The sequence below is a fragment of the Phocoena sinus genome, chromosome X, assembly GCF_008692025.1.
Source record: "Phocoena sinus isolate mPhoSin1 chromosome X, mPhoSin1.pri, whole genome shotgun sequence".
Lineage (NCBI taxonomy): Eukaryota > Metazoa > Chordata > Mammalia > Artiodactyla > Phocoenidae > Phocoena > Phocoena sinus.
Genome location: NC_045784.1, coordinates 117,573,143 through 117,638,315, shown reverse-complemented (window position 1 = coordinate 117,638,315; position 65,173 = coordinate 117,573,143). Strand labels below are relative to the sequence as shown.

General features: G+C 38.8%; 1 pseudogene; it reads right to left on the bottom strand.

Moving 5' to 3' along the window:
* Positions 1-27,673: 27,673 nt before the first annotated feature.
* On the bottom strand, positions 27,674-39,172 carry LOC116747204 (annotated as a pseudogene).
* Between the last annotated feature and the right edge of the window lie 26,001 nt (positions 39,173-65,173).

The window sequence follows — 65,173 nt, the reverse complement described above, 5'->3', positions numbered from 1 at the left end:
GAGGTAAGTAGGCGTCAGCATCATCAACTTTCTGGTTCCAACTGGTCTGGGGTCGACGTGCTTGTGGGGAGCATACCGTTAATTTCTCCCACCTGGTGGAGATTTCAGTATCTGCAAAACAGTTCAAAGATATTGCTATGTATATCACTTGGGGGGAACCAGGACCCTGCCCCAAGATTGCACTATTGTTTCTTTTTTTTTTTAACATCTTTTTTTTTTTTTTTTTTTTTTTTGCGGTATGCGGGCCTCTCACTGTTGTGGCCCCTCCCGCTGCGGAGCACAGGCTCCAGACGCGCAGGCCCAGCGGCCATGGCTCACGGGCCCAGCTGCTCCGCGGCATGTGGGATCCTCCCGGACCGGGGCACGAACCCGTGTCCCCTGCATCGGTAGGCGGGCTCTCAACCACTGCGACACCAGGGAAGCCCTTTTTTAACATCTTTATTGGAGTATAATTGCTTTACAATGTTGCGTTAGTTTCTGCTGTATAACAAAGTGAATCAGCTATATGTATACATATATCCCCATACCCCCTCCCTCTTGCATCTCCCTCCCACCCTCCCTATCCCACCCCTCTAGGTGGTCACAAAACACCGAGCTGATCTCCCTGTGCTATGTGGCTGCTTCCCACTAGCTATTTTATATTTGGTAGTGTATATATGTCAATGCTACTCTCTCACTTCATCCCAGCTTACCCTTCCCCCTCCCCATGTCCTCAAGTATATTCCTATGTCTGCATCTTTATACCTGTCCTGCCCCTAGGTTCTTCATAAAAAATTTTTTTTAGATTCCATATAATATGTGTTAGCATATGGTATTTATTTTTCTCTTTTTGACTTACTTCACTCTGTATGACAGACTCTACATCCATCCACCTCACTACAAATAACTCAATTTCCTTTCTTTTTATGGCTGAGTAATATTCCACTGTATATATGTGCCACATCTTCTTTATCCATTCATCTGTCAATGGACACTTAGGTTGCTTCCATGTTCTGGCTATTGTAAATAGTGCTGCAATGAACATTGGGGTGCATGTGTCTTTTTGAATTATGGTTTTCTCAGGGTATATGCCCAGTAGTGGGATTGCTGGGTCATCTGGTAGTTCTATTTTAGTTTTTTAAGGAACCTCCATACTGTTCTCCATAGTGGCTGTATCAATTTACATTCCCACCAACAGGGCAAGACGGTTCCCTTTTCTCCACACCCTCTCCAGCATTTATTGTTTGTAGATTTTTTGATGATGGCCATTCTGACCGGTGTGAGGTGATACCTCATTGTAGTTTTGATTTGCATTTCTCTAATGATTAGTGACATTGAGCATCCCTTCATGTGTTTGTTGGCAATCTGTATATCTTCTTTGGAGAAATGTCTATTTAGATCTTCTGCCCATTTTTGGATTGGGTTGTTTTTTGTTTTGATATTGAGCTGCATGAGCTGCTTGTATATTTTGGAGATTAATCCTTTGTCAGTTGCTTCGTTTGCAAATATTTTCTCCCATTCTGAGGGTTGTCTTTTTGTCTTATTTATGGTTTCCTTTGATGTTCAAAAGCTTTTAAGTTTAATTAGGTCCCATTTGTTTATTTTTGTTTTTATTTCCATTTCTCTAGGATGTGGGCCAAAAAGGATCTTGCTGTGATTTATGTCAAAGAGTGTCCTGCCTATGTTTTCCTCTAAGAGTTTTACTGTGTCTGGCCTTACATTTAGGTCTTTATTCCATTTTGAGTTTATCTTTGTCTATGGTGTTAAGAAGTGTTCTAATTTCTTTCTTTTACATGTAGTTGTCCAAAAATACCTAGAAACAAATGACAATGAAAACATGATGACCCAAAACCTATGAGATGCAGCAAAAGCAGTTCTAAGAGGGAAGTTTATAGCAATACAATCCTACCTCAAGAAACAAGAAAAATCTCAAATAAACAACCTAACCTCACACCTAAAGCAATTAGAGAAAGAAGAACAAAAAACCCCAAAGTTAGCAGAAGGAAAGAAATAATAAAGATCAGATCAGAAATAAATGAAAAAGAAATGAAGGAAATGAAAGCAAAAATCAATAAAATTAAAAGCTGGTTCTTTGAGAAGATAAAATTGACAAACCACTAGCCAGACTCATCAAAAAAAAAGGGAGGAGACTCAAGTGAACAGAATTAGAAATGGAAAAAGAGAAGTAACAACTGACACTGCAGAAATGCACTATTGTTTCTGAACTGCTCCTCTCTTGTCTCCGCATCCCCTCCCTTCCCTAATTAGCAACTGCTTGAACCTGCCCTTTGGAACTCAGGGAAGGTCATGGAGGCTGAATGAAGCCTAGTTCCTGTAATCAAGAAACGTGGGACACAGAAAGGCTTTTGTGCCCAGGAGCCCCACAGGGTCCTGCTCGGTATCACAGTGACCACCTCATTTGGAAGGACAAGGGCTGCAGGCAAGGAAGAAACATAGGGCAGATGTGAAACAAGCCTCCTTGAGACCCCTTTGCCAATAAAGTGCCATGATATCGACAACTACCCTGGAAAGCTCCAGGAGGCACAGAGCTACCAGGAGCAGATAGTCAGCTGTACAGATGGCTGCATTTCTGACAACAGCCCTGGGAAGAAGGCCAGACAGAGCCACCAAAGAACTGGAATGGAGGCTAATCTAAAAGGCATCTGAATATATAAAGCTGTCCCATTGCTCAATGTCTTTACGAAACAGAAGGAAGATATCACAGTGAGATGGAAATCTCTTTCTGGGACTTCCCAAAGCACCAACTCCTTCTTCGTACTCTCCTCCATCACACAGTGTTTTTGAATATATAACAGCCTGTCCCCTTGCATAGCAAACTGGTAAAAAGTAAATGTATAAAAGGAAAATCCACTCACATTTGTCTGTGTGTATCAGGAAACAGACTAGCAGTGTCTAAAAAGATGAGTCTATTTATTTTAGTGATATATACTCAGGGATGTCATAAAAAATCTAAGCTCTTTCTATCTGCTTAGTGTGTGGCTTTTCACCTTCTGGTTGCAAGGTGGCTGTTTGATCTCCAAGCCTCACATCTGAATTTCAGGCAGGAAGACACAAAGTGTCAATGGGACATGCCAACTTAGTAGGCTCCATATAAAAAGTTTTCAGCAAGCCCTACTCCCCTAGACACACATTTGCTTGAATTTCATTGTCTGGAAACTGTGTCACGTGGCCACACTCAGCTGCAAGGAAGTCTAGGAAGAAAGACAAGGTAAAGGGTATTATGAATGTCTTTGGGATGTCACATCCCCTGTGTCAGTCACACATTGCAAATGAGGAAATAGTGATCATGGACAACCTCTCCTCTTTCAAGAGAAAGGGCATATTTTAAACGATAATTAATGGGGACTTCCCTGGTGGTCTGGGGCATGGGTTCAATCCCTGGTCAGGAACTAAGATCCCACATGTTGTATGACGTGGGCAAAAAATTTTTTTTAAATAGAAAAAAAAGAATTTATGGAAGGAAAGAAAAGTACATTTAAGGAAACATTTTTAATGGGTATTATTAAAAATGGACAGTATAAAATAAGAAATTAAATATGAGAGTATAAGAAAAGAAACTTATGGAAAGTCTTTGGCTAAGAGAATGAAAAAATCAAAAGGAATTGGATGAAATAATGAAAACATATAAGGAAAATCATAATTCACCAAGAGAATTAGAATCTTTAGAAGAAGTGACAACAATCAGAACAACACTACAACGGTATCGAGGTTCTGCCAGTTAAAAAGATGATTATGCAAAGGGAAGGAAGGGTAGGTATGAGGGATCAGGCAAATGCAGACAATTCATGCTCTTGTACAAGGAACCAGAACAAGATGAGAAACCAAAATAAGCAAGATTCAAGAAGGAAAATGTTTCTGAAGAAGTAAAGATCTGGATCTGCAAACTGAAAGACTTTTCTTTGAAGATATGGGGAAAAAAATCAGGCAAAAACTTTTAATTTTTATAGTCAAGAAAGCAAGCATGCAGGAAAATATAGTGAATTTGCAGAGGAGGAAAAATCAGATTGGCCTCAGATTATTGAGGCTTATGGAAGATAATGGAGCTTGTTTGGAAGACAACTTTCCAAAATATTTTTTGCTTCAGCAAGTTCCAAGACATTCTCCATCAGAAAAATGTTTTGAGTTTTTGTTTGTTTGATCAAAGAAGTTTATGAAATGCTGCAGGTATGTGTCTGTTTTGGTGGTTCAGTAAAGCAGATTCAATATATTTTAAAATTCTGAGAATTTGTATGGCAAAGAAACCACACAAATTTAATTTTTAAGTCCATAGTTCCCCAAATTCATTTGACCATAGAATTCCCTTTTTTCGTGTAATAGTGATTGGTATTCCACATTCATAGAATGGATTTGGGGAAATGTCAGACATAGTTTATTTATTTATTTATTTATTTATTTATTTATTTGCGGTATGCAGGCCTTTTACTGTTGTGGCCTCTCCCGTTGCGGAGCACAGGCTCCAGACGCGCAGGCTCAGCGGCCATTGCTCATGGGCCCAGCCGCTCTGCGGCATGTGGGATCCTCCCGGATCGGGGCACGAACTCGCGTCCCCGGCATCGGCAGGCGGACTCTCAACAACTGCGCCACCAGGGAAGCCCAGACATAGTTTTGAGAGAAATGTTTTAAGTCAAATATTATCAACTCGAGTAATTTATTATTATAGATGTAATTTCTGAGCCTTGGCATAACTGAAAAAAATGACCAAAATATCCTTTCTGTTCATCAGCCAAAGTGATACACATCAAAATGAATAGCCCCCAAAATGGAACATGTGACTTCTGAAACCTGTTAAACACTTCGGTAAAAGTCTACAAGGTTATACACATTATAACCACATTACAAGGTTATACACATTACCATCCTTACCTCTTCTCTGACCTCATCTCTTAACTCTCTCCCCCTTGTTCACTCTGCACAAGGTACACTGGCCTCCTTACTTTTCAGACTCATCTCTGATTTAGAGCGGCACTTTTCACAAGCTGTTCTATCTGGAACACTGCTTACCCAGATCAAGATCTTTGCATGGCTGACTCCCTACCTTCTTTCTTTCTTTTTTTTTTATAAATTTATTTATTTATTAAAACAATTTTTTTGGGCTGCGTTGGGTCTTCGTTGCTGCACACAAGCTTCCTCTAATTGCGGCAAGCGGGGGCTACTCTTCATTGGGGTGCGCAGGCTTCTCATTGCAGGGGCTTCTCTTGTTGCAGAGCATGGGCTCTAGGTGCGTGGGTTTCAGTAGTTGTGGCACGCAGGCTCGGTAGCTGTGGCTTCCAGGCTCCAGAGCACAGGCTCAGTAGTTGTGGCGCACGGGCTTAGTTGCTCCACGGCATGTGGGGTCTTCCCAGACCAGGGTTCGAACCTGTGTCCCCTGCATTGGCAGGCGGATTCTTAATCACTGCGCCACCAGGGAAGTCCCTCTCTACCTTCTTTGAAGTCTCTTCTCAAATGTCACTTTATCAGAGCATCCTTCCTGAACCACCCTACCTAAAATTGTAACCTCTCTTTGCCATCATCACTCAATATCCTCTTTCTCTGCTGATTTTTTTCATAACACATCACCAACTGATATACTGTAGAAGGTTTGGTTTGATCATTATCTTGTTTCTGCTGTGAGTGTAGAGTTATTGTGTGTCTTGTTTTGTAGCTGGGGACATATCCCCAGTGTGAGGAACCATGTCTGGCCTAGAGTAGGTACTGAATAAATATGTGTTGAAAGAAGGGATGAGTAAATCATTATTTTCAAGTGACATTGTAATTAAAATTGAAATAAAAAAGAGAAAAAAACTGATAAATTGTTAAGAAAAATAAAAGAGGATCTGTTTTAAGAGCAACAGAGGAAAAATGAGTAAGAGCTTGAAAGAAGTGAAAGTTAATGAAAAATAGAGAGAAATGAGGCAGAAAAAATAGAACAGGGATGGGGTAAAATATTAGAAAGGAAAGGAACTGCAATGGACAAATCATTAGTGAGAGGATATAGTGATTGTATTTTTGCAAGATAAGAATGTGAGCTTTATTTTTTTGGCCAGGGATGGAGTAGCTGCAGATTTGGGCGGTGAGAATTTTCAATCCAGAGCTACTGCAGTTGGTTCTATAAATTTTGGAGCAAGAGGAACTTGCAATCTTCAGAAAAGCACATGGACAGTTAGGTAAATACCCTCTGTATTACATTTTAACCACATGCTTGGTTTCACTTTGAGTATTATAGCTTAAGAATCTGCCTAGGACGTCAAGCCATAAATAATGGGGTAGGCTTTGCTGCTTATTTTCCATATGAGTAAGTACTTTTATATTTTCTTAGCTTTCCTTAAAGAGACATCACAAATAACACTATCTAGAATATAAAAGAGGGTTTATTAAAATTAAATAAATATCAATACCCTTTTTACATACCAATATAATCACTTAAAAATATAAAGGACAAAAGTCCTATTCACTGTAGCAAGGAAATAGAAAATATCAATTATTAAACACAACAAATAATGTTTAGTGTTTACATAAATAAAATTGTGACATTTGGCTGCACTAGAAATAAAAGCATTAAAATTTACATAAAAATAGAAAGGAGAAACTAACAAAGAGCTTATATGTTCAATAAAGAATTATTTGCTTAATAGAGTGCTCCCTTATCAATAAGGGAAAATTGAACAATAAAAAATTTTAAAAGTCAAAGTGTGAATAATTGTAAAATTAAAGATTTTCAATAAACATATAAAACTGCACAGCCTCATTAGTATTTATCTTAATGAACATTAAGATAAGACATCATTTTTTATTGGCCTAAGAATTCATAAAGGAAATATAAAAGTAAAGTTAATGCTTTCAGGGAATAGGAAAACTACGACACTGTTAATGAGGGTATAAGTTAGTAAAAGTTAATAAAATCATTTCTTGAGAGAAATTTAGTAATACGTATAAAAATGACTTAACATTCTATATATTCCATGATCAGAAAATTTAATTGTAGGCTTTTAATCTTAGGAAATAGCCATAAAAATGAAAAAATTTTACAAAGCTGTTCACCACAGTTTAACAAAAAAATATTAGAGACAACTTAAATGTCCATCAAGGTTAAATAAATTATGGTTCATCCACATACAGAAATGTGTTCAGGTAAAAACAATCCGGTTCTACAAAACAAATTGATTTGATATATACCAAAATGTTCACAAGAGCATCTATGGTTATGTTTCTACATTTTCCATACTTTAATTAGTATATACTACATTAATATTCATACAAAACCATGAATATTATTTTATTAAAAACAGATGTCATTAAGCCAGATATTTTATTATGGGGAATAATAAATTAAATAGTCCAATTTATTGACTGATTCAACAAATAATTGTGGAGCTTATACTATGTACCAAAGATGGTGCTACATGAGGGAGTTAAAGCTGTAAACAAAATTTACAAAGTTCTCATCCTTATAGAGTGACATTCTACAGGGCGAACGATCACTATATAGCACAATACCAGATACTATCAGGACAATATATCAGGGTAAGGTGATGGTGGGTATTTCAGGAAGAGTGGATGTAACTCTGAGGAGTTACAACATTATCAAAGACCTGACCAAAGTGAGGTAGCCAACTATGCAAAAATTGAGAGAAGGAATGTTCTAGTCAAAATAACAGCAATTAGGTGCCATCAGTGGGAATGATGGAGTAAGAAAACTTTGAAAATGCTCTCCTCCATAAAAGCGATGAAAAGATTGTCATTATCAGAATCAACTTTTTCAGAACTCTGAAAATTAACCAAAGGCTGAGAACAATCTGGGAGCATCTGTTCAAGAAAAGTAGTTGAATTTTGGTAAGGACAGCGAGCTTTGTGGCATTTCAATTAGCCCTATTCCTAAGCCCCTCTTCTCCACAGTAGCCAAAAAATTCTGGCAGCCACTGGAGGGGACAGAGTGGCATTGGAGCTCTGTGAAAGCCCCATTCTCATCATTATTTTACCTGGTGGCTCCCTGGTAGATACAAACCCCCAAAGCTTATCTTTATCTGAGCTGACTCAGAACTCAGCCAATGCTAACTACCTTTTCTTGAAGGTCTTTGTTGAAAACAATTACAGCAGTTGTTTAAAATCATAGCTATTTGAAGATGTGTTTAACAGCTGGGGCAAACAAGAGGCTAACCAAAAAGCTTAAAAGGAAAGCTTGGGAGCAAGATGTCCATAGAGGGCTTTGGAAAGCTCCAATATATTCCTGGAAATCTAGAAGGCTAAGCACATGGGTAGGGCTGCATGCATCCCCAGGGCTGTGCGAATGCTCAGGGAAGACATGAGAAGGTCCTAAGCTCTCACCTTGAGCTGAACTTAAGGCTCTTCACAAGCAGGAAGACTAGAATTGGAAACTATCTGCTTAAGTGTGGACAGCGTGCCGAGCATGAGAACAGAGCCCCTGGGCTCACAATGCAAGCGTTTAAGAAATCTCTGTCTAATCATTAGTCCAACAATTAGACTATCAACTGAGCAGAGACTTCAGTGGTCACACACAACAAATGATTTCCTTATAAAACACAGACTGGGAATTCCCTGGTGGTCCAGTGGTTAGGACTCCGTGCTTCCACTGCAGGGGCACAGGTTCGATCCCTGGTCAGGGAACTAAGATCCCGCATGATCCAGCATGCCATAAAGTGCATGGCCAAAAACAAACAAACAAACAAACAAAAATAAACAACCCCACAGACTTTAGAGAATTAGCTCAGGAAGGTGACTAAACCAGCAAACAACAACAGCAGAAATAGCAAATCCTAAGGAAGAGGGGGAATTTGATTTCCAGCATTGACACATTATATTATGTAAAATGTCCAATTTTCAACCAAAGAAATGTGAGACATGCAAAGAAGCAAGAAGTATGGCCCACAAACAGCAAGAGAAGTAGTCAAGAGAAACTGGCCCTGAAGAAGCACAGATGTTGCACTTTAGCACAGTTTAAATCAACTATCTTCAATATGCTCAAGAGCTAAAGCAAAGTGTGGATGAAGAACAAAAGGACACCAGGAGACCCATGTATCACCAAATAGAGAATATCAATAAAGAGATAAGCACTCCGCATTTACAGCTATAAATTTCCCTTTAAGCACTGCTTAAGTCCATCTCTTAAGTTTCGGTATGTCACACCAAAATGCTAGTGGTGAGAGCAGGGGTTTAGTTTGGGATGTATTTGAAGGTGAAGTACACTGAATTTGCTGAAACACTGAATCCGTGTCCGAAGAGGAGATAAGCCATGAAGGCACTTAAGATCTCTACTTATGCAATCTGGCTTTTGGAGGTGCTCTTCAGCGAGATGGGGAACACTGGGGAAATTAATTTTGTGGGTTGAAATCAAGGGTCTTGTTTGGGACATTTTAAGATTTAGATGCTTATGAGATGTAAATCTGGATGAAATAATCTAGGTGATAAGATGAGATAGGATTTAGAGATTAGATAAAAGAGGGGGGAAACTAACAAAGGAGGTTGACATGGAAAAGCCAGTGGGGTGTCAGGAGAACCAAGGGACTAAGGAATTCTAAAAACCAAATGAAGAGACTGTTTCAAGAAGGAGACACTAATTAATTGGGCCAAATATTGTTGATAAATCCTTAATATAAAGAATGAAAATGGATCATTAGATTTGACAAGGTGAAAGTTGTTTCAATGGGGTGGAGGGGGTAAAAACCATACAGGTGTGGGAGGTGAGAAAATAAAGACAGTAAGTATTGGATACTCCTTTGAGTTGAGCTAGAAAGGGAAGCAGAGGACTATGGCAATACCTAGGGGAGTATGGTAGTCGGTCTCTAAACTGCTCTCCCATGATTCCCTGGCTCCTGGTATTCACGCCCCTGTGTAATCCTCTCCCCTGGAGTTCTGGCTGAATTTAGTGACTCACTCCTAAGAATAGAATGCGTCAGAAGTTATAGGGTGTCACTTCTGGGAGATTAATTTACATAAAGACTGTAGCTTCTCTCTCTATCTCTCTGAACACTGGCACGGGGGAAGCAAACTGCCATTCTTTCTCTATGGAGAAGACCAGGTGGTGTGGCCAGGAACTAGGGACCTCCGTCCAATAGCCCACGGGAAATCGAGGCCCACCAACAACCTGGGAATTGAGCATGGGCGTGAACCCTTCAGCTCCAGTAGAGTTGGGACTGCAGTCCTGGCCAACAGCTTGATGACAGCCTCCGGAGAGAACCTGAGCTAAAGCCACCAACTCATTTGCTCCCAACTTCCTGATCCACATGAACTGTGAGATAATCCATATTGTTTTCAGCTACCAAGGTTAGGAGACTTTGTTACATGGCAAAAGATAACAAGTTCGGGGGTGGAGGAGTGGGGAGGATGTCTCAGAAGGGTTTCCTTTTTAATGGAGAGATTTTACAGCATGTTTTTTTTTCTGTTTGTCATAGATCATTCTCATCAGCATACAATGATGCAGTGGAGAGGGACGCTAATTATAATCCTTGTGTAGGGATCCTGGACTGAGGCGGAAGGGTTGCTGTTATATAGGAAAAAAGGATGAGGCACTGTGTTTGTGTACAATGTAGTGGGGTTAGTGGATTTGGCAGTGGGAGGATGTGTAAATTCTTTTCTGATTGCTTCTATTTTCTCGGTAAAAGAAGGAAGGTCACCACCTAAGAATGAAGAGAGACAATGAAACTAAATTAGTGATATGCAATCTTTTATAACAATTAACCTATGGTAGAAAGACAGTTCATACATTTGCGAACAATAAAACCGTTGCCAGTACAAAGTAACTCTGATTTCTTTCAGCTGTTGTCAAAATGCTCCTTTAAGCTTTTAGACTGTGCATCCTTCTCCCTAAATTACATAAAGATCTAATAAATATAAACTTTACTACAGCTAAATAGAATTGCCACAGAAATTCCCAGGAAGTTTTCTTTGCAGGATCTATCTGTGAGGACCATATACACAGACAAATAATACGGAGAAGAATATGCATTTGAGGGTGTCATGGAGGAACTTTGGCATTTAGAGCTCACACTATTGAGACAAACACTGGAACTGGGATTAGGATTTGTGAGCTGTGATATCTGGGTCCACTAATGTCCAGTCAGTGTAATTTGAACTAAGTAACCTGGCCTCAGTCAGAACTGGAGAACAGGAATTGGCTGGGTGGTCAGCTAAGAATTATCAAGGGTTACAAAATAATGAAAGAATTAGAAATCCACAGATACAAAAGCAAAACCATCTAAGAAGCTACATATATAATGAGGCTTGGAATTGGCATTCTAATAGCTCCATCAATGATAAATGAATAAATAAAACATACCTCAATTCAAATCCACTGAGAAGTGCTCAGAGCATGATTAAAAGGAATTGAGCAGTAATTCAGTGAACTTGTACTGCAAATAGAAAGCTTCCAAGTGTAATCAGTTTCAATGCCCAAGGTCTAACTACCATCCTGAAAAGTTTACTATGAGATTCACTTTCACTTTGCCAGTGTTGGTGGGAAACATTTCAGATATGAGTCTGCACATTTGGAAGAAAGTTTGAAATAGATGATCACAGTAACAGCAGTTGAACTGACTTGCATACATGAACCAAAAATTTATTCTCTCTCCTAAGCTAAATCATAGATCAAGCCCAATGGCTGATGGAGCTTCTGACTCCATCTCACATTTATTTTTACCTTTCCTCTGCAGTACTACTGGAAATCTTGTGCTTATATATAGTGTGAGGTATCTGAAGACCACATCTAGATAGTGGACATGATTCCCATAAAGATGAGTTTGGTCCCACAAACTTGAAGTAAAAGAGGTACCTTTACAGAAAGGAATGGTGTGCTTTTAGACCACCATGGCCAAATAGATCTTCTTCTCCACTAAAGCCCCACAATACTTGATTTCATTTCTCTTTTGGCATTTATTACAATCTGCCTTGTTTTGTAGTTTTTTGTGGGTATGAGTCATAAACTTAGAGTTCCTCAAAGGTATATATTATCTCATATTAATCATCAAACATGGTAGTCATTATAGCTATTCACCAAATATTTCTGATTCTCCTTCCAGAAATGGTAGGAGGTAGGTGACACTTCCCTGTGCCCTTGAAGTTAAGTCCAGCCTCATCATTTGTTGGTCAATTAAATGTGAGTGGAAAGTGCGCTTGTCACTTCCAAGTGAAGGCTTTAGAACTAAGATACGATCCACCACATTCTCATTTTTTGGCTCAGAAATTATGGAAGCACAGAGGTAGAGCTTTCCTTAGCCTGTGAGTGAGGATGAGATGCAGAAGATTTTCCCCAGCCAACATGTGATGGACACGTAGCATGAATGAAAAACCATATTTTTGTCATTTTGACGCTCTCATATTTTGGGGTTGTTTGTTTCTGCAGCATAACAAGCCTATTCTGACTAATATATTGTACAACCCATAGCACTGAACACAGTGCTTTGTGGAGAATGTTCAATGACCAATGGACTTTCAGATCTGAGGATTAGTTTCATTCTCTGAGTTCCTCAGCTCAGTGGCATGGATTGCTATCAGTGTGGAAGCCTATATATTTCTATGATTCCCAGCTTACAGTGAGAAACATGACATTTGCATGAAAAGGATGCTAACGATCTTTCACATCAGCTTCCCCTGCCACAAAGTGATAATGAAATCAACATGAGTTTTTGAACACCTGCTCTTCATCAAAGATAGCTTTGTAATTCTAGGACATTAGACTTGGAAGACACTACATGGAGCTTCTACACTCCTTCTACATTATACAGATGACCATGAGAATGCCCAATATACAGATGACTCACAATCAGAGAAGGAAAGGCTTAAGGCTGTAATCAGTGGCAGAAAAAGGAGTAAATGTTAGTGACTGAGGTACTTACAACCCAGCTGGGCAGGTAAGAGGAGAATATAAAAATGTAAGTAATGAATAAACTGATACAGGCTATTAATACAATGGGAACCTATAGATGGAAGAAATAGGTCTATCTATCATCTATCTATTACACACATAAATATAAATATATAAATATAAATATATATATATATATATATATACACATACACACACATCAATAACATCATATGAATTTGCTCCATGGCACTTGCATGAAAGTAACAGTGCATTTCTTTATTTTTTAAAAAATCAAGTGAAACCTATGCAGCTATATGATACATTCAGATACTGTCAGTTCTCCTGCTCACAGCCTACAATTCTTCTGAGAGAAATTCAGCCACCAGGATATCCACTGTCCCTTGGAAAGCTGTGATGCCTAGAGATCAGTCCCTTGCAACTACTACACAAGTACCCCTGTGAAAAAGCCTGACAACTCCTAACTTTGTATGCAAGAATGCTACATAGTCTCAACGTTCACAGAGTCCAGGAACCATGCATCCCTTCAGCATTGGGAAACCCAGCTCTTAAACACTTCTTATCAGTCTAGGCTTATATCTATGTGAATCTAGAGACATCTGACAGCAATAAGAATAAAATGTAAAATCTTGAAACCACCAGTGAAAAAAATGCATGAGGAAAATTGGATCTATCCATTGGATACGTACTAGGAGAAACATTCACTAAGAAATAGCATTTTAAAACTTACACAAGTTGACTTAATTTATGGAAAAATATAACATGCCAAAATTGGCACACGGGCCCAGCCGCTTCACGGCATGTGGGATCTTCCCGGACCGGGGCACGAACCCGTGTCCCCTGCATCGGCAGGTGGACTCTCAACCACCGCGCTACCAGGGAAGCCCCATGGTCACTTTAAAAATATTATTATTATTATTTCCCCCTCAATCTTACCCCTTTACTCCAATATAACAAAGAAAATAGTAGAGTGGGAAAATATTTACAAGGAGGCACACATTTAATTATGTGGATGATCAAGGAAAGTCAATTTGAAAAAAACAATGTAAAGTCATTTTTGCTTATTAAGTTGTAAAATATTAAGTTAGTCCTAATGTTGACTACAGTGTGGCAGAACCAGTATTATCATACGTAAAAACTTTTATTGCAAATTTTAGAGATCTCTTGGAAAGCAATTATAAAATATGTAGTAAAATATTTATGCCTTTTGACTAATTACTTCCACTTCTGGGACTTATGCTTGGGAAAATTTTCAAAATATAGTAAACGTTATGTGGATGAAAGTACTCCATATAGCATTACCTAAAACAGCCATCTTAAATGTCTGACAGCAGGGAAATGGGTAAAGAAAGTATGATACATCCTTTCATTAGGATATTATACATTCATTAAAAAGATAAGTATAAAGAATAATACTTGAAAATATTTTGGCTTAATATCAGTATGATTCAAACTATAAAAAAGAGATTCATGGGAAACTGTAAGAAAACATACAAAAATGCTAGTAGTTATATTAGAGAGGAAAAGGGATTATATATTTACAAAGGATTACCCCCCTCCTTATCTGTGGCTTCCTTTTTCATGGCTTCAGTTACCCAGGTCAACTATGGTCCAAAAATATTAAATGGAAAATTCCAGAAATAAGCAATTCATAAGTTTTAAATTGAGTGCCATCTGAACAGTGTGATAAAATTTCCCGTGCTCCTGCTTGCTCTGGGCCAGTAATTCATCCCTTTGCGTGGCTTATCCACCCACTATATGCTACCCGCCTGTTAGTATAGGAAAAAGCATAGTTTATATAGGGTTCAGTACTATGCGTGGTTTCAGGCATCCACTGGGGGTCTTGGAACGTACCTCTCATGGACAAGGGGGAACTACTGTACATGAATAAATGTAAGGGGTTTCTAACTTTTGTCCAAAATATTTAAAAAATTTGGAAAAACATCTGAACCTGAGAAGACTATCTTGTTTCTAAGATACTAGGCTATAATATTAAAATTAGAGACCCATTTCCTAATGTATCCAGAACTTCTGGCCTTGTGTCACTATAAAGCAATTATTTTCAATCCTGGTTATTCATAAGAATTATCTGGAAAGTTTTCCAAAAACTGGTGATGCCCAGGCCCATCTCCAGAGGTTCTGGTTAAATTGGTGTAGGGTTGGGCCTGAACATCAAGGGTTTTATTTGTGATATTTGTTTTGATTTGTTTTGTTTTGTTTTCCATTTTCCAGATGATATTATGTAGCCAGGACTGAGATCCCCAACCTAAACAAATTTGAAAGCCCCTTTTCTTACAGAACTTCAACAGTTACCACAACTCAGCTGCGTTTAAAAAGGCATAAGGAGTTTTGTCGTATCTTCAATGGCTGGGCTGTGTCATTCTTTTAATGGTTGTGCCATGCCCCTTACTTCCTGTCTCAACTGGGAGCTGTGGCTTGCTGCCCAGCATTAGGACACAGCCTGATCCAGTGTTGACCTTGGCCACATCAAGGTTGTAGAGCATCTTCACAGCCTGTTTGATCTGGCGCTCATTGGCCTTGACAACCACAATGAACACAAGAAATGATTTCTTCACCATAGGAAAAGAAAATTGAGCCCCCTAAATAAAAATAATAAAGGAATAAAAAAGTGAATACATGAAAGAACTGAGAAACACACGAGGGGGGTCAGAGTCAAGATGGCATACTAGGAGGACATGGAATTCACATCTCTGCACAACTAGGGCACCTACCAGGCACTGCTGGGAGACCACAGACACCTAAGGAGATGGGAGGAACCCCCAGCAACCAGTTGTTTCAATTACAGTTTTATTTTTCCTAATATATTTTTTATCTTTCTAATTTTATTTTGTTTTTTATTCTTTGATATTGTACTGCTCCTTTTTTCTTCCTTTCTTTCTTTTTTCACCACACCACAAAGCTTGCAAGATCCTGGGTCCCAGGCCAGATGTCGGGCCTGAGCTCCCATGGTGAGAGCTCCAAGTCCAAACCGCTGGACTAACAGAGAACCTCAGACCCCAGGGAACATTAATCAGAGTGAGGCTTCCCAGAGGTCCTCATCTCAGCACCAAGACCCAGCTCTATCCAACTGCCTGCAAACTCCAGTGCTGGATGTCTCAGGCCAAACAACCAGTAAGACAGGAATACAGCACCACCACCAAATAAATATGTTACAGATGAAGGAGCAAGGTAAAAACCTACAAGACCAAATAAATCAAGATGAAATAGGCAACCTACTGAAAAAGAATTCTGAGTAATGATAGTAGAGATGATCCAAAATGTCGGAAACAGATGGAGAAAAAGCAAGAAACATTTAACAAGGATCTAGAAGAACTAAAGAGCAAACAAACAGTGATGAATAACACAATAAATAAAATTAAAAATACTCTAGAAGGAATCAATAGCAGAATAACTGAGGCAGTAGACCGGATAAGTGACCTGGAAGATAAAATAGTGGAAATAACTGCCAGGGAGCAGAATAAAGGAAAAGGAATAAAAAGAATTGAGGACAGTGTCAGAAACAGCTGGGACAACATTAAACACACCAACATTCGAATTATAGGGGTCCCAGAAGAAGAAGAGAAAAAGAAAGGGTCTGAGAAAATATTTGAAGAGATTATAGTGGAAAACTTCCCTAACATGGGAAGGGAAATAGTCAACCAAGTCCAGGAAGCACAGAGAGTATCACACAGGATAAACCCAAAGAGAAACATGCTGAGACAAATATTAATCAAACTATCAAAAATTAAATACAAAGAAAAAATATTAAAAGCAGCAAGGGAAAAGCAACACATAATATACAAGGGAATCCCCATAATGTTAACAGCTGATTTGTCAGCAGAAACTCTGCAAGCCAGAAGGGAGTGGCAGGACATATTTAAGGTGATGAAAGGGAAAAACGGACAATCAAGATTACCCAGCAAGGATCTCATTTGGATTCGATGGAGAAATTAAAACCTTTAGAGATAAGCAAAAGTTAAAAGAATTCAGCACCACCAAAACAGCTTTACAACAAATGCCAAAGGAACTTCTCTAGGCAGGAAACATGAGAGAAGGAAAAGACCTACAAACACAAACCCAAAACAATTAAGAAAATGGTAAGAGGAACATACATATCATTAATTATCTTAAATGTAAATGGATTAAATGCTCCAACCAAAAGACACAGACTCACTGAATGGATACAAAAGCAAGACCCACAATATGGTGTCTACAAGAGACCCACTTCAGACCTAGGGACACATACAGACTGAAAGTGAGGGGATGGAAAAAGATATTCCATGCAAATGGAAACCAAAAGAAAGCTGGAGTAGCAATCCTCATATCAGACAAAATGGAGTTCAAAATAAATACTATTACAAGAGACAAAGAAGGACACTACATAATGATCAAGGGATCAATCCAAGAAGGAGATACAACAATTGTAAATATTTATGCACCCAACATCAGAGCACCTCAATACATAAGGCAAATGCTAACAGCCATAAAAGGGGAAATTGACAGCAACATAATAATAGTAGGGGACTTTAACTCCTCACTTTCACCAATGGAGAGATCATCCAAAATGAAAATACATAAGGAAACACAAGCTTTAAATGAAACATTAAACAAGATTGACTTAATTGATATTTATAGGACATTCCATCCAGAAAAAACAGAAGACACTTTCTCCTCAAGTGCTCAAGGAACATTCTCCAGGATAGACCATATCTTGGGTCACAAGTCAAGCCTTGGTAAGTTTAAGAAAATTGAAATCGTATCAAGTATCTTTTCTGACCACAACGCTATGAGACTAGGTATCAATTACAGAAAGAAAACTGTAAAAAATACAGACACATGGAGGCTAACCAATATGCTACTAAATAACCAAGAGATCACTGAAGAAATCAAAAACTACCTAGAAACAAATGACAATGAAAACACGATGACCCAAAATCTATGGGATGCAGCAAAAACAGTTCTAAGAGGGAAGTTTATAGCAATACAATCCTACCTCAAGAAATAAGAAAAATCTCAAATAATCAACCTAACCTTACAACTAAAGCAATTAGAGAAAGAACAAAAAAACCCCAAAGTTAGCAGAAAGAAAGAAACAATAAAGACCAGATCAGAAATAAAAAGAAATGAAGGAAACAATAGCAAAGATCAATAATACTAAAAGCTGTCTTTGAGAAGGCAAACAAAATTGATAAACCATTAACCAGACTCATCAAGAAAAAAAGGGAAAAGACTCAAATCAACAGAATTAGAAATGAAAAAGAAGTAACAACTGACACTGCAGAAATACAAAGGATCATGAGAGATTACTACAAGCAACTATATGCCAATAAAATGGACAATCTAGAAGAAATGGACAAATTCTTAGAAATGCACAACCTTCTGGGACTGAACCACAAAGAAATAGAAAATATAAACAGACCAATCACAAGCACTGAAATTAAAACTGTGATTAAAAATCTTCCAACAAACAAAAGCCCAGGACCAGCTGGCTTCACAGGCGAATTCTATCAAACATTTAGAGAAGAGCTAACATCTATCCTTCTCAAACTCTTCCAAAATATAGCAGAGGGAGGAACACTCCCAAACTCATTCTGCGAGGCCACCATCATCCTGATACCAAAACCAGACAAAGGTGTCACACAAAAAAAAGAAAACTACAGGCCAATACCTCTGATGAACATAGATGCAAAAATCCTCAACAAAATACTAGCAAACAGAATCCAACAGCACATAAAAAGGATCATACAAAAAAAAAAAGGATCATACACCATGATCAAGTGGGTTTTATCCCAGGACTGCAAGGATTCTTCATTATATGAAAATCAATCAATGTGATACACCATATTAACAAATTGAAGGATAAAATCTATATGATAATCTTACTAGATGCAGAAAAAGCTTTTGACAAACTTCAACACTCATTTTTCATAAAAACTCTCCAGAAAGTGGGCATAGAGGGAACTTACCTCAACATAATAAAGGCCATACATGACAAACCCACAGCCAACATCATTCTCAATGGTGAAAAACTGAAACCATTTCTACTAAGATCAGGAACAAGACAAGGTTGCCCACTCTCACCACTATTATTCAACATAGTTTTGGAAGTTTTAGCCACAGTAATCAGAGAAGAAAAAGAAATAAAAGGAATCCAAATCGGAAAAGAAGTAAAACTGTCACGGTTTGTGGATGACATGATACTGTACATAGAATCCTAAAGATGCTACCAGAAAACTACTAGAGCTAATCAATGAATTTGGTAGAGTAGCAGGATACAAAATTAATGCACAGAAATCTCTGGCATTCCTATACACTAATGATGAAAAATCTGAAAGAGAAATTAAGGAAACGCTCCCATTTACCATTGTAACAAAAAGAATAAAGTACCTAGGAATAAACCTATGTAAGGAGGTAAAAGACCTGTACTCAGAAAACTGTAAGACACTGATGAAAGAAATTAAAGATGACACAAACAGATGGAGAGATATACCATGTTCTTGGATTGGAAGAATGAACATTGTGAAAATGACTATACTATCCAAAGCAATCTACAGATTCAATGCAATCCCTATCAAACTATCACTGGCATTTTTCACAGAACTAGAACAAAAACTTTCACAATTTGTATGGAAACACAAAAGACCCTGAAGAACCAAAGCAATCTTGAGAAAGAAAAATGGAGCTGGAAGAATCAGGCTCCCGGACTTCAGACTATACTACAAAGCTACAGTAATCAAGACAGTTGTGGTACTGACACAAAAACAAAAATATAGATCAATGGAACAGGATAGAAAGCCTAGAGATAAACCCACGCACCTATGGTCAACTAATCTATGACAAAGGAGGCAAGGAAATACAATGGAGAAAAGAAACTCTCTTCAATATGTAGTGCTGGGAAAACTGGACAGCTACATGTAAAAGAATGAAATTAGAACACTTCCTAACACCATACGCAAAAATAAACTTCAAATGGATTAAAGACTTAAATGTAAGGCCAGACACTATAAAACTCTTAGAGGAAAACACACGCAGAACACTCTATGACATAAATTACAGCGAGATCCTTTTTGACCCACCTCCTAGAGAAATGGAAATAAAAACAAAAATAAACAAATGGGACCTAATGAAACTTAAAAGCTTTTGCACAGCAAAGGAAACCATAAACAAGATGAAAAGACAACCCTCAGAATGGGAGAAAATATTTGTAAATGAAGTAACTGACAAAGGGTTAATCTTCAAAATATACAAGCAGCTCATGCAGCTCAATATAGAAAAAACAAACAACCCAATCCAAAAATAGGCAGGAGACCTAAAAAGACATTTCTCCAAAGAAGATATACAGATTGCCAACAAACACATGAAAAGATGCTCAACATCACTAATCATTAGAGAAATGCAAATCAAAACTACAATGAGGTATCACCTCACACAGGTCAGAATGGCCATCATCAAAAAATCTACAAACAATAAATGCTGGAGAGGATGTGGAGAAAAGGGAACCCACTTGCCCTGTTGGTGGGAATGTCTATTGATACAGCCACTATGGAGAACAGTATGGAGGTTCCTTAAAAAACTAAAACTAGAACTACCATATGACCCAGCAATCCCACTCCTGGGCATATACCCTGAGGAAGCCATAATTCAAAAGGACACATGTACTCCAGTGTTCATTGCAGCACTATTTACAATAGCCAGGACATGGAAACAACCTAAGTGTCCATCAACAGATGAATGGATAAAGAAGATGTGGCACATATATACAATGACATATTACTCAGCCATAAAAAGAAATGAAATTGAGTTATTTGTAGTTAGGTAGATGGACCTAGAGTCTGTCATACAGAGTGAAGTAAGACAGAGAGAGAAAAATAAATGCTGTATGCTAACACATACATATGGAATCTAAAAAAAAAAAGGTTCTGATGAGCCTAGGGGCAGGACAGGAATAAAAACACAGATGTAGAGAATGGACTTGAGGACATGGGGAGGGGGAAGGGTAAGCTGGGACGAAGTGAGAGAGTAACATTGGCATATATACACTGCAAAATGTAAAATAGATAGCTGGTGGGAAGCAGCAGCACAGCACAGGGAGATCAGCTCGGGGCTTTGTGACTACCTAGAGGGGTGCGATAGGAGGGTGGAAGGGAGACGCAAGAGGGAAGAGATATGGGGCTCTACATATGCATATAGCTGATTCACTTTGTTATACAGAAGAAACTAACACAACATTGTAAAGCAATTATACTCTAATAAAGATGCTTTAATAAAAGGGGAAAAAAGGCATAAGATTTGTAAGAAGAGAAATCTTAATCTGATGAGATGAATTTAAGCAAATCAATTTAACATCTTTTACTCAAATTACACCCCTCCCTTTAAAATACCGCAAATAATAAATATAGTACCTTTACAGGACACAGGTGATAGGCTGAAAATTTGCACATAAAAAATGACTTAGGTATACTAAGTATCTATTTTAGTATAAGTCCACAGTTTAAATATAAATGTAGTGCCCACTTGGACTGCCTTAATAGATATTTAGTATCTCGAATGAAGGAGATAAGCCCCCCTCTGCGCTTGTTATCCTTCTCTGGCTGCCTCCTTTAAGATGAGCAAAGGCTACAAGCAAGGGACCAGGATGGTGATGGGCTATGAAACCATGCAGGATCTGGGGACAAATAACTTCATGAAGAGGAGACATAAAAGCACACAATAGCTTTCTTCAAATATTTGCAGCGTTGTTACATGAAAGAAGAACCAAGCAATTTCTGGATGTGTAGAACTTAGAAGAGAGATTAGATCAGTTCTGTATGGCGCTGGATTCAAGTACTAGGATGAATGGCTGAAGATGATAGATTTGGGGGTCAGCATAAACTTGAAATATTTAATAGACTTGTTTAAAAGAGCACTGGACTGCATCATGAGGTAGTGAGATGCCCATCATTGAAAGTGTTCAAGAAGAGGGGAAAAATTATTTGACATGGATGCTCTATTGAAAACAAACACTGGGCAAAGGATTCTGAGTTATAAATATAGATATTTTCTAATGTTCCTTCCGATCTTGAAAAGTTCTATGAATTGTTAATATTCCAGATTACCCTCCTTCCCAACTTCAGCTTTAGCCTATGTGGTTTTGTATATCAAATTTCACTTCTATATCAAAAAAGAAAGAAAAAACACAAAGCAGTGGTCCATAATTAGCATCACATTTTAGTAAATCTCATGGGCTTTCCTTTTTAGTATTATGACACAGGGAAGGTTGATCTTTGTGTAAGGTTACATCAGACAGAAATCTATTGCCAGATACCAGTCTCTGCATACCCATGGCAGATACTGCTGGTTATTACCTATCGAACAGCCATGCTCCACTGCCACCTTGCTAACAGACTCTGATTTTGTTCAGGATAGGTAGCAAAGTGCCCAGAGAAGGCGGGTACCTCTCCAATCTAAACCAAGCATGGTAACCCCATTGCTCTCTTGCCAGTGATTGGTTTAGGGTTGAGCATGTGATCCAGTTTTGTCTAAAAAAATGTAAGGGGAACTCTTTCAGGGTGAGAATTTTGTACTTCTGTGAAAGGTTTCCTTCCTGAAGAAGAGCAGAGGATGCAGTAGGAGAAAGTGTCCTCTTCTCACTTTTTGATGAGTCCTCTGACAAAGTGATATATTGAGCTGTGGCAGCTATCTTGCAACCATGAGGGGGAAGCCAAAATAATTACAGAGAAATCAAGTGGGAGTCCTGCCATTACAGACCCCAGGGAAAGTCTAACTGTGGAGTTTTATTAAGTGAGATAATAAATCCCTATATTTTAAGTTATTTTTTAAGTCAGGTATTCTGTTACTTGCAACCTAAATATCCTAACTAGCGTCCCAGAAGAATTCAAGTTGAATGAACTGCAGAAACTCTTTGAAAAACACATATATATGGCAGAAACTTCTATACTTGGATGGTAGCATAATTAATTAGCCATGGTGGAATGTAGATTTTGTCTATCAATATCTATGTCTATCTGTCTATTTTCCATCTATCTATCTATCTACCTATTTACCTACCTATCTATAATTCGGTTGCTATAGCAACCAAGTGACACAGCCTTCCTCAGTCTAAACAGTCTGGCTTAATGATCAATTTGAGCTACTTTTAGGACTCATCCCTGCATTGTCTCAGCCATACACCTGCTATGTGAGAGCTTCATCCAGACACCTGCAGATTAATATGTGAACACCATTTTACAGAAAAGGAATCAGTGACCCTGAGTAAGAAATCCAAGGTCATATGTCTAGAAACTGATGAGGGCAGTAAGTAATAAGATCAAACCTCATGCGATCTAACCCCTAAACCTATGTTTTTAATAAGTACACTATACTGCCACCCCCTTGAAAGGTAGCACGATAAAGGTAAGGAGTGAGAGATATGACTAATAAATATGAGACGAGGAGGAGGTTCTAAGCCCAGTAGTACCAGCTGCAGTGCACAGGATGTGTTTCCCTGGAGTTCAAAGAATCAGAAAAGAAAAGCTTCCAAATAGAGCCAACTTGCTAGGTCCAAGACTTACAGTAAAGTGAGAGAGAAGTAAAGAGGACACACAATGTCTTACGAAAGAGTGAAAATGTCTTATTCTTCAACGTTCATGGATTTGCACTCACCGCTAGAAACAATCGTTTCTGTGTGCTAAATGGGAATGGCAATCCGGTTAACCTCATGCTGTCATTTTTAAAAAGCCAACTTTGGATCAGAAAATGATGGACTGTTTTCTCCCCTTCTACCTAGAATCCTCTGACTTCTTGCTTTTTCTATTTAGAATTCCAAGTATCTCAGGAATAGTTTTGTAATAACAATTTTCATGAACTCTTTTCAAACACTTTAGAAATACTCAGTTATTAGTTATGGTAAAAGTTCATTTAAATAATATCGTTCAATTCTTTGGTGCAAATTGCCTAACACCAATACCAATGAGATTGCCTAAAAAGTGAAACATTTTAGCTGCATGTAGAGAAAAAGTCATTTAGGTAGGAGTTAAGGTATGTAGGTGTCAGTTTCTACTACAAGACTTACTCGGTGAATAAGCTGGTAAAAATCATTCAGCCTCTCAGCCTCTGGATCCTCACATGGAAAATGAGGGTGCTAATAACTGTGCTGTGAACTTCTCAGTGAGGTTCTGAGATCACATGAAACAATGGGTTTGAAATTCTTCTGGAAGCATAAAAGCATTCTACATACACAATTTTTTTATTGCTAGTCATCTAAAACATTCAGAAATATCAAATTTTCATTAATCCAAACTGGCCTCTTAAATATTTCAGGTATGCATACATGTATTCAAGATGAAATCAAATGAAACTGTGTACTGGTTTGAAGTCACTGCAGCATTTTTAGGCTGAGAGATGGGTAAGGAGATGGGGGTGGCAGTGCTTGTAGAATTGGGGGCAATAAACACATTCTGAAAAGGAGGGACTATATGGAAAAATGAAGCATCATTAGACAACCAGTGCATTCCCAGGGAAGTCTATTAGTAACTATTCTCTAAAAGTCCACAAGGCAACCACTAGAGGGGTCCATATCAGAAGGACAATAATATATTCACATAATTTTGCAGGAAATCATGATGGTGTCAGAAATCGATGGTCTTTTCTTTAGTTTTATCTCCATTAGAGACAGAGGCAGTTGGATTCCATGAAGCTGAGATTTATCTACTGCTTAGGTGCCTAACGAGACACTAAATGCCAGAAAGATTTTTGTGAAAGAATTATGAAATCGTTTTTAGTTTCTGCTAGCTAACGTCAAAGCTTAGGAAGAATAGGCCTTAGGGGGTGTAAAGGACTGACAGGTCTATAGCGGTAGCGCAGGGGTTGAGGGAGCCTGTTTCATTAAAAACTGTCTTATTAGTAAAAGCACCACCACTCTGATAATTTGACCATGTATCTACATTAGCTAATACCATTGCTTATGGTCAGCCCATTCACCTTGATTAGCATAAATTAATCTCAATAAAAATTTGCTTGCGTGTAGAGTGACTCATCCCTAATTGTGATTTTATGCAATTACCAAATAGGCTTTTGAAAAAAATTCTGAGCTCAATTTATAGCTAAGGGATAGCAGAAGCAGTAGATGCTCTGATTCTTCTTTCTTCGCAGAAAGAAAATATTTGCTCCACAAATGAGTACAGGACTTCGTTATCACGGGATTTTGCAGTGGTGTCCTCTGCAGGCTGCATATCGTTCATTTCATTATCTCATAAATATGCTGGAAAGCGTGATTTTAAGACTCTGCTGTATGATCCTAGGTTTACATATTTAATCTTAGAGAATCCTAGTTTTCTCTTCTATAAACTTAGGAATTAGGTTTAGATGATATCCAAACTTTCTTCAATCTAAAAAAAAAATCTGAGACTGGCTTTCAGGATTTTTCAGGTTTGTGAATTTGGGTGAGAATAAATCAAAGACACACACAAAACTGAATCGCAACTCCTCTCTAGAGCTACATCATTATTTTCGAAAGATAATTTTTACATTTTTTCAATTCGCTCCATTTCAAACTTAAAACTGTATAACTTAATGATACATTTGCAGGAGAGCACACATAAGGTATTAGGATTAAAAGCAAATATGTAATTCAAAAGAAGTTTTGGGCTTCCCTGGTGGCGCAGTGGTTGAGAGTCCGCCTGCTGATGCAGGGGACGCGGGTTCGTGCCCCGGTCCGGGAGGATCCCACATGCCGCGGAGCGGCTGGGCCTGTGAGCCATGGCCACTGAGCCTGTGCTCCGCAACGGGAGAGGCCACAGCAGTGAGAGGCCCGCATACCGCAAAAAAAAAAAAAAAAAAGAAGTTTTATTTTGACAGGTCAAAGCAAATTATATTAGGAGAAAATTGCAGTGACCTTCTAAGAAAGCCTCGCTTCCCAATCTCTATAAAAGCCGCATGTAACTAGCCATTTTGTCCATCCATTTTATTACCACTTTAGCAAAAAATTTCGAAGAGTGGTTTTATCAACACATGATATGCCAGAAGTGGGATCTGTGTACAGTTATTTTTTTTCTTGCAGCCACTTTAATTTCTATATAGGTGTAATCAAACTTTCAGGGTGATTTTACCCCAAACACGTTAACAACTACAAGATGTCTGGATTTCCTGCAGACCAAGAGAGCAGAACTGATTCCAGGGCCTTCAACTTGGGCTCCTAATAATGTTCCCGTTTCAGAAAAGATCTCAGAGTCACGATTCAGAAAACCAGAGCCAAAGCAGCCTCAGCCCCCAGAGGTGATCTTTGGAAATGACAAAGCTCGTTGTTCCCAGAACCCAGTCCCTGCCTGTCGCATTCCTTTCTTCTGCATCTGGGAGTGGGTTACAGGTCCTCTGTTTCAGAGATCCGGGATAAATACAAAAAACAAGACAATTCCCCCCAATATGTCAGGAATCCATGCCCAGTTTCCTAGAGTGATGATGAAGTGGGAGGAATTACTGGTCTCTGTGAAGCAATATTATAAAAGAAAAAAGGCCCACTTAAGGTACCATCACATATATGACAAGAAAGTTGTAGATCAAGAGAGAGAATTCTTCCTATACATTTAGTTTTAAAAGGATTTCAGGCTAGCATATCTATTGCAGTCTCATACAATTTCCCTCTAAAATGCACATAAAAAGATGAAAACTCAGCAGCAGTGAAAAGTAAGATTGAGAGACAACCTACTGACAGACTCTGGAAAGAATTTCTACCAATTATAAGACTGATTGAGTGACTTCCCTGTTGGTCCAGTGGTTAAGACTCCACTCTCCCAATGTAGGGGGCACGGGTTCAATCCCTGGTGGGGGAACTAAGATCCTGCATGCCATGCGGCGTGGCCAAAAAAAAAAAAAAAAAAAAAAACAGAGAGAGAGACTGATTGAGCACTGAAAAAATGATCAGTTCCCCATCAGCAGCCGCCTCCCCATTTCCCCATGTAACAGGGTAGCCTGGCCTCCCCGCAAGAAGACAGGAAGGCATATTATCTCTTATTTACTACTTGCCCTTTAGCACAGAAATTCCAGGTCTGTACAGACCTGAAAATTGGACAAGCGTTTGCCTATTGTAAGACCGCCTGTGCTTTGAAGTAACCAATAAATTGTTCCACAATACAAGATCTCTTTATTTAATACATAAAATAACATTTACTTGTTTTTCATATTTACAGAAGGGATATGTGTTCACTGTGGAATTTCTGAAAATTAAAAAAACTACAAAGAAAAAAGTAAAATGACTCCTAATGTCACTACCCAGAGATAACTATTATTAGCTTGAGAATGTGTAGCCTTTCGTTTTTATGCATTATTCTATTTTTTACAAAAATAAGAGCATGTTAGATATATAAAATTTTGTAACTTGCTTTTAGGTTTAAAATGACATAATTCATGTCATTAAATATGTTCAGAACATGAATGTTAATAAATATGTATGTACATAGTGAATAAATATATTCCATTATTATATACAGTATACATATTATATTCCATTATTCCATTGCATGCATGTGCCATACATATCTTTAACCGGTCTCCTATTGTTGGACATTAAGGTTGTTTACTGTTTTTCTCTATTGTCAGTAATATTCTGTTGAACACGTGTCGCTTTTAATATACATCTATGTTTATTTTTCTTAGGATGCAGTTTTTAGAAGTGAAATTGCTGGGTCAAAAGAAATGCTTATTTTTTCATTTTAAACAATATTTGGATGTATTAAATAAAAATTTTAAAGTATATTGGGAATTCCCTGGTGGTCCAGTGGTTAGGACTCTATGCTTCTACTGCAAGGGGCCCAGATTCGGGCCCTGGTTGGGGAAGTAAGATCCTGTATGCCACGTGGCATGGCCAAAAAAAAAGGTATAGAACTTTTAATGCTCATCAGCTTTGAGGTTTATATTGATCCTAATTTTGGCATGTAATTGAACTTTCCAATCTGCTCACACTTGCTGATTTGATTCCACTATGAATTCTAAGATGTCATTTTCCTCTTGCAAATTTTTCTTCTACCATTTATGGTGTTTCTTCTTGAAAACGGCTAGTGAAGCTAGTGAAAGCATCACCAATTGGATAAGGTGTCATTAAGTAGTCATCTGGCAGCGTGATGTCATCACAAGCATCTTCTAGCTTTTGGAATTGTTGCTTTATCACTTCTATTTCTTCCTTTAGCTCTGTTCTTCTAGTCAGTCCATGCAAAATTATCTCTTGTTGATCTTCAAAAGTAATATTGACATCTTCTGCAAGACCCAGGGTAATAGTAGCACTCACTCCATGGATTTGTGAGGGTTAAATGTGATAATCCAGGTGAAGTGCCTGCCATGATGATTGATGCAGTCAATGGGACCTTTGGCTTAGCAGATCCTAAGGGCAAGGCCTTGACTGTGAGGTCCTCAGACTCCCCAGGAGCACTCTCAGCAAAGGGAAGGGTGGTCTAAAGCCCACTGAGAGCCTCGGCACTGGTGCCCCATCGTGGTTGGTTGGGTACCTCACCTCAGGTCCCTGGGGCTCCATACCGGGCCTCAGAGCTGCATACTGTCAGCATTCCACGTCCCCCAGCTCCCTGCAGCCAACCCCCAGCCTCTGCCCAAGTGCCCAGCACACCAAGCGCTCCAGGAATGCTTCCTTTTAATTCCTTTTAGATATGATACCAAAAAGCCTCAAGAAAGATTATACCAATTTCAATTTACAAATTTATCAGCAGTGTCTGAGGGTGACTACTTACATGGGCTACCATTAATCCTGAATATCATTATTCCTTTTTATGTCATAGGTAAAAACTTTTCTGTTTAAATTTTATTGCTTTTATTACTGTTTGGTGTTGAATGTTTTCCCATATATTTACTTGTCACTAGTGTGAATGGCATTTTCAAGCCCTTTACCCATTTTTCTGCTATCAGGTGTTTATTTTAGTTCTATTCGTATGTATTGTCTCCTCATCTATGCATCTATTAACCCTTTGTCTCTTATATGGATTGCAAATTTTTTCCCAGCTTGTACTTTGCCTTTTAATTTTGTTTATGATGTTTTTCTGCTATATAGAAGTTTTAAAAGGTTTCTATAAGCTGTAGATGACCTGCTTTCCCCCCTTGCAGCTGATACGACCAAAATGGAACCCCTGGTCTAAGTTGGGTTAATTTGATTCTTTTTCCTAAGAACTTGAATTTGAAACATCGATACACTGGAACACTTATATGATTGAAAAAAAATATAATAGAATGCTGGCTGGGAGTTGCCACCATGATATACCACAGCCTCATGCAAGTAAATGATATGGAAGAGGGAAATCTAAGAGATTTCAGAGAAAGTCACTTTGTCACTACAAGAACGAAGCAGATATATAGAGAAAAGACAAAAGAGTGAAATGACAGGAGGGATTTTGGACTGGAGGATACCAGATTGAACTGATGAGGCCTGAAGTAAGGTTCTATACTGAAAATAAGGGAATTAGTTACAAGTTTTCATATTGAACATTGAGAGTCCACAGCCCCGTTTTCTCTGTTGGCTCCCAAAACAGGGGCCCCAAAGATTAGAGATCAGAGAAATCCTCTTTGTGAAAACTGGCCTAAACAAAATGCTACACACACACACACACACACACACACACACACACACACACACTTAGCTGTCTCCCACCAAGAGTCAGGTTCCTGATTCATGGTCATTTCACATACAGAAAGTCTTGGTCCCCAAATGTAGAAATTCCAGTGAGATTTTTAGTAACTCACTAATAAATATGAATGGATAGCAAATAATCACTACACATTCAAGCAAAGACTCTAATATTAACAACAGAGTTCAGAATGAATAAAAGTAAAGAACTTGGAGGAAATAGAGATAATGCATTGAATAAAAGAAAACTTTAAATGACATTGTAATTTATATCCCCTGATAATCAGAGAAAATCCCATCACTGAGCATAAACAGGATGGTTTTTTTTGTTTGTTTGTTTGTTTTTGCGGCCTCTTACTGTTGTGGCCTCTCCCGTTGCGGAGCACAGGCTCCGGACGCGCAGGCTCAGCGGCCATGGCTCACGGGGCCAGCCGCTCCACAGCACATGGGATCTTCATGGACTGGGGCACGAAACTGTGTCCCCTGCATAGGCAGGCGGACTCTCAACCACTGCGCCAACAGGGAAGCCCCAAACAGGATGGTATTTTAAAGGAATATTCTGAAAACAAGGTAGAGCTCTCAGAAATTAAATATGTAATTGCTGATGTGAAAATTTTTTTTTTTTTTTTTTTTTTTTTTTGCGGTACGTGGGCCTCTCACTGCCGTGGCCTCTCCCGCTGCGGAGCACAGGCTCAGCGGCCATGGCTCAAGGGCCCAGCCGCTCCGCGGCACGTGGGATCCTCCCGGACCGGGGCACGAACCCATGTCCCCTGCATCGGCAGGCGGACTCCCAACCACTGCGCCACCAGGGAAGCCCGCTGATGTGAAAATTTAATGAAAGATTGGAAGATAAATTTGAGCAAATCTCAGTGAAATAGAAGAAAAAGAGAAAAGGGGAATAAAGGGAATACAAGGGAATAAAGACAAGAAAACTAGAGGATCATTACAAGAAGCCAAACATCCAATTACTTAAAGTTTTAGAAAGGGAGAATAGTAAAATCATAGACAAGGAAATTACAAAGTATATTAGACAACTTCCTGGAACTGAAGGATATGAGTTTCCAGATCAAAAGAACCCACTAAGTGCTCAGCACAAAGGGAAAAATTACCCATACTAGGCACATCATCATGAAATTATACAAAACCAGAGCTGGGTCCTAAAATGTTCCATGGAGAAAAAAATAACTGGTCACATACAAGGGAACAGGAATCAAAATGGCATCAAGTTCCTTAAAAATAACATTAAAACTAGAAAACAATGGAGATAGCATCCACTTCTAAAACTGGCAGCTAGACAATCAGAATAATCTTCTATAGAGTACATCTAAAACAAGTTAGATGCAATATAAAACATATTATTAAAGCACAAAAGAACTAGAGAAATAACCAAAATCTAGGAGGAGAACGAAGAGGGAATCCCAACACTCAGAGCCACATTGGCTCTGAATGTATTTTCCACTGTGAGAGAAACAACTGTGAAACTGACCTGAAAAAGCAGCCCTGCATTTTGGGCAACATCCTGGCATGAGGAGGACAGTGATCAAATCCCAGGGTCCTCGTAGCGGGGAAAAGACTGAATAAATTACCAGCCACTCTTAAGTTGCCAGACCAAAGGGTTATATCCTCAGGGTAGAGGTGAACCAGAAGTAAACCAGACCACGAATGGTCTTGGGTGGTCTGGACAAACACACACCTTAAATTTGTATTAAGGTGTTCCTGGAAAAGTAATGCCCACAGGCCCCTCCTGTAAGCAAACAAAAAGTCCTCTGGAGGAGGAAGCTATCATTCTAGGCCTCATATAATTCCTGTTAATAAAGCTTCTAATAAAATATCAAGTAAACAGGCAACTAGAACTAGATACATTAGGAAACAGGACACCATGAGCAAGAATCAAGTGAAACTATAGGCAATAGAAACATACCAAATGCGGTAGGCAAAATTCTAAGTCCCCAAGATTCCTGCCCTAGTTATTCAATCAAACATTAATCTAGGTGCTGCTGTAGTGGGATTTTGCAGACATAATTAAGGTCTCAAATCAGCTGACTTTAAGATAAGGAGATTATCCTCAGTGGGCCTGACTTAATCAGGCCTACAGAGGATAATTTACTGGACTCTTTCTGATGAAAAGATTTGAAGCATGAGAGGGATTTGGCACAAGGGAGAATCTCTGTTGCTGGCTCTGAAGATGGAGAAGGCCACGTGGCAGGGGATGCAGACAGTATCTGGGAACAAGAGCGCCCCCCAGCTGACAGTCAACACGGAAACTGCGAACTCAGTCCTACAACTGCAAGAAATTTAATTCTGTCACAACAATGTCAGCTTGGAAGAAGACTCTCAGCTACACATGAGCACGCAGCCAGCCCAAATCCTGAATTTTAGATGTGTGAAACCCCAAGCAAAGAATTCTGCCTGAATTTCTGACAGGCAGAACTGTGAGCTGGTAATTGGTTGTTGATTTAAGTGACTAAATTTGTAGTAACTTGTTATACAACAATAGAAAAATCATAATCCACAAAGACCTGGGAAATTGGAACAATGTGTAATCAAATATAAAAGAGCTACGCTTGCTGTACTTAAAGAAAGAAAAGAAAAGCTTTAAAAGATCAACACGAGGGCTTCCCTGGTGGTGCAGTGGTTGAGAGTCCGCCTGCCGTTGCAGGGGACATGGGTTCGTGCCCCGGTCTGGGAGGATCCCACGTGCCGTGGAGCGGCTGGGCCCGTGAGCCATGGCCGCTGAGCCTGTGCTCTGCAGTGGGAGAGGCCACAACAGTGAGAGGTCTGTGTACCGCAAAAAAAAAAAATTTAAAAAAAAGATCAACACGAAATAAGAAGCCATGAAATTTGTCACAGAGTTCTACAGTCATCCACAGTAGAGTGATCAGGATCAGATTTACTCTCCTGGCTTAAGCAACTATAAAACTGGATAAATAAATGAATCAATTGTTTTCAGGCTGGACAACAGGAAGCACAGGACTATTATCATAAAGAGAAAAGAAATAAATGAGGTGCTCCCCCCAGTTGCCCCAACTTATTGCTGGGAGGTGTTTTCAAGATACAGCGCAGAGTGAGGGGGAACCCAAACACGGCCTGAATTTGAAAAGTCAAAGAACAAGATTCAGGGAGGCCTAAGCAGCTGGTAATCATGGGACAGAGTACCAGAGAGGAGAAAGCTGCAGAGGGAAAACTCCAGAGGTCTGCAGAAGTGTTCCCTTGAGTCTTAGGCTTATTACTCCTGTGCATGCATGAGAGGAAACTACCAGGCACAGGAAATAGAATCACTGTAAACCATTAGGCTGAACAATTTCCAAAGCTCCCATAGGGATGGGAGTATTCTGTGTTCTCACCAGCCAGAGTGAAAAACTTCATCTCACAAAGGGCATACGGTAGAGTTGTCAGGAAGATAGCACCATAGCAGAGGAGATATATTAAATCTTGAGTAAAGGACACTGTAATGAGGCTTAAAGGCTCCTTAACATTGGTCTTGGCAAAGATTTTTTAGATATGACACCAAAAGTGCAAGCAACAAATGCAAAAATGAACAAGTGGGATGATATCAAACTAAAGAGCTCTGTACAACAAAAGAAATCAGAAAAATAAAAAGGCAACCTATAGAATGGGAGAAAATATTTGCAAGCCATCTCTCTGATAGGGGGTTAATATCTAAAATATGCAACGGACTCATACAATTCAATAGCAAAAAAAAAAAGCAAAAACCCAAAACCAAAAACCTAACCAATCTGATTCAAAAATGGGCAAAGGACTTGAATAGATGTTTTTCTAAAGAAGATATATGAATGGCCAACTGGTACATGAAAAGTTGCTCAACATCACTAATCATCAGGGAAATGCAAATCAAACCCACAATGAGATGTCACCTCACACCAGTCAGAATGGCTGTTGTCAAAAAGACAAGAGATAAGTGCTGATGAGGGTGTGGAGGAAAGGGAACCCTCTTGCACTGTTGGTGGGAATGGAAATTGGTATGGTATGGAGGTTCCTCAGAAAACTAAAAATAGAAATACGATGTGATTCAGCAATCACACTTCTGGGTGTACATCTGAAGGAAATGAAAACACTGTCTCAAAGAAATATCCATACCACATTCATTGCAGCATTATTCACAATAGCTAAGACATGGAAACAACCTAAATGTCCACTGATGGATGAATTGATAAGGAAAATATGAGATATGTATATATATATATATATATATATATATATATATCACATTTAACACACACACACACACACACACACACACACACACACACACTAGAATATTATTCGGCCACAAAAAAGAAGGAAATCCTGCTCTTTGCGACAACATGGATGAATCTTGAGGGCATTATGCTACATTAAATAAGTCAGACAGAGAAAGACAAATACTGTATATTCTTACTTATATGCAGAATCTGAAAAAGCTGAACTCATAGAGAGTAGAGTGGTGTTTGCAGGGGCTGGGGGGTAGGGAAAATGGAGAGATGTTGGTCAAATGTACAAACTCCCAACTAAATAAAATATGACTAAGTTCTGGAGATCTGATACACAGCATGGTGACTATAATTAACAATACTGTATTATATATTTGAAAATTGTTAAGAGAGTAGATCTTAAATATTCTCCCCACAGAAAAGAAGTGGTAGTTATATGAGGGGATGGAGGTGTTACCTTATGGTGGTAATAATTTTGTAATATATATGTGTATCAAATCATGTTGTAAACCTTGAACTTATGTACATTATATGACAATAATATCTCAATAAAGCTGGGGCGAAATGTAAAAAATATAGTTTAAACAGACAAAACAAAAGGTGGACCTACCTATATCTACAAAAAATGAACTTTAAATGAACATTCACAAATAGGTTGAAAGCTAAAAGATGGAAAATAATATATAAATAATACTATAAGAAATTCAGAGTGACTATACTATATACAGTTCAAAATAAATAGTTTTATTAGAGAGAAAGAGGGGCATTTCTTAATGATAATAAACAATACATTAGGAGGACATAAAAATTCTAACTCTACGTGTGCCTAAAACAGAGCCAAAAATGTCAATGAAACAAATTTGTCTATATTAAAGAGAGAAAAAGATAAACACACAAACATAATCAGAAATAAACATCCCATCTCAATAACTGATAGAGCTAGACAGAAAATAAGTAAGCATACAGAAGATTTGTAGAACACTATCAACCACTTTAACCAAATTGGCATTTATAAAATACAACACCAAACAACTGCAGAATATACATCCTCCTTTCTTTTTACATATGTATGGAATGTACACCAACATAGACCATATACAAGGACATAAATCAAGTTTTAATACATTTCAGAAGTTTGTTTTGAGAGTTTACTTTTCTGATTGCAATGAAAGTACATTAGATATCAATTACAATAATAAAGCTAGAGAAGCCCTAATTATTTGGAAATAAAATGACATATTTCTAAATAACTCATGGCACAAATAAATCAAAAGGGAAGGTAGATAATATTTCAAATGGAAAGAAAATGGAAATACGAAATAGCAAACTTTGTGATTGGCAGCTAAAGCATGCTTGGAATTAATTCATAATAAATGCTTATATTACAGAAAAAGAATGGGTAAAAATAATTGTTACATTTCTATCTTATGATCCTAGAAAAAATAATACCAAACTGAATCCAAAGTTAGTAGAAAGGAAATTATCAAGATAACAGCAGACATCAATGAAATGAAAAATATAAAAACAACATAAAAATTGTACTAAGTCAAACGTTGGTTTTTTTAAGAGGTTAATAAAATCGATGAAACCCTAGCAAGACAGACCAAAAAAAAAAAAGAGAGAGAGAGAATAAAACCAAACAACCAGTATTAGGAATGAAGGAGCAGATATCCCTATAGATTCTACAGATGTCAAAAGGGAAATAGTATGCCAATACATTAGACAAACGAGATAAAATGCACTTGAAAAACAAAACAGTCAAAACTGATACAAGATGAAATAGAAAATCTGAATAGCCTTATATGTGTCAAAGTAATTGAAATTATTATTAGAAACATCTATGCAAACAAAACCCCAGGCTCAAATTATTTCACTGGTAAATTCTATTGAACATCTCAAAAAGAAATAATAACAATTTTACACAAGGTCTTTCAGAAAATAGAATAACCCTGATACTAAAACTTGTCAAAGGCATTCCAATAAGGGAAGCACAAATCCAAAAATATTGTATCAAGTATTAGCAATTGTATCTAGCAATATGTAAAATATAAATACTTCATGACTGAGTGGAATTATCCTAGCAATATAAGGTAAAAATATTCTACATAATTCACCATATTAACAGAAAGTAAGATTAAATATTGAAAAATTATATTTCATAAAAATTAAAAAGTTCTCCTCCTCACAAGATACCATTTAGGAAATGAATAGGCAGGCTCTAGGCCAGATGCTATGTTTGTCATGGTCTCCAGGTTTCCTGTAAAAACCACAAGCATAGCTGAAACATAATTCTTTTTTTTTTTTTTTTTTTTTGCGGTACGCGGGCCTCTCACTGTTGTGGCCTCTCCCGTTGCGGAGCACAGGCTCCGGACGCGCAGGCTCAGCGGCCATGGCTCACGGGCCCAGCCGCTCCGCGGCATGTGGGATCTTCCCGGACCAGGGCACGAATCCGCGTCCCCTGCATCGGCAGGCGGACTCTCAACCACTGCGCCACCAGGGAAGCCCTGAAACATAATTCTTTAAAGGCATGGTAGTATTGCTGATTCTCTCACACCTATGTGACTCCCCAGAGGGCTTTCCAACATAAGCTCCTAAATGCTCGGCTTCCAAGCTTCACCACAGAAATCAAAGGGTGTCTGAAAGACCTCAGAAGCCTGCCTCCTTACAGGAGTACTTCTTGGCCGCTTCATGGACTGTAAGGACTGATGACCCGGCCACAGAGAATCGCTAACCTTGACATGGTTCACCCACCAGCTATGGCTTCTTGACACCATTAATATCATTTGTTGTGTTGCTCAGTGACATATCCAGGAGATTATGTTTTGTGCTACAAGCAACAACTATAGGTCAAAAAAGCAGTTTTAAAAAATTAGCTATTTAGCCAACATGCTATGTTCTTAGTATAATGATTAATTTCCTGGCATTACCCACCATAGAGGCATTCACTGTAGGCTGAAGGGCATCATAATATGAGAAACCAATGCCCTGGACAAACAGATACTTCATTTTGGGATGGGGTGGTGGTAGCAGTCTTGAAGGTGAATCTCCACAGGCAGTTATTGGGCACAGGCCTGCTTGTCAACTGCAACGAACAGCAGAGTAAGGGTTGGGCTTGGCTAATGCTAGGAGGGCTTCAGGGGTGCCTATAACGAATCACAAGTTTGTGGTGTGAACATCTGGACAATGAGTGATCTGTGAGTATGGTGTTTAATGAAATTATGTGGCAAGAAAGGTTTCTTGGCTCTATAACAAGCACATATTGCAAAGAGCTGTAAAGCCAATCCTAATACTATTTCTTTTATTCTCAGGAGACTGCTGTGTAGCAGGCAAAGGCCAAGATGGGTCCTTCTGCTTGGACAAGTGGTGGAAAGCAGAGAGAGAGAGTAGATCACCAGGCAGTGGGGAGACAAGAGGAAACCTGTGTCTGGACCGTCTAGTTCTCTGTTCTAACTCTGACTTACCTTCATCGCACTCCTTTGTCTCTCCACGACGTTTAGCAGGGTATGGTTTTCAGAGCCAGTGGCCCAAGCATCCAGTCATCATGTGAGAACTGGACCCAGCTGCACCTTAGGGAAGCACGCCTAAACGTCTAGTATTTATGGAAGAAGCTGCATGTGGCTACTCGTTAAGGGTACTCTGTGCTAGGCACTGTGCTAAACTGCAGTTTACAGGCAAACATTGCCTTAATCCTTGTGAAAACCCAAAGATGACGGAACTCTTATTATTCCCATTTTACAGATGAGGAAACATGTTTAGAGGGAATAAATGGATGTCCAAGATCACATGGCCAGTAAGTGGTGAACTGCTATCTTGAACCCAGCCCATCTAATTCTGTTATTCAGGTTATCTGGACAGCCGCTTACCAGCCCTCTATGAAAAGGCCCAGAAGCAGCAGAGGGTTGTCTTTGAGCATCCGATGGTCAAGTGAAAACCTCAAATGTTGACACTCACAGGGGAGGGTGAATAGTTACTGTTCATAAAAATGAATCTCAGATTTCCACACCATGTAATGTGACAGCTATTTTTAACTTAATACAGGGCATGAAAGTGTTTCTAAGAATTGTATTTTCTTTTTCTTTAATTGAAGTATAGTTGATTTACAATGTTGTGTTAATTTCTGCTGTACAGCAAAGTGATTCAGTTATACATATACATGCATTCTTTTTTATATTCTTTTCCATTACGGTTTATCACAGGATATTGTATATGGCTCCCTGGGCTATACAGTAGGACCTCGTTGTTTATGCAGTCTCTATATAATAGTTGGCTTCCGCTAACCCCAAACTCCCAATGCTTCCTTCCCCCACCCCTCCTATGTATTTTCTTTTGAGTTCACCACTTGGAACAGAATTTACGTAGAATATACTTATTAAAACAGTTATTCAACTACTGATAATTCTATGGTGCTCTATCAAATATAAGATCATTAGACTTATTGGTGTTTCATCTGAGAATGAGATTAATCATTGTATTTACAATGGAATACATTAACAAATAAATCTATTCATGGAGAGTTCCCTGGCGGTTCAGTGGTTAGTACTCGGCTCTTTCACCACCATGACCAGGTTCAATCCCTGGTCAGGGAACTAAAATCCCGCAAGACAGACAGCACGCAAAAAGTTTGAAAAAGAAATAAATCCATTCATTAATATTTAATAATCATTAAGAACTGCTTGAATTGCATGCCTTAAGGCCAGAGAGTGGCTTATATGTAATATTCCTATTTATGTTTTCACAAGAGAGGACCGAAGGATATATTCCACAGAAAGAATCATGGCACTATCTAACCAATAATCCCTGCTTCGAGTCCTTTTTTGGGAATGAGGCAGGGTATAAATAATCAATGAAATCAGCATGACCATAAGATGTTACAGAAAAACCCAAACAAACTTTTTGGCCAAACCAATATTTCTTCCATCACTCCTCAATCTTCCTGTGTAAGTCTCTGCCCCAAGTTCATGCCAATTGCTGTGCAGCCCTCTGCTCCCCGTCCCCATTGCTGTCCTCTTCTGACCTGTAGACATTTGCCCACTACGAATGGAGCCTTCTGTAGCCTAGTCATCACGTTCAGCTCCGCCTCAGCTACCACCATCACTCTGGGAAGTCAACTGTGCCTACAATGCACGCAGCCGACTTCCTGGTGTCAAGCCCTTACTTTCTCAGAGCCAATGAGGGAGTCCTCTTTCCCCACCACCTCAACCCGGTAGTCCCCCCGCCGGGGTCACTCCCCTCACCGTTACCATTGGAAACCGCTCCTCTGGAACCCCTGATTCAAGCCCCCCCACCCCACTGACCACATCCTCTATCCCTCCAGCTCTCTGTGGAATCATCTTCTCTTGGATGCCTCACACACACCTTCAAGTTAGTAGGATTACAGGTGACAGGAGCCACAAGCATGCCCACGGATTTAAATTCTTGAATAACCTGGACAGGTGTTAGCAGCACAGGGCTTCTTCTGCCGTGAGAGGTTTTGGCGCTGGATGAGGCCATGTGGGACTCCTTCCGGGCGCTGGGGCCCAGGCACCAGCTGTCCTTCCTGCGATACAACATTTCACGAACCTGAGAATTGGTGTCATCTTCAAAGAGGTGACTGAGCTGCGAGTTGTCGGCCACTGCCCTCCAAATCCTGCCGTTGCTGGTGGCTGGAGCTCATGTATTAGAGAATGGCAGAGAGGAGAACCTGCGTGGACAAACTCAGGTGCTGGGCAGAGCGCTTTTCGTGCGCGCGGTGGTCCACGTGGCTCTCAGGGAAGTGCGGCTTGGTTTCCGTGCGGCAGGAGGGTGTATGCTTCCTAAGCCCACAAGAGTTCTGACAGCTTCTATTTCCAGCATGATGGTTTGCTCTGTAGACCTAGCTTGATCGTTCAGCTGTCCTGAGCCTTCCAAGACACCGTCACCGGTGCTTATTCCCGCCAACTCTGTCTCCATAACGCAGCCGCTAGCTGGTCAGGAAGCAGCCCTCGCGACACCATAGACATTGCGACCTTAACCTAGAAGTGTGGGTGTTAGGTCATCCTAATGACTGGACCAGCATGTAACACTAACATACTCTCTGGAATGGTTGATAATACGTAATGTGTGTGAGAATGTAGAACAACTAGAACTTTCCTACATTGTTGGTGATGTGGGAAAAGGTTACAACCACTTTGGAAAAAAGTCTGACCGTTTCTTTTTTTTTTTTTTTTTTGCGGTACTTGGGCCTCTCACTGTTGTGGCCTCTCCCATTGTGGAGCACAGGCTCCGGACGCGCAGGCTCAGCGGCCATGGTTCACGGGCCCAGCCGCTCCGCGGCATGTGGGATCTTCCCGGACCGGGGCACGAACCCGCGTCCCCTGCTTCGGCAGGCGGACTCCCAACCACTGCGCCACCAGGGAAGCCCCGTGACCGTTTCTTATAAAACTAACATACTCCTGCTTTGTGACCCAGCCATTCTTCTTCTGGGTATTTATTCAAGAAAAATAAAATTATATCTACCCACCCACACACACAAGCACACACACAATGTGCACCAGAATGTTTACATCACTTTTATTCATAAGAGCCCAAACTGGAAATAGCTCAGAAAAATGGATAAACAAACCATTGTATCTTCATACATTCAGCAAAAACCAAAACGAACTTCTGAAACACACAATCACATGGATGGATCTCACAGGTACTATGCTGAATGAAGAACCCAGACACAAAAGAGAACATACTGTATATGTATATGTTTATGTACATGTATATGTTTATGTCTGTGTATAAGTTTATGTATATGTATTTGGATATGTATATGAAGTTCTAGATGAGTCAGAATTCTGGTTGCCCATGGAGGAGGGGCAGGATTGATTGCAAAGGGAACTCTGGACATGGGTGTAGATTACATGGATGTATCCATTTTTCAAAATTGTGCAGTTGAAATACGTACATTTTAACATATGCCATTCTTACCAATAAAAGAAGTGTACAAATGTAATAATCAAGTAGCTTGGGAATTGGGCGGGAGATATAGATGAAACAAAAATGGCAGAATGTTGATAGTTGTGGAAGCTAGGTAATGGGTACATGGGGTTTCCCATTATTTTGCTTATTCTGTTTTATGTTTGAAATTTTCTGTAATTAAAAAAAAATTTTTTTAAAAAAGAAACAAAGGATGAAAGAATGAAGGAAAGAAGGCAGCCATTATTAATCCTCACGGTGTCCTTGCCTTAGAATCCGCTTTAGTCCATGAGTAGTCTCTAATAATCAGTCAGAAGCACATGTGAGATAACGTATTTTTTTGCCCTTGGCCTGTAGCATACACTTCTGAGTTTGTCACACACACACACACACACACACACACACAGCGAAAAAAAACTAGAACAACTTACTCCAATATATTAGACTGTTTAGCTTCAGGTGGTAGGATTATGAGTGATCTTTATCCTCTCTCTATTTTTCTGTATCTTCCAAATATATAACTATGAATATGCATTTCTTTTATAATCAGAAAAGTAAACCGTACAAAAATTTTAAAATATCACTTTCATTGAGTTTCTCCTGTATTGTTACTATGGTTTCAAAAACTCAACAGGCTTTACCACATTATCACTCTCAGGAAAAACAATGCTGCTAATCATATTATTGGTTAGCAAAAAAAGCTTTTGCCAAGGTATGAGCCTCCAGGGTACTTTTTTTGTGAAGATAAAAATGCAATACTGCACAGGAGATCTGCTTATTAGACATTGGGCACGCTCTCTGTAGAACCAAAATAACTCTTCAGAGATTTCCTGCCAAATTCACAGCTAAACTGTTATGCAAATGTAACTACATCTAAATTAAAAGTGCTGAGATGATACAGCCAACGGACTTTGAAGTATGATTGCTTTTGGTGGTGTAGGCAGAAAGGTTGTGATGTTTTAAAGTAAACAAGATGTATCACACTTTATTTTGCTTCCTGTTTGGTCGGGGGTTTATAGTATGCAGGAAAGAAAAAATGATAAATGAAAATAAAATAGTGCGAAGCCCTCGTAAAGGAAAAGAAAAAAAACTGGACATGAACTTAGTTGCAGGTGGAGTCTGTAAGCCTTGGAATCATACATTAAAGAAGGATGATAGTCTTTGTGTTATATAGGTTAAATCCTTCATTATTTAACTTCCTTATGTTTATGTCTTGCCTCCCCAACTTGATTTTTTAAATAGCTAGCTCCCAAGAGCAGAGAATCTATCTTTTACTCCTGGCTACTTGTCATTGGGCTATAAGCTCCGAAGAAGGCACACTCCATCTTCTCCATAGTTATACCCTTAGAACCTAGTTCGGTGCCTGAGACATAGTCGGCATTCAATATTTGCTGAATAAATGAACGACTACTTCCAACAGCATGTTTTCTGGTGCCTTGCCCATAGTAGACATTCAGTAGATATGTGTATTGAAGAAGTTATCCATTAATCCATTTATTCATCTCACAGATATTATTGAGTGTCTGCTATGTGCCAGGCACTCTGCCAGGTGCTGAGGACATGTCATTGAGCAAAGTAACATCCCTGCTCTCATGGGACTTACATTCTAATGAAAACAATACCATCTAGACAACATAACAGAATGTAATTTTTACTTTTCATTGACATAAATGACAACTTTTCCCCATTTTCAATGTTACCATACTAAACAACTCTTGGGTGCATTGGGTCAACATTTCACTTCTATGGCACTTCACGTTGGTAGGTGAATGTGATTAAGAGTGGTTTAAGGTGACAAGTATAAGCACACGTAATTCTGGCAATTGGAGGACTTTCCAAGGTAACACATGCAAATTGCTACAGAATATACCGTTCTTAAAGACTGCATGCTATGAACCAGGGGAGAAATGGTTTCCAATAGAAACAGAAATTCCTTTTATTGACAAAGATGAATTGTTCCACTATGATCCTCCTTTTTCTAATTTCCTGGCTAGTCGAGATCAATCAATACTCCTTAGACAGTACCCATTTAAGGCTCTGACAAGTGTTATTTTTTTAGAGGTCATTCTTTAAACTTCTCATTAATGAAAAGCAGTATTGTAGCATCTATCACCACTTCCACTCTGTTTCTTAGCCTTATTCCGTCTGGGCCTGATATTACAAACAGCTGAAATCAGTACATTGTGATATTATGCAAATGTCCTTTGGCAGATTGAGCTAAGAATAGTGTGCATTGGGCTACTTCACTTTATTTGGTGCATAGATGAATTTGGCATTTTTAGATTAGAGAACTTTACAGACATTTAAAAACACATCTCTGCATTAGATATGTCTTTCCTTATGAAGGGTTAAATAAACACCAATCTGTGGAACAACTTTAAACTTGCTGAGTTCAAAACTAGGAATTCAGGGAGAAAGAAAAAAGATGGCATCGCACTGGGAAAGCAGATATTGGTGTGTTTCATGTTGTCCTTTTGGATGAGTTACAGAAGCATGGGCTGGATGCCCAGTAGAGCTTGGTGGATTCAGCCGTGGTCGATCTACTGTAGCCAAAAGATGCTGATTATGGCTCACTGCAATCCTGGAGGGAACTTTCTAGTGTCATACATCAGAGCTGAAAATTTGGTCTTGACCTGTTCAACAATTTTTTAATGACTTGGAGGAGGACATCCATAACATATGTATAAAATCTGCTCATCACAAGAACTTGGCAAGGACAGTGAATGTATTTTTGTGACATAATCAGGAGCCTTAAAGATCTTTCCAAGCTAAACACTTCCTCTGAATCTAAAAGCTGAACCTTGACTGATATAAATAAATATATATTTTTTAACATCTTTACTGGAGTCTAACACGCTTTACAATGGCGTGTTAGTTTCTGCTGTATAACAAAGTGAGTCAGCTATATGTATACAGATATATAAATAAATATAAAACTTTATATTTATGTTGAGAAAAAGCCTGTTCTTATTTTAGGGGAATTCTTAGTCAAAGATGAGGGAATACTTCTCCTTTCCAGGCTCTGAATTGATCAACTGATTATTTTCATAAGGGAGCAAGTGAAAGATTTTGAACTCAAAAAAAAAAAGAATTTTTCAACAAAAGATAATAGAGATAATATTAAAGAGCAATTAGTTTTGACCTGTAATGGTTTTTCAATCCTATTTATAATGTTTCTTGCTGAAAAGTATAAACCCCACCCTTCTTCACTCTCTCAGAAGAACCAAGCTCCGTTGGCATCACCTGTTTATTTCATCTTAGTCTTAACGTCTAATCGGAGTTTTCCTTTCTCATTTGGGACAGCGAGAAGTGGGCTTCCTCTATACTTAAAAATTACAAAATAGCCAGCATACGTATTTCCTCAGGACAGAAAGCAAGATATAGCATTTTTTGCAGAGCACCTCATGTTTTGTTCCCTTCCCTTGTAAAGCGTGCAATGCATAAATTATCATTTGGGAAAAGAATGGCCAAGTACTGGTAATATCACTCTGTAGGAATATGAATGAGAGTTTATTAAACCTATTTTTTTTAAAAAATAAAGGATTGTCCGTGGAAAATTAGCAAAAAGCTCCTGGCTTGGAAGGATAGGATTTTTCAAGTGACTCCTGGCACAGTACTGAAAGGAGTATACTTGGAAAAAAAGAAACTGAAAGTACTGAAAGTAGAAATGAGTAAAGTATAAGATGTAGCTTCCCAAAAAGCTAGTGCAGCCTTGGTTTTATTAACCAAAATGACATGTCCAAGAAAAAGAGTTAATTGGTCTGCTTTGTTATATGCTAGTCAGGCCATCCTTGTGAACTGTGTTCTGTTCTGGACACTGTAGTTTGAGAGAGATTGACGATGAGGAACATATCCAAATTCTGCTATCCTTAGAGAGGATGACAATTCTGGAAGTTACGTGATATGGGAAATGGGAGAAGGAGCTGGGCAAGTTTAATCAAGAGAAGAAAAGACTAAAGGAGGACACAGTAGTGAACTTCAGTTGTTGAAGCCCTTATGGCAAAGGATGAATGCAATCATTCTCTGGCCTCTACAGATTAACAGCAGGACTGAGGAGGGAAGCAATATTTGGCTCAAATCAGGAGAGACCCATTTAGCAGGACTCTTCAAAAAAGGAATGGGCTATCCTAGGAGACAGAGATGTGCCTACAAATGGAGGTGCTCAAGTACGTTAGGAATGTGTTTGAAGAGGGAATCTCAACATTAGATGGGGTTGGAACAAATTAGTCCTATGGTCTCCCCCAGTCCTAATATTCTAAACTTGGTCAATGACGTTAGAGACCTAGTTCTGAACAACATTAAAAGAATCTTCTGTTCTTGCCTAGCACCTCATATCTAATCAGTTAGTGAGTTCCTTTACAATGTGTCTTGTATCATTCTTGCATTATTATTCTACAGTGATCTGAATATTACAATATTCTCCTAATTGAAAAGATACATCAAAATTAAAATGTCCACATTCTTTGGGGAGCATTGTTTACAAAAATTGTTTACAATGATGGTTAAACATCTTTTTCCATCTCTATACACAGGTGTCATTGTCGTGTAACATTGTTGCAACTTCCATCAAAAGGTGACTTATCTTCCCACTCCTTTAGTCTGGGATGCTATGAGTTTTCTCTGACCAATAGAATGTGGTAGAATTAATATTGTGTGACTTCCGGACTTCCCTAGTGGTGCAGTGGTTAAGAATCTGCCTGCCAAAGCAGGGGACATGGGTTTGAGCTCTGGTCCAGGAAGATCCCACATGCCGTGGAGCAACTAAGCCTGTGCACCGCAAGTACTGAGCCTGTGCTCTAGAGCCCGCGTGCCACAACTACTGAAGCCCACGCACCTAGAGCCCGTGCTCCACAATAAGAGAAGCCACCGCAATGAGAAGCCCATGCACCGCAACGAAGAGTAGCCCCTGCTCGCTGCAACTAGAGAATGCCCGCGCACAGCAACGAAGACCCAATGCAGCCAAAAACAAACAAACAAACAAATAAATAAATAAATGTATTAAAAAAATTGTGTGACTTCCAACTCTAGGCCTTAAGAAGCTTTTCAGCTTCTGTTCTCACTCACTTGTATCACTACAACCTCGTAAATCATCCCGGGCGAATTCTGAGGATGAGACACCACACGGAGAGAGAGATCATGAGGTGAGAAAGAGGGATCCAGGCATCCCAGTCCTTAGTGCTGAGGCCCCTGACAGGGGAGAGGGACATCTAGGAGCAGACAACCCACAAACAGACTGAAAATGCGTGAGTGGGTCCATCTGGCATCGTGGGGAGCAGAGATGAGCCACGCCCCCTGAGCCCTGTCCAAGCTGCCAACCCAGGAAATCATGAACGAACAAACAGCTAGTGTTTGACTGAGCAGTGTGTTATGCAACAATAGGAACCGATATGTGCTTCTACTCAGCAAATTTTGCTTCTAAAAATAACCCTATGCAAGACATATGTACACATATGGCCACTGGAGTTTTTTCTAATAAGGATAAAAATAGGGGAAAAAAAGAGAGCTGGTTTACAAACCATGGCATATCCATGTAGTGGAATACTCAGTAGCCCTGAAAAGGAATCAGGTGGTTCTCTGTTTACACGTGTGGGAAGATGTCTAAGGTATATTGTTAAATGAAAAATCAATGTTCACAATAGTGTGAACGGTTAATCACATTTACGCAAATAGACAAGTCTAGGCACGCGTGCATATGTTGCATCCACATAGAAACCATCCAGAATGATGCACAAGAAACTATTAACAGTTAGCTAAGGAGTTGGTCTGAAAGTTGAGAGGAAGAGGACTTTATCCTCTTTATTCCTTTATATATTGTCCTTTGAGTGTATATTACTTAAATATATTAACTAAAAAATAAATGGAAGGGACTTCCCTGTAGTGCAGTGGTTAAGAATCTGCCTGCTATTACAGGGGACAACTACTGAGCCTGCATGCCACAACGACTGAAGCCCACGCGCCCTAGAGCCCGTGCTCGGCAACAAGAGAAGCCACCGCAATGAGAAGCCCGCGCACCGCAACGAAGAGTAGCCCCTGCTCGCTGCAATTAGAGAAAGACTGCACAGCAACAAAGACCCTATGCAGCCAAAATAAATAAATAAATGGAAGTAAAAACAAACACAACCTCTAACTATTCCTCTTGCCACCAGTCACTACTCTTTGCAACACGTTCTGTATAGTAGCACTGAGTTAATATAATGATAATACCCGTTTTTATTATGTCACTCCTCTGCTCACCAAGTCTCAATAACTCTCCACTGCCTAGCAATGGTCTTCAAAATGAGGGATGTTCTATTTATATATTTTAGCTCAAATAGTAATAAAGAAAAAACTATTGACATTGAATACATGCATATATACTGGCACCCTCCCTTGGTATTTACATGACCATCTACTGCATAAGGAAGGCAAGGTGTCCCAAGGAAAGCGGGGCGTTCCACCCCACAAAGTGCCTTAAGGTGATGCCCTTGCTCATCCTTTCACTTTCTCCTGATTCCAACTAATTACAGTTTCCGTGAGCCCGGAAAAGTCAACTTGTGGATTTTCAAAAATCTAGCTGGAAATAAAGAAACTTTTTGAAAAATTGATAAGTCACTTAAAAATATTCCTTCAAGGAAACTCAGCTTTGGGGCTTATATAAATAACATAAGCAGAAATGATTGACAAATAATTGGCAGATCTGACACATTTCCTAGTCCTGGTACAAGCGCTTAGCTATATTACAAGGTGAAAACAATGACCATCTCATAGACATGACAAAGAGCCAAAAAAAAAAGTTAACTCCAGAGTTTCAAATGTATAAAATCATGTGATCCTCGTTCCAATACTTTACCCAAGTTCATTTAACAATGATGAAAATGTGCAGCCTTTGTTGAGGATTCTCACTTATTAACAAACTACAAAATTTCACACACTACTTGGAACACACTTGTTCATTTGCCATGATAAAATGACTGAAATAATATATGAGGGAAACATGATAATAAAACAGAAATGCATTCTTTGTCAGAAAATACTGTTGTAAGATGCATAAAAATTATTGTGGCAGCACAATAACATGAAGGATTCTCAAAATCACTATGCTGGGGACTTCCCTGTTGGCACAGTGGTTAAGAATCCGCCTGCCAATGCAGGGAACACAGGTTCAATCCCTGGTCCGGGAAGATCCCACGTGCTGCGGAACAACTAAGCCCGTGTGCCACAACTACTGAGCCTGTGTTCTAGAGCCCGTGAGCTGCAACTACTGAGCCTGTGTGCTGCAACTACTGAGGCCCACGCACCTAGAGCCTGTGCTCCACAAGAGAAGTCACCGCAATGAGAAGCCCGCACACCGCAACGAAGAGTCGCCCCCCGCTCGCTGCAACTAGAGAAAGCCTGCACGCAGCAACAAAGACCCAACGCAGCCAAAAATAAATAAATAAATTTATTTTAAAAAATCATTATGCTGAATGAAAGAAGCTTGATACAAGGGTACATGCTGTATAATTCCATGTATATGAAACTCTCGAAATTCTAGAAAATGAAATTTTGTAGAAATTCTAAAAAGTGTGGACGAAAGCATTAGTGGTTGCCTGCAGCCAGGATCAGAGGTAGTGGTGGATTGCAAAGAGGCTCAAGAGAACTTTTGGAGGTGATGCAAATGGCCTGTATCCTGGTTGTGGCTGTATGCATCTACCAAAACCTGTACGTTGAATGAATTTAGCTTACTGTATGTAAATCATATTCAATTAAAGTTAACTAAAAATAAATATCAAAAAACATGCTACGTTACATGAGAGGGAAACTAAGCAATGTGCTAAATACTGAAGATACAGGAAAACGTTGAGCAGGAAAATGCCCTGGTCTTTCATGTTAATTACAGTTATAGAAGGAGGTGGCAAGAAACAAAATAATCACAGAGTTACTCCAAAAAAGGACTAGGAAGGAAAGTGGAGGTTCTGGGAGAGCCTACACTGAAAGGACTTGCCTTAGCTTGTGAAGTCAGGGAAGGAAGGTGGAAATGGTCCAAACAGATGGAGAACTACACACTTCCATAACCTTCATAAGGTATACCTCTCATTTGGCACATGGCACAAACTTTTAGTGTAGGATTGTTATGCAGAGGTATCTTCACTCCCTAACTAAGCAGCTAGAGCCTGGAGCTCGTATTACATATTTCTTTGTATTCCCTTCTTACAGCACCTAGAGAATACTATACACGGTAGGCATTTCATATTTACCAGTTGATTAATGCCTGCCTGCCAAAGAGAATAGAGGTATCCATTTTTCCCCTCTAAGAGAGCCAGTGGCTGCGGGAGAAAACAGACAGAATGCCTGGCGATCTGCCCACATCTCCCCATCCCTTTTGGAGACCATATGCACCATGACTCTCGCTGCCCCTTGCTGTGGCTGGCTGTCCTTCAGCCTGCTCTTTGGACACACTGTTTGGGGGAATTTTTAAGGTATCTCAGCTTTGTTCGCCCAGGCATTTTCATTTTAGTTTTTCACTTCATAAATTTAATTTGTGCTTTAAAACCTGGCTTTTGCCTTCTGACTCAATCAAACAATTCAGTCACTTTGACAGCCATGGCAAGGGCTCAAGAAATATGTATCAATCAGTTGAAATGTCAACCTTGGCTCATAAAAGAGCTCGCTCCATTGTCCCAGAGCAGGAATTCAATGTCTATCTGAAGCTGAGCTGAAAATAACTCTCCCAAAGTTGTGCTGTGGTTGCCATCTTTAAACAGCCCGGATTTGACTGTTACCACATATAGCTTTTAACAGCCAGTATTTTGGATTGTAACAGAAAGTCTGCATGTCATCTGTCTCAACATGCTGTTTCAGGTCACTGTTTGGTCAGGTTGCTCTATTGTGTGAAAATTGACCATTAGCACCGCTAAAAATAGAGAATTGACTCTTCTATAGATACGTGACTTTACAGATATGGGGATGTGAAAATGGTTGATGTCCTAGAACAAAGAGAATATCTCAGAGACTTGAAGAAAGAATCTCCCAGAAAGTGCTGTTGTTTTTTTTTTTTTAAATTACAAGCAAGCAGACAAGCCATAAATTGGACTGCCCTCAGCATGACCACTGATTACTTTATAGACTGCTCATTCAATTAAAATGCTTTTGGTGGTAGCTCTACTAACTGAGCCTTACTCTTTAGGAAAAGAAAATTAAGGAAAAGCAATGGAAGATTTTGTGAAGCCAATATTTATGTAAGCTGTGGTGTGGAAGTTATTTCTGATATAAACAAGGGCATGAAAACTAAGAAAAGGATTGAATTAGTCTACGGACTAAACGTTCTATACTAAATGTTAAGAGTCCTTGTCCCTTAAAATAGAGCATCCCTTCAGTCCAAAGCCACCATGCTTTAGAATACTGACAGGACATGCTCAAAGTTAATATGGAGGGAAACCATAGACCTCCAGAACTTCAAATCAAGGAACATTGCACGACCAAAACTGCATCACTGAATCATGTTATGAGCTGTAGCGTATGCTGTGGCAGATTGGCTATTATTCATGTCACCGTGCTGTATTCGTCTTGATATTGGAAAGAATACATGAAATATAAAGGCAGCCATTTCTGCATGTAATAAACAAGAGTGATGGAGTAATGGGAGAAATTGTAAGTAAAAAAATGGCAAGAGCCAGTTAGCATGAATTATTAACTTTTCTAGGACGCTCCAGGAGCCACAGGAAACTAGAATTTGCTGGGATACCTTTATGTTTTAGATAATTATTTTCTTGGCCACTTTGTAAAGTGTCAAAGGCTTTATGCCTTTCAAAATGTTACTTATTTGTCCTTATTTCAGTAAGGATAATTTTCCTTTGCTTGCAAAGCATTTCCGCTTCTGTTACCTTGTTTAGTCCTTACGACAGCTCTAAGAAATTGGCAGGAAAGGTGTTACCCTATTTTACAGATGAGGAAGAGAAGCCCCTAGAAACTATGAACTTGTCCAGTGTCATCAGCTATAGTATATGGCTGAGCAGGGACTCAAACTTACATCCACTGACTCCAAATCAGTTTGTTGATTGGCTCCTTTCTCCCTTGTTCTTTTTTTTGTTTTTTTAACATCTTTAATATAGTTATCAAAATGCATTGGCCTTGACTCCTGGATTTTGAAAACTTTCAAAAGCATTTGGTATGTGGGTTTGGTTTTGTGGCTGCAGAATTGTCAATATTAGATCAGGCAGAGTGTCTGAACTTTGTTCTTGGACAAGCTGAAGCCTGGGGTGTTGTACCTGGGCTGTAATCCCAAGGGCATAGGGATCTGGCTGGTGGTGTATAGGGTGCTGAATGACAGTATCCAAATTGAAGCCAGAAAAACATACAATTCAAACAAGGATTCTAAACAAGACAGTAGGGCAGATGGGTAGAATCCAGGAGTGAAGAAATGGGATAGGGACCTGCAATGTAGCAGCAGAGCAAAATGGATGATGGAGAGTAGAAGGAAGAACTTAGGGAAATTTACTAAGCCTCTTTTCAGTGCACGGGTAGCTTTGGCAATGAATGAGAAAAGAGTTTTTAAGGGTGTCATGATGGCTCAGATACATAGGTTACACCTAGAAATTATTTCAGAATTCGAGCTGGCAAGGCACCTACTTCTTTCCTTATTGATTCCAAAGGGGCAATGATTAGATGCTTGATTGTATTTAAGGATATATGACATAAGAAAACTCGATATATTTCCAAATTATAATGTATTGAACATTTGTATAGAATTAATTGGACATTAGCCAGTCAAGTTTAAAGAATCATTCTATCCTTTCCATAATTTGCTACTGAGCTTCCCTGGTGGTGCAGTGGTTGAGAGTTCGCCTGCCAATGCAGGGGACACGGGTTTGTGCCCCGGTCTGGGAAGATCCCATATGCCGCAGAGCGGCTGGGCCCGTGAGCCATGGCCGCTGAGCCTGTGCGTCCGGAGTCTGTGCTCCACAACGGGAGAGGCCACAACAGTGAGAGGCCCGCGTACCGCAAAAAACAAAACAAAACAAAACAAAAACATAATTTGCTACTATGTAAAATGACCAGAACAATGTAACATCTGAGATATAGTTAAAAATGGATTATAACCATCAAAGAGATTAATTGACCAGAATAATAAAAATAGAATACTTTAAATATAGGAGAATAAAACTATATCCTTTCCACTGATTGTTGACTTCTAAAGAACATATTTGATAGTTGGGGAAATGCAAAGTGTAACTCAAATGTACTGACTGGCATCCTGAGAAGCCACCTATTTCCGGGAAATCATTTACCTTGGTGGGCTCCTCAGAGTAGAGGGAATTATAGAGAGGTTACAAGTGTATTCAATTTGCATGTGTGAAAAGGTCTTAGTAATTCCTATGAACAGATCACCATGAATTTAAAGAAGGGAATTTGAATTCAGTTCATTTGTAAAGTGCAGCAAAAATGTGGTAGGATCTTCTTGGTGGAACCAGATCAGCTGAAGCAAAATTAAACTTTTCCAATGACTCAGGGTGTTTGGCCATACTATTTTTGGCCAGAATGACTGCTTTCCATTAAGTGCATGTGCTGACCTTTTTCCAGCCATACACTGTGTTTAGCTGTTAGCCTTGAGTGTACATGACCTTAGTGCTGTGACTTAGGTGACATGATCTAGGGAATAAAATGAGACTGCTGAAAAGGCAGGAATACAAATAAGAAGATCTAATTGACATTTTCTGTTCTAACTATGAGAACCATGGACTCAGACTGAATCACGACCCATCTATACTGTAAAAATTCATTTCCAGAAAAAAGAACTAATAGTAGAAAATTCAATTAGAGAGCTAAGTATTAGGTTAAACCATATGGAATAAGCAACTGATAATCATTTTTTACTAAGAGAAACTGATTTCTCATGGTATAACATATTACCATAATCATAGCTCAGTGTATTGTACCAATTATGCATTGATTCAATTCACTTCAAACAGGCGCCTATGCTATGCCAGGATTTGTAGGAACATAGCAACTGGAACGAAAACCTCGTAGGAACAAGTGGAACTTGAAGGGATTGCAGAGCAAGAAGGAATGATTTCAAACAGAAGGATGAAAAAGTCTTCATGGAGGAGTTGAACTGGCCTTGAGTTTTTGTTTTTTTTTAAACATCTTTATTGGAGTATAATCGCTTTACAATGGTGTGTTAGTTTCTGCTGTATAACAAAGTGAATCAACTATATGTATACATATATCCCCATATCCCCTCCCTCTTGTGTCTCCCTCCCACCCTCCCTATCCCACCCCTCTAGGTTGTGTGACCTCAGGTATTTTTAGCCAATTTGCAAAATGAGAGCAATTATAGTAACTATTCATGCTATGTATAAAGTAGATAACTAATAAGAACCTACTGTATAGCACAGGGAACTCTACTCAGTGCTCTGTGGTGACCTAAACAGGAAGGAAATCCAAAAAAGTGGGGATATATGTATATGTATAAGTGATTCACTTTGCTGTACACAGCAGTGTAAAGCAACTACACTCCAATTTAAAAAAAAAAGCACAAGTTCTAAGCCAGTATTAGTGGAAAATAAAATAAAATAAAATAACATTGAGTTTACAGAGTCTAAGGAAAATTTACCTGAAAATATCCACCTAGCAGTTGGTAAGGTTAGATCTGGAGCCTAGATGAAAGACGAGTGCTAGAGATGGAAGTACAGGAAGTGAATACAGAAGAGCAGAGATGAGTATGTTTGGAGGAAAGAACCAGTGGAGAGTAATGGAATCAAAGAAACTGTAGGGATGAATTTGACTTAAAATAGTGGGGAGATGTTTCTTTCTCTAAAATACAAAAAGAAAATGAGGGAGTAAGTGAACAGAGAGAGGACTTCAGAAGTAGAAGGGAAGGACCTCAAGGAAACTCACCAAAGATGGCTTTGATCTTCTTGAGTCTTCTCTGTAAAGTTTGAATTGAGAGTAAAGAAGAGCTAAGGAAGGATTAGGGACTTGACCTGTGTAGGAAATGTTCAGAAAATTCTTTGCATGAAAAGCATGCAGAGTGTCATCACTCCTAGCATGTCATACTAAGAAACTGATAAGAAATATTCAAATAGCTTTATCTAGGAAGCAACTTGTTAACAAACACTGCCAATATATATCTTCTAATGAAATAAGTCACTATAACACAATGATAGAATCAAGAGAAAAACAAATAACCAGTTCAAATGTAACTAATTTCACTTACATGTCAAGTGATTTTTTTGAGTGGTGTTTCTAAATTTTTCTACCTTTTAAAAAATTCTTTTTTATGATGCCTGGTTTATTTTTCATTTTTTTTCACACATCATGTGATTTTTCCATCCATCTTTTCTTATACTATTTATGATGCAATTAAAATATAAATTCTTTCCTGATTTTAATCATTTAAAAAATTGACCAGACTTCACTTTTATAACAAAACTTACAATATTAATCTCTTCTTGATTACCACATTCCTCAAGAACCCAGACTATTGATTTTAAGTTGTATGGCTGTAACGGGGCGTTAAAAAATAGTAATCTAATTTTGTAAGTAGTAGTTGGATCTCACTTCCACCCTTAAATGATCTGTCACAGAATTTCTGAAACGTCGATTGAAATAACCCAGCTTCCTGCATTAATTTTAACTAATTGAGCTTCAGAAAAGAGTGGCATGTTTCTTATTTCCCTACCTTTGCTGCAGAGGAGGAATTTAAGACTTTGACACTTCAACATAGGGCAATAGTCAACTTAACCTATTTTGCCATGGTTACTCTTGGTTGACTTGAAAACAAAATTCAGAAACCCCACAATTTGTGCCAATGAATAATATTATCAGTCACCAACAGAATCAACACTTTCCTGCTGCTCTTTTTTCTTTCTGAGTGAAATTCTTGCACCTAGTAAGCATTAAATAAATAGTTATTGAATGGTGCAGACAGCTAAGAAAACCAATTCAGTGGGTTAAAATGATACATTTACTCCTGTAATAATAGATAGTAAAGCCTTGAGTCTGAAGAGGAATTCAGAGATCATTTAGTCTGAATATTCTCATTTTATTTTTTCAGATGGGAAAAAATGATGCACAGGGGTAGAAAGGGACTGATTAAGGTCACACAGATAGTAAGTTATCAGAATACATAAACATGATCCTTTCTCATATAACAAAATGAGGCTGGGATTTTATTTTATTTTTCAGAAAAGCTATGGAAATACATGAAAAAAAGCTAAGATCGGGCTTTCCTGGTGGCGCAGTGGTTGAGAGTCCACCTGCCGATGCAGGGGATACGGGTTCGTGCCCCTGTCCGGGAAGATCCCACATGCCGTGCGCGGAGCGGCTGGGCCCGTGAGCCATGGCCGCTGAGCCTGTGCGTCGGGAGCCTGTGCTCCGCAACGGGAGAGGCCACAGCAGTGAGAGGCCCGTGTACCGCAAAACAAAAACAAAAACAAAAACACCCCAAAACAACAAAACTAAGATCTTCCTTATCAGTAATTTTATTGAGCATCTCTGGGATATATGGCAGTGTGCTCTAGGGGCTCTGTGATGAAGTTTAGAGAGAAACTATGTAAGTCATATCCGAGTAACTGCAAATATTGGCCTACAGTCAATCTAATCAGCTTAGCAGTCTTACTGATGGAGGTAGATTAAAGTTGTGCATAGGATGCAAGATACTAAGATATAAGTCCCTTGGGGGCAGATACTGTGTCATCTGTTCAGTATAAATGTGTGCGGATGAATATGAATAAGACACCATTCTCACTTTCAAGGAGCATTTTGTATACCCCCCTGCACTGAATACAGTAAATTCCCTGGCCTATCGATTGACTCGGTGTTCCTCTATCCCTTCTCCCCAAGTGATCGCTGTGGTTTGCAATTCGATCAGTCTGTGTAGCAGATTTAGATCTTGGTTTTCCTGTAGGAAATATGTGTCTGATCACATATTCATTTGGTATCTTAGAGCTTACACAGTTGGATCTGTATGTTAAGACAAGAGACGACGTTAGCAACCACCAGGACGAGGGCACAAGTTGTCCTAGTGGTCCTTTCAACACAATGGTTTCAAGGCAGTGGTTTCAGAAAATAAATCCAGGAGACAAAGAGTACACCTGAGTTTCAGTATTCCCATGGTAGACTGTGATGAGGACAGTAATTTTCAAAAGGGTTTAAAGGAAGAGAACCTTTTATTTTTTCAAACAAAATTTTGTATAAAAATGTTCATTAGTTATATAAAACAGATAAAAGCAGAAATGCCCTGAATGAATTAGAAGTGGGGGGCTTGAAGAAAGAGAATTCCAGAGAAGGAAAAATGAATTTGCCTTAAAATTCCTTGTTTATAAGTGATACAACCAGGACTGGATTCTAGATCTGTTTCTACTCTACCATATTGCCTCAAAAGAGTATTGAATTTATTAGAGATCTGTGCTATTGTAGACACATTGGAAGGTATGAAAGAAGCTAAAGATACAAAGTCTTCCTCGAAGGAGTTTACAATAATAGTATGGAGATGAAACAAAATTTTATTTATCCAGAAAATGTGTGCTGAACGTTTGCTACTTTTGATGCACTAGGAGTTTAAAGACCAATAAGGGTATAGGCCTTCAAGAAGCTCATAGGATTCATGGAGAGTGTGATTGGCTGAATAATGGCCCCCAGAGATATCCAGGTCCTAATCCCTGGAACCTGTGAATGTTACCTTATATAGTAACAGGGGCTTTGCAGATGTGATTAAGAATCTTGAGATGGGGAGATTATCTTGGTTTGTCCAGATGGGCCCTGAATATAACTACAAACGTCCTTACAAGAGGGAGGCAGAGGCAGATTCTACTACAGAACAGAGAAGACGATGTGACAAGCTCAGCAGAGAGAGAGATATTTGAAGTTATTGGGCTTTGAAACATGAAGGAAGGGGTCATGAGCCAATGAATTTATGGAATTCAGAAGGCCTCTAAAGGCTGGAAAAGGAAAGGAAATGGATTGTCCCCTAGAACCTCCAGAGGGAGCTTGGCCCTGCTGACACCTTGGTTTCAGCCTAGTGAAATTGATTTTAGACTTCTTCTGGCTTCCAGAACATACAGTTCAGAGAATACATCTGTGTTGTTTTAAAGCTTCAAGTTTGTGGTAATTTGTTATAGCAGCAATAGAAAATTATTACAGGGAGATAGTCACAGAACCAGATAATAAAGTGAAATGGGAATGCTCACTTTGTCAGCACATATACTAAACCTGGAGTGATAAAGAGAAAGGTAGCATGAAACAGAAACATGAAATGTTTCATAGTAGGGAAAGAATAGCAGTTCAATACTTTGTTCTAGAAAAATTGGCTACCCACATGAAAATTAAGTAAATGTGCATTTCTGTTCCATAGTATATACAAAAATCAGTTCTAGGTGGCTTAAAAGTCTAATGTGAAAAGCAAAACTTTTATTAATCTTCTAGAAGAAAATTTAGGACAATATCTTAATGACTTTAGAGTAGAGAAATAGTTTTTTAAGAAGACAAGGAAAACATATACTATAAAGGGAACAACTTGATAAATAGAACCACTGTAAAAAAAATTAGCCCAAAAATATTTTTTAAGTAAAAAGACATACCACACATTGGGAGAAAATATTTGCAGTGTACATAACTGAAAGCAGGATTAGTATCCAGAATATGTAAAGAAATCCTACAAATCAGTAAGGAAAATGTCACTTCAATAGAAGCTATGAAGGTATAATTCTGGCTCGTGATGTGATGACTCCCAGAGAGAGGACTGAAGGAATGAAAATTCTACCTTCCATTCAACTTCCTTCTGATGTTCCCCATGTGAAACCAAATAGAAGTCAAAGACAAGGGAACCCTTTGCGGTCACGCATAGAGTTCCACCCCCTGGATCACGCTGCAGGATAGAAAAGAATGAAGTGTGGATCTGGAGTGGCACAAAATCCATCAGATTTTACAAGTCTAACCACACGAAGTGTTGGAGAGTATGTAGACTGAGGGCAAATCCCACACAATTCTGATGGGAGTGTGAATTCACACAACCACTTTCGAGCGTGATTTGTCAATATTTATTAAAGCTTACCTCATATATACCTTATGACTCAACAGTTTCACTTCTATGTATATGCTCTACAGAAAAATAGATACACATGCAGCAAAAAACAAGTTTAAGGAAGTTCATAGCATAATTATCTTAAAATATTTTTTGAAAAAATAGTCTACCAATTAGAAGAACTGATGACTACGTTGTTGTCTACTCAAGGATACAACATGGAGAGATCTCACAAACAATATTGAGCAGAAGCAAACATCACAGAAAGATCATTCCAGTATAATTCCATATAAGGTTTTTAAAATATGCCAAATAATACTATATGGTGTATAGTTCTACATCTAGCTGTCGTTAAGTGATATAGAATTGCACGGAATAATGGACATCAGTTCAAAGAAGTAGCCACCTCTGAGAGTTAGGGAGGGTGACGCAGTTTGGGAGGGGTGCCTAGGAGGCTTCAGCATATTGATGATGCCATTATTTCTTAAGCTGCATGATGAGTAAATAAATAATCAAAATATCATTTTGTTCAATTTCATGTCAGATATATTGCATAATGCTCTTTAAAACGTGAAGTGTGACAGGTGCTAGAAAAGAGGTTTGCCCAGGGGCCTCTGGGAACACAGAGAAAGGGCCCATAACCTAGACCTGGTAGAGGTGGTCAGGGAAGGATTGCTAGAGGACCTGGCATTAATCACATGGTTTAGACCATAATAAGATCTCTGAGCTCATTGTAGGAAGAAATCAATGTGGTGTGGAATCAACACTGAAGACCTAGGCTTTAAATGGGCCTGAAAGAATGGAGAGGATTTGCATGGTGAGAGCAGTAGTTGGAAATAAGGTAGCTAAGTCAGAGAGAGGGGGTAGAGACACATTTCTAGAGACAGCTGGACAATGTTTCCATGCAAAGAACACATTTTTCAGAAAAAGACCCACTGACATAGAAAACAAACTTATGGTTACCAAAGGGGAAAGGGCAGGGGAGAGATAAATTAGGAGTTTGGGATTAACATATACACACTACTGTATATAAAATAGATAACCAACAAGGACCTACTGTAGAGCACAGGGAACTATACTCAGTATTCTGTAATAACCTATAATGGAAAAGAATCTGAAAAAGAATACATATATATAACGGAATCACTTTCTGTACACCTGAAACTAACAACACAACATTGTAAATCAACACTTCTTCAATAAAAAGAAAAAAGAAAAGAAGAACACATTTTAGTCAGTAGAGCTGTAAGTTTTATTTATTTAGAAACTAGAATTTCTCCCAGGAAAATTTATGCTCTGTTCATAAAGAAAAGCTCAAGGTAAAGGAATTTGTTTGTTGTGCCATGGCTATCATCCCTTAAATTTGTACTGTGCTCCGCTGCTTACAAAGCTTGTAAATCCTCACAGCCTTGAGAGGTGGGAGGGCAGGCAGCATTATCCTCGTTTTACAGGGGACAAGTCAAAGCCTGAGAGAGGTACAATGACTTGCCCAGTGTTACCCAGTAATGATGGGGTTAGGCCTAGCACCGGTTCTTCCTATTTTAAGTTCAAAATTTATTCTACTACCCTCTGTCTATTCCACATTCGCACAGCTGTAGTTAGATCAACATTTACAACACATTCTCTTACAGAAGCACAAATCAACCGAAGAGCTTTTTAGCATATTTGAATGGGATGACAGTGTTCACAGCCATACTGCTAATAATTTATTTGTACAAGGCAAAGATTTATTGCAGTGGGGCAAACTGCCCAATCCCTTGGGAAGGGTAATTGGGATATTCCAATATGTTTAACATTTTTCAAAGTATACAATCTGATTAAAAGTGTATTCTTCTACTAATAAATGGTTCAGAAGTTACATCATTTCTTCTATTAGACTAGAAATGCTATAAATGAAGTCAGTGAAATAAAGATGATGAGTTCTCTTACTAGAGTGGTCATGAAAATTGTCCTTTGGCCACAAGGCTATGGAACTTTTTAATAGAGACTGGAAAAACTGTTAGAAATGTGTCTAATTTACACTTCTATTTTTCTCCCATCAACAGATCAGTAAGCCTATCTAAGAGCCCACAGAAGGGACAAAGCATGGTCTCAGTGCAGTTGTAGATGATCGACTGGGTTAAAAAGATTAATTTTATTGGATTTTGTACTCGGACAGATTCATATAGCACAAATGCAGCCAGTGCATTGAATGAGAAATGTCACTTAAACATATCAATCCATTTACTTTTGGAAACCCACACTGACCCTATTTTTTTTTTTTTTTTGCTTGCTATTATGGGGGCAAACAAAGGCATGATATGTTTTCTGTCTTCAGGAAGTTTATAGTTGCATTGAACTGTAAAACATTGTGACACAGTTAATTATGAGGTATAGCCTGCAAGCACTGTTTGGAAGACACTAATTACAATGCCTAGCAGATAGTTACTACTCAATAAAAATTGGTAGAGTAGCATCTGGGGAAATCTTGTGCCCGTGGTTGGTTTCCTTCTAAAATATTTTAGGAATACCACAAAACCACTGTGTTCCTAGGATGGTTTGAGCCCCACACTGTGTGAAAGGCTAGAAAGTGCAGAATGACTCCTGGACTGATTATACAATCAAACAAGGGGGTTGCTTCCGAAGACATTGATTTGCAAAGAAGATACAATTTAGTTTAAATTGCATATACCTTGAGCTGATAATAGTTTAAATAGATAAAAATGGGCTGTTTAAAAATTTCAAAACTTTTTTTTGTTACTTGCATTATTTCCCCAGTAACAAAAAGCTGATACTTCATCCACTCTTTTGTTATATACCCCCCAAATGAAGCATTTAACCATGATTTTAAATACAACTGGAAATACTTTATAATTAGGACAAGATCTAAGAAAAAATCTCATAAGAAAAAATAATAAAGTTAGTGTTTAGGACTACGAAAACAAAAGCAGTATGCAGTAATTGGATGAGCTCAAAGAAAAAGAACAAAGGATAAGCAATAACATATTAAATTATTGTTAATTGGAAAAGCCGAGATGTTCCTCTAGGCAGAAATCAGTAATTAGAATGTGGTGAAGCTCGTTATCATCATCTGGGTTGGAAATAAAAAGATTGCATCTCCTCCTTACTCAATTTGCTCTCAGTCAACACTGAGATATTTCTACTGGTGAGATAAAACAATGCAAGAGGTAAAATGGACCATTTTCTCCCTTAGAGACACCTGCAGGCTCCTGAGGTCCTTCTGTCTTCAATCAACACCTATGAGCTCAGGGCCACCTCCACATGTCAGGAAGTGTGAAGCACGGCAGAGAGCCAGCCTGCCTTAGAAAAAGCCTTCGACTCTTGCGGATCTCACTGATTTCCTGATTTCTGCTAGTTGGAACATTGACTAAACCCATCAATGTTGATCTCCCTACCTTAGTTGATCTCCATACCTTCATCCCCTTTCCAGCCTTGAATAACAAGCCTTCGAGGTTCCACCTGGCTTGTCTATTCCACTGTCTGTGCCTCTAGGGTCACAAGATTCTAGGGATCCTTTCTCTAGGCCCAAAGCTCTGGATTCCCCAACCTTTCTTGGGCTTCAGTATGAAAATTCATCCCACACACCAATAAGCAGGCCCGAGATTTGTGTTTCTCCAAATGTGGTTCATAGATCATGAGAATCAGAAATGCCTTGGGGTGGGCATGAAGCTTGCTAAAATGCAGATCTGGGGGCTCAGCTCACATCTACCGAACCAGAATAGGGAAGTTGGAGCCCAGAAATCATCATTTAAATCAGTCCTCTGGGAGATTTTCACCTGCCTGAATATTTAAGAACCAGTCCTTGTTGCTTGCTATTCCTTCCCACAAGTTCACGTATAGCTTACTTTTTCTCATCATTCAGGTCTCAGATGATATGTCACTATTTCATAGAGGGTTTCCCAGGCCACTCTAGAGAAAGATGCCCTGCCCCCCCCTTTAAATCATTCTCATATCATCCTCTTTTATTTTCTTCACAGCAGTTAACACTATGTAAAATTATCTTCCTGTATATATCTTTACTTATATATTGTCTATCTTCCCCAGTGAGAATGCAAACTCCACAAAAGCAAGACTCTGATCTTTCTTTCACAGCACTTTCTTCCTGTGCCTATGATAGTGCCTGACACAGAATAGGTAGATACTCAATAAATATTTGCTGAATTAAACACTGATCTAGTGGAAACACTCAGATACCGGAACACCACGGTATATTAGATCAGTGAGAACAGAGGAGCTGTTTGCCTTCTCCTGCCTACTCAACACCTTCCTTTCTCCTTTGTATAAAGCCAGATGTGGGAATATATAAAATTAAATCTGAAGCAGATAGGTATGTGCATTTTGAATATGCCACAATGGTTGTGTCATATACCTACAACCTTCCAGCAGTTGAATAAGCCTTATAAAATTGAAATCTTTAAAGAAGTAGTTGTTTGAATAAACACTTTTTCTAGATAGGTGAAGATTAACCCTTCAGTGCCAGAAAAGTATTAATAGTTTACTGGAATTTTTCTATAATTTTTAATGTATTTGTGATATTATAATTTATAAGAAATCTATATTTGGTCATTCAGATGACCAAAATATATTTATCATATATATTTGGTCATTGCCCATACTTCCTGGCTCACAGCTCCCAAAACCCTAGAAATTTCCTAAGTGATAAGAGTTTAAAGGTCTTTTGTTATATTAATGAGATGACTTTTGTAAAGCACCTAAGGATGGGGGCTGGTTGCCAGAGCAGCCAACCACGTGATTAGAAGGTTGGAAATTTCAGTCCCACCCCCAAGACCTCCAAGGAGGGAAGAGGGGCTGGAGGTTGAGTTCAATCACCAATGGCCAATGGGTTAGTCAATCATGCCTATGTAATGAAGCCTCCATAAAACCCCAGAGGAAAGGGTTTGGAGAGCTTCCAGGTTGGTGAACACTTGGAGATTTGGGGGCGGGGGTTTACATGGAAAGGGCATGGTAGCTCTACACCCTTTCCTCATACTTTGCCCTATACATCTCCTCTGTTTGGTTGTTCCTGAGGTATATCGTTTTATAATAAACTGGTGATCTAGTAAGTATTGTAAAATGTTTCTGTGAGCTGCTCTAGCAAAATAATCAACCCCAAGGAGGAGGTTGTGGGAACCTCTGATTTAAAGCCAGTCAGTCAGAAGTACAGGTAACAACCTGGACTTGAGGCTGGTGTCTGAAACCCAAGTTGGGGGGTTGTTGGAACCCCCACTTTGTAGTCAGTTGGTCAGAAATGCAGGTGATAACCTGGACTTGTGACTGATGTCTGAAGTTGGGGCAGGGAGGGGGTGGAGGGCAGTCTTGCAGGACTGAGCCCTTAACCTGTGGCACCTAATGCTATCTCTGGTAGAAACTGTGTCAGAATTAAGTTAAATTCTCAGGCACCGTGGTGGTGTCCCTTCGTTGGTGTGGGGGGAAACTCCCTCCACCTGCCCCGCCCCCACACACACATTGGAAATTGAGTCTTAGAACACCAGAAGAGTACTTCTTGGCCTTAATAAATGTATTAAGGGCAGGGAACCAGCCACATGACTTTGGTTCACCTGAGTAAAGATTCCCAGGCATTCAGACATCAGGGATTCATTAAGGATGAACTGAAGCCCCTTTATCTGCACATGTAGAATGCTACAGTCCCTCGAGTTAGTAAATTTATCCTGGCAGTTTATCAATGATTTCCTGAGCATTTGGGCTCTTATGGTGGTTCTTTTGAAGAAATGTACCTTGCTTCATTGAAATCCAGCTATTCAAATGATTGTCAATCAATTTTTTTTTTACACTCTATTTTGGTCTATTATCGTGCGGGCTAAGACCTTAAAAGTAGACCTTGCTCCACCCATGCATTTGAATATGCCATGTAATTAAAAGTTGCAGCCTTATATGATTATCTCTATTTTGACAGATGAACAAAGGCTCAGGAAATTTAACTTGCCTAAAGTCCACACAGGTGTGTGAGTATGTGTATTGTGACTGATCTTCCTGAAATCGATTACTTGCCTGCTCAGATGAGTAGCACAGGCATGACCTTGTTGGATTCCAAGTCCTAGTCTCCTAAGCTTTGCTCATTGCTAGCTCATTAAATAGAGATGATAAGGAGATTTTAATTTTATTATTTTCCTTATTTTTAGGTTTTTATGTAGGTCTTTTTGAAAAAGTAATACATTATCATAAGGATAAAATTTCCTACAGTGTAGAATGTTATACAATGAAATGTAAGTCTTCCTCTAATCCAGTCCCTACCCCTTGAGGTAGCCACAACACAACCACCATTAATGATTTCTTGTCTATCTTTCCAAAATAGTTTATGCATAGAATACAAGAAACTACACAAACACACACACACACATATTACATATGTGTTCCACATATGGAAGCATCTGTACTTTGATGTTTTTTCACTCAATGATTTATCCTGGAGACAATTCCTTATCATTATAAATATACATACTTACCCCTATCTGTTTGTTTGATTTTTACCAACATTTTACAATTAAATCTTTGAAGCACAACACAGAAAATTGAAAGAATTATACAGTGAGTATGAATATACACATTATGTAGATATTAGAATTAACAGTTTACAATACCTGTTTCATCACGTATCACATATACACCAATCAATTCATCTTATTTTCTTTAATGCATTTCAAAAAAAGTGGCAGACATCAGTTCACTTCATCAGGAAACACTACAGAATGCATATCATCAACCATAGTTAAATGTTTGTTTATAGCTCTTTTCTTAAGGTGAAATTTACATAAAATGAAATGCAGAAATTCAATGAGTGTTGATAAAGGAATACACCATGTAATCCAAAATTCTATCAAAATATAGAAATATTACCATCACTCCAAAAATTTCCCTAATGCTTCATTTCCTGTCACATCCCACCCACACCCCCACCAGAGGCAATATTCTGATTTTTTCACAGTAGATTAGTTTGGCCTGTTCTAGAACTTCATGTAAGTGGAATCATATGGTGTGTAATGTACTCTGTGTAAGGCTTTTCTTTGTTCAGCATAATATTTTTGAGTTTCATTCACATTGTGTGTATCAGTAGTATGTTCCCTTTTCTTGCTAAGTCGTATTCCATTGTATAAATATGCAATATACATTATTTTACATTTATGTCAATGACCTATCTCAAACTAACTTTTGTTTACAATGTGAGGCAGGGATTGAGTTTCATTGTTTTTCCATACAGATACCTAATTTTCCCACTACCATTTGTTGAAAAGGTGTTCCTTTCAACATTGGATTGCTTTAGTGACTTTTTCAAAAATTAAATAACTGTTATAAGTGTGGGTCTTTTTCTGGACTCCATTTCATTAGTCTTTATGACAGTACTATACTGCCTTGAGTAATGTAACTTTTAAATAATCTTTGAAATAAGGTAGTGTACGTCTCCAAATTTGTTTTTCTTTTTCTAACTGCTTTCACCATTCTAGATCCTTTTAATGCCTTATACATTTAGGGAATTAGGTTATCAGTTTCTACAACAAAAAGCATGGTGGAATTATGTTTGAGATTGCACTGAATCTGTAGATCCATTTGGAGATTACTGATATCTTTAAAATATTACATCTACCAATTCATGAACATAGCAAATGTCTCCATTTAGTTCTTAATTTCTCTCA